Below are 72,089 nucleotides of genomic sequence, written 5' to 3'. Positions count from 1 at the left end.
GCACCAGGTGGAGAACACTGACCATTTCTGCATGTAAAGGCACCTGGTTGAGGGCGCTCTGGCTTCCGTAATGGTCTTTAACACTCCCTCAGGGAGGTTCCCGGGTACCCGTTGAGGGGCCATACATGAAGGGCCCAAAGTTTTGGGTGGGGATGCCAGAGCGCGCCCTTCAGCTGCGTGAGGAGATCTTTCCGCAGCGGTATTGGCCATGGGGCTGTACTGGACAGCTGCATCAGCTCGGAGAACCAAGGTTGGGTCGTCCAGAGTGGGGCTACTAGCAGCATAGCACATCTGTTCTTCCTGACCCGATCGATGACCTGCGGTAGAATCGCGACCAGTGGGAAGGCACAAAGCGGGCGTCTGGGCCAATCGAGGGCCAGCGCGTCCCTGCTCTTTGAAAAATATATTGGGCAATGAGCGTTGTCTTCTGAGGCGAAGAGGTCGACCTCTGCCCTGCCGAAGATGCTCCACATCAACTGAACCGTTTGTGGGTGAAGAGACCATTCCCCAGGGGGAGCATTCGCCCTGGAAAGCATGTCCGGGCCCCGGTTCAGGATGCCAGGTACATGCGCTGCCTTTAGCGAGCGCAGGTTGTAATGTGCCCATGTCAGAAGACGTTCGGTCAGGGTGTGCAAGGTTTTTGACCTGACACCACCCTGGCGATTTATGTAGGCCACCACTGACATGTTGTCTGATCTGACCAGAACGTGGTGGCCCTTTAAAAATGGGAGGAAAGCTTTCAGGGATAGTTCGACCGCTATCATCTCCAGACAGTTTATGTGTAACAGTCGCTCCGGGCTCGACCAGAGGCCGGAGGCAGACCTGCCCTCGTACAGGGCGCCCCAACCGAGGTTGGATGCATCTGTCGAGACTACTTTCCATTTCGAGACAGCGCCCGTGCTTACGCCTAACTGATACCAGTTGGCAATTTTCCAAGGGGCCAGAGCTGTGATGCAGCCGTGGGTCACCTTGATGTGCGCGCGGCCGGAAATCCAGGTGCGCGCTGGAACACGGTCTCTCAGCCAGCGTTGTAGTGGGCGCATGCGCAGCAGGCCCAGTTTGAGAACCGCAGAGGCTGATGCCATCAGACCTAGCATTTCTTGAAATCGTTTGAGCGGGTAAAGAGACCCGGCTTTGAACGACACGGCTAGATGCTGAATAGTGAGAGCGCGCTGTGACGTCAGACGCGCTGTACATGTCCCAGAGTCTATGTCTATCCCCAAAAAGGAAATCCTCTGGCTGGGAGACAGAGCGCTCTTGACAGTGTTGATCGTGAGACCCAGGCATTCTAAATGGCTGATGATCCAGGATCTGTGTGTCGTCAGTAGTTCCTCGGAATGGGCTAAAACTAGCCAGTCGTCGAGGTAGTTCAATACTCGCACTCCCCGCATTCTCAGGGGTGCGAGAGCGGCATCCATGCACCGTGTAAACGTATGGGGCGCTACGGAGAGGCCGAATGGAAGAACCATGTACTGATAAGTCTGCCCCTCGAAGGCGAATCTCAAGAATGGCCTGTGATGAGGTGCTATTTGAATGTGAAAGTAAGCGTCTTTCAGATCCACTGAGAAAAACCAATCCCTCGGGCGAATTTGCGCGAGTATTTGTTTGGTAGTTAACATTTTGAACGATCGCGTCATAAGCGCTTTGTTCAAACGTCTGAGATCTAGGATGGGTCTGAGACCGCCATCCTTTTTTGGTACGAGGAAGTAGCGGCTGTAAAAGCCTGACTCGCGCTGCGCAGGGGGGACAGTTTCTATCGCCCCTTTTGCAAGAAGGTTTATCAGTTCGGCGCGAAGGACGTGTGTCATTTCGCTTTTCACTTTCGTTTCGACCACGGCGCGAAAGCGCGGCGGTCTGCGAGCGAACTGGAGCGAGTAACCTCGTTTTATTATATTCAAAACCCAATTTGATATGCCGGGGATGGCCTGCCATGCAGCGGCTCGTGCGGCTATGGGTTGAATGTGCTTCGGGCACTGGCCGCCTGTTATGAGGGGACCAGTAGCTCGAGTATGCTGTGCTTGGGACACTATGGTGACTGCGCTTATTTGTAGGGTTGCGCACTGAGAAGTGGGCACGCGCGCTACATTTAGAGCACCTCCGGCGCGAGCGGGAAGGTGGGCATGAAAGGAGACCCGAGTGTGTTTTTGTGACACTTGGGGGAGTGTGTATACATGTAGGGGTGCGTACTGTGTAGTGGGCACACTGCCTACATAGAAAAAGCTCTTTTTGTGCTTTATTGAGGTCGCCGTGAAAGCGGCGTTTGTGTGCAGGCGTGCGTGCATTGTAACAGGCTCGTTTACTGCAGTATAGACATCTCCAACCGCCTTTAGTGAGGGGATTGGAGGAAGTATGTGAGGTTTCTTGTGTGGTGGTCCGGCCGCAGCGGGACTTAACCACGGTCTTTTCAGCACGAAGGTCAGGAGGGCTTCGGAGGCTCGGGGTTCAGCACAATCCTGGGCCGAGGTCCCCGTCTCTCTGGCGGTTTGCGGCTCGTAGAGCGAGAGCGGTGCTGGGTTTTGGTCGCTGGGCGAGACTGTAAGTCTGGCTGCGATGGCTTCGAGGTCTGAGGGGGCGGCGCATTTCTACGGCGTCCCGCAGCAGAGCTAGAGCGTTTCGGCAGGAAGTGTCTCATTGCTTGTGACGTCTTCTGAGCCTCAGTGAAGCGTTCAGCGAAACCCTTAACCGACTGGCCAAAGAGGCCGGAAGGAGAGATAGGAGAGTCAAGAAAGGCGGATTTGTCGGCGTCTTTCATCTCCGTGAGCGTGAGCCAGAGGTGTCGCTCTAAAACAGCGAGGCTTGCCATGCTTCGGCCGATCGCTTGTGCTGTGGTCTTTGTCGCACGCAGGGCTAGATCAGTAGCGCTGCGGAGATCTTTAAAATCATAGGTATCTGGGGCAGACTCGTCCAGGTTACGGAGAAGTCTGGTCTGAAAAACCTGAAGCACAGCCATGGTGTGTAGAGCCGAAGCAGCTTGACCAGCGGAGGTGTATGCTCGGCCAGCGAGAGCTGAGGTGGTGCGGCACGGTTTGGATGGATGCACGGGCTTCGACCGCCATCCTGCGGCTGAGGGCAGGCAGAGGTGTGCAGCAATTGCCTCCTCGAGAGGGGGGAGGCTCTCGTAACCGTGGTCTCGGGCGCCGTCGACAGAGGAGAGCGCTGACGAGACAGAAGTTTTCAAACGTGCGGAGAATGGGGCTTTCCACGACTTCGTGAGTTCATCGTGAACTTCCGGGAAGAAGGGGGCGTTTCTTTGCGGAGGGGCTGAAGGGCGCCCCTGCAAGAACCATTCGTCCAGCCTGCTTTTAGCGGGCTCGTCTGGAATAGACCAGTCGAGCTGAAGGTCGCTGACAGCCCTTGTAAGCACGCGAGTAAGCTCCGCGTCGATATCAGCGCGTTGTCCGGTGCAGCTGGGGGCTGTAGAGGGGGGGGGGGTCCGCAATGGAGCCCGACCATTCCTCACTACTGGACGCGGCGAGAGAAAGGCTGTCGTGTCTGTCTTCTTCCGCCTCAGGCGCTCCGAAGGAGAAGGGGGCGCTGGTGAGCAGAGACTGGCGCTGCTCGTCCACGAAGAGGACAGGCGAAGGAGAGAGAGCGGGCGAGGCACGCGGGGAGTGTTCCGGCGTGAGCTCGCATGTAGCAGTGTGCTCAGGCATTCTCTGATCGCGGCGTTTCTTACGCGGCACTTGAGAGAGAAGAGGCGGAGCAGGTGGAGCGTCGTGGCTGGTTTGAGCTAATCGAGCCCGCAGGGTCGATATAGCCATGTTGTCGCACTCAGGGCAGCCGCCCTTGGAGAGTGCATTCTCAGCATGCTCGCGGCCCAGGCAGGAGACACAGAGGATGTGGTGGTCCTTGCTGGGCAGAGGGCCTCGGCAGGAAGCGCAGGCCCGAGGCATTTGAAACAACGCCTCGAAATTTGCTCTTTTGCGAAAAAGTGTGATGCAGCGGCAAACACACTTAGCTTTTTAAAGGATATAGTCACGCCGGATGGCGCAGCAGGAAGCGAATGCTGAAGGCGGCGTCGGGATGAAGCACGAGCCGACGTCCTCAGATCTGCGTTGCAGTGCTATCCCGCTGAGAGGCTTTTCGACGGCGTGTAGAGGCTTCTCCGGAGAAGACAGCGAAGTGCAGGTGAGATCGCTGAAGGAGATGAAATCTGATCCCTATGGCAAAGCGGCGGCTTATATAGTTCCAGCCACGCCTATTTTGGCGCACTCTGACGTCCAATGGGCGCGAAGCGCCCCCATTGGTTCGTTCCTCTCCGCCGCCTCACCATAGGTTGCTGCAGTTGCCACAGCACAGCCAATAAGCGCGCGAGCCGCTTCGCTTAGGTCTGCTGTGCTGCAGCACTGCGTTTTACATTATTAAAAATTAAGGATAATTTTTGGCTTCATATTCTCGAGAAAAGGGGACCTTTTCCCATAGCGTAAGCTAGCTTACGGAGTACGAGAGTACTCTCGAAAGGGAACTATGAACCAATTTATCACGAAGTGTCGGAGCTCTACGATACGACACCAAGGGAGGTTGCGGAAAAATCTGTTGAAGTACAGTATCAGACTTGATAATGGCCCAGTTATCTAAAATAATACGTTTGATATGTCTAGCCTCCATACTATATTGTGTGACAAAAAAAGGGCGAGATTGAGTGTCTGTTTTTCAGCTCTAAGAATAGTATTTTTAGAGGTCTTTTTTCTAAAGATCATGGTGTGCAACATACCATCCACATCAATAGAGATGGTCAAATCTAAAAAGTCAATTTTGTGTTTAGAATATTCAATAGATAATTTGATCAATTGGATTTGGCCAATTCCAACGTTTACGCCGTATTTGTGATGATAATGTTGATTTTGAGAGACAGGCGGACAATATGTCAGAACGGTTCATAAAAAGAGCTTATAAATCAGACACTGTTCCTCGTGCACGTTCTAGAGCCCAATCATTAAAACGTGCCGACACCCTTATTAAGAAGGTACGCAAAACAGACACTCAATCTCGCCCTTTTTTTGTCACACAATATAGTATGGAGGCTAGACATATCAAACGTATTATTTTAGATAACTGGGCCATTATCAAGTCTGATACTGTACTTCAACAGATTTTTCCGCAACCTCCCTTGGTGTCTTATCGTAGAGCTCCGACACTTCGTGATAAATTGGTTCATAGTTATCTTCCTCCTGAGAAAAAAGAAAATTGGCTCAAGAGACCCATTGGTTTATATCGATGTATGAATTGTCCTCATTGCAGTAACATTATCCCATCTAAAAACTTTGTGGATTTTAAATCCAATAAAGTATACAAAATCAGAGATTTTATTAACTGCAACACAACCTTCATTATATATCGTTTATCTTGCCCATGTAAGAATGTATTTTATGTAGGCAGAACCAAGAGACGTCTGCGTGATCGATTAGCTGAACATAAGTATGCTATTCGTACCAATAATCCAGACTACCATATGGCCACACATTTCTTACATAAACATAACAAAAATGATTCTCTACTAAAAATTGAGGTTTTAGAACATGTTAGAGCTTTAAGTAAAGGTGGTGATAGGATTCGTAAATTGAGCCAACGTGAGTCATTTTGGATCCATCGTTTGGATGCACTTAATTTCCCAGGTTTGAATGAGGATATAGAGTTCAAATGTTTTTTATGATATAGTTTGGGGTATACATTTAATTTGTATTTACTACATTTATCTTTGTTTTGTGTTACTTTTATATTCCTATATGTAGGTATTTGTTTGCAAGTATGTATACGTGTATGTATTTATGTGTATGTATGTTAATATTATATTTTTTGTTCTTTTTGCATTGTCCCTTTTTTGTCTTTTACTTTTTAGGTCCTGATCTCATACACCTGATTACCCGTATCTTGATATTGAACTTAATTAGTCCACTAATTGCTTATTGATGATGGGAGTGGTTTGGAGTGTTTTTATGTGTGAGCACACCAATTGTGATTATCACCTTGCCCTGAGGAAGACCATTGCGGTCGAAACATGTCGGCATTTTAATTTTGATATTGGCCATACCACAATAAAGGCTTCTTAACGTTTACCTTCTCCACCTGAATTACTTTTGAGTGCCTGGGACCTGTGTATTTTTTATTTATTGTACCATTGAAACTAACATTTGTAAATGTTTTGTAGCAACTATAGCAATTTGAAAGTAAACCCACTTAAAGAAAAAGGAAACTGACTCCTCACACTTCTCTAAAGCTCTAAAAAAAGCCATTAGTGATTGGGGGAGGGGGGACTTATAAAAAAGTGCAGCTATAGAAATGCAGCTAAATGGTCAGTTGGTGAGATTTGAGGAAGTTAACGCCCACAGGATGAGCTGATGATGTTTAAATGAAGAGCTATAAATACAGAATAAGAGAAAGACTGACAGATAAGTGTCACATGTGTCTGGACTGATCATTCTCACAGGTAAAGAAAACTGATTATGATCTATAAGATTAAATATCTGTGTGAACAACCATCTATCCAAACAATTTAGTTTAATTATATTTACTTAATTACATAGTATCTGGAGTTTGAATATGCTCAAGTCTCTTGCAAAGCTCTATTTATGTTGAATGTATTATTAAGTGAACATGCCTGGGTTAGTTTAAGTAAATAGATTATTAAACTTTTGGCTCCAAAAACTGAAATAACTTTCAGAGTATGTAGCCATAGCAACCCATTCTCTGAACATAACTGGCTCTGGAGTTTTGTTCTGGGATGAGTTTACTACAGAGGAATTCAGTACATGTGTCTCCTGTATGTCACGACGTGTCCTGATGTCACGCATTATATTATATGTTTTTATATATATTTTATATACAATATGCTCTAATGTTGGCAATGTAGAGACATGTGTGGGGAAGTCATGGACTAATGGTTAGAGAGTTTGACTACTAACCCTAAGTTTGTGGGTTCGAGTCTCTGGCCTTTTAATTATAAAGCACAATTGTAACATAAAGCAATGCTTATTTGTTTTTAATTGATTTATTATTTATTGTTATTTAATTTATTTTATTATCATCTCACTATGTGGATCTGCATTCAAAAGGATTTTTGTAACTGAACATTTCCTGTGATTTCTAGAATAAATAAGTAATAGAAAAAATAAAACAACAACATCATACATCTTACCTAATAACAAATGAAGCTAAATGGCAAAATATTTCTGGCTGCACATCAACTACACAGAGTTATGACAGACATTCAGAGGCAGTTGAACTGATTGATACAAAATAACTTTATTTAGAGGTGTCATATTTGAATTTTTTAAATGGAACCTTCATTTTAAAGAATAGCTATTTGATAGTATATCTGTTATGATGATTCATTGTGAAGAATATTTATAAAGTTAATTATTCGTCATAATGAATTTTAAGAAAAATATTAGAAAAATATAAATAGGCTGTATTCTGTATAGGCCAATAGTTTAATTACATTTTTTAAATTTTGATTAGACTGCAGATTAAAGTAAAATAATTCTTGATAAAATCTTTAAAATGAGAGAAATTCCTGACATTATTTTTTTTGCTTTGACTGCAGAAAAAAAAAATAGTAAAACCATTTAACGTTTAATAAAAAAATGAATAAAATGAAAAAAGAAAACACCACAAGATGTAAATGAGAAAAAAATTACTAAATGGATGAATGATATTAGACAGGTAACACATATACAATCGCTGGCATCAGTCACAAATGTTAAACATGACTGGCAACGACTGGTTCTTGAATTCTCAGATTCAAAATGATTAAAACATTATGATTTAAAATATTCTTTGAAACTTAATTTGACGTTCGAAAAAGGGCCCTTTTCAAGAGTGTTAAGAAACAGTCATGGAAGTGCCTCTCACACTCAAGTATTTTAATAATACTATATTATCTGCGAGTACCCTGTACACTTGTTATATACTTTTAAGATTCAAACTAGGGCCTACACTACAAGTGCACATTCAATACAAGTAATGTCCTTATTTTTCACAAGGAAAACTTATACTGGAACAACAGTGTGGGCTGTGAGATGAGAACAGAGACACTTTGAGCTTTAACCACTAACCATCGACCAACTGCTGACTGACGAGAAAACATCTTTAGCTTGTGAGAGACGAAGACAAACTGAACCACAGTGATCTGAACTGAAGACAGCGACTGTAACACATTTCAGTTTCATTCAGGTAAGCTCTCATCTGTGTGATTTAATGCAGATTTTAATGTGAAAGTTATATTACAAGAACTTCTCTTAATGAAGATCTGCCAGGTTTATCAGTGCTGTGTTGTAGGTTCTTGACTTCGTTTTTTTTTTTCTCGCTCTCACAATGTGAAAATTAAAATAGAAACGGGTTAAACAAAAAATATCTCATGAACTACTCCACTGGAATTACATTCTTTACTGTGAGAATAATTCAAAGCAGTGAAACACAACATAACTTATTTTATATCTCTCAGAATGATGGAAAACAGTTAAAATAGTTGGTTAACTCAACATAGATTAATGTTAGAAATAACTGTTTTATTAGAGTATAACTGAACACGATTAGCTGACTAGCATTAGTCTGAGCACACCAAGTACGCTGCATTCTCAGACTCAACCTGACTCGAAAAACACAGAGAAACAGAAGTCCACTGATGTTAACTATTTTTCTATTTAAATTCTTATTATGTATTTCCTAGTTATCAACATTTCTTTAAAAGATTTAATCGAATCTACCTAGACAGCAAACAGTTTCGGCCCAGATCTGGCCCACATCTGGCCTGAATGGATTAAAAAAAATAAAAACATAAATTCACTGAGCCATGATTATATAACCATGATTAATTAGAGCAAGTCATTTCCATTAAAGAGAGCAATAAATGAATGAAACAGCTATGCTTTGAATAATTCACACTATCACTCAATATTAAATAAAATAAAACTTTTTTTTTTTTCTTTCAGCAACATGAACGGTGAAAATCAGACCTTGATGGATGAGCACAGTGTTTATTACAGTGATTATCCTAATAATTATACTACTGATTATTATGACATTGATGTCCCTAATGAAACTCAATGTGATTCTTCAGATATCAGAATGAGTATCTTCCTCATCGCTAGTGTTTGTGTCGGTCTGCCAGCTCTGGTTTGGGCTTTTCCTCTTCTGCACCTTCACAGAAAGATCAGAGGCCGAATCTCAGTCTTCATCCTCCTCCTCCTCCTCAATGACCTGATACAATTGCCTCTTTATCTATATATAATGACAAACATACTGACAGAATACAGATACTATATCGATGCGCTTTTCCAGTTTTGGTTTGGATTACATTGGTGTGGTTTTCATCTGCATCAGCTGGTGGCTCTGGAGGGGATTTTGACTCTGAAATATCCGCTTTGGTCTGCTCGTATTTTCTCACTGCCCTCTTACATCTTAATCTCCATCCTTGTGCTTTTTTTTTCTATAGTGAGTGCATTATTTCTTTTCAAGCATTCACAATCTACAAACATGTCATTATTCAGTCTCAGCACAAGTGTTGTTCCTCTGATCGTATTGGCTGTATCATCTACAATCAGCTGTAAAGCCTCTTCCACTCCTGTCAGAAAAAACAGTTCAGTGCTCACTGTTGCTATTCTTACATTTGTTTTGATGTACTCACCTTTCATGTTGATCATCTGGGTGGATTTCTTTCATTTATATCGATATGTCAACCTATTTTGGTTCATAATATCTTACTGTTTGATGAATTTGAGAGTGATTTCAGATCCTATTCTGTGTGTTTTGGTCTGCAGAGAAAATCTCAGAGATGTTCAGACGCCACAAACACACACAGAACCCAACGCTGATGACGTCAGTCTGAACTTGAGTTTCATTAGTCCTCACGTCTGAATCTGGCTTCAAAACAAAACATAAAACGACCATAATTAAAAAGAATTATAAAAATAAAAAATAATATATGAATTAAAGATTAATTTAAAATGTCTGTGATTGCTAAAAGTGAAAGTGTGCTCTCTATGACACAAACAGCACAAATTGAGTTTCCATCTCTTTAATGGTCATTTTGACAGTTTGTTTAATATTGTAATATAGGAATAATATGTAAAAAAGTCAAATCTAAATGGTCATGTTGGGTGTTTATGATTGATTTCAATATTCAGCAATTGAAAGTCTTGTAATGGGCTTCACATACTAAAAAAGTGTAACATTCAATGTGATTTCAGCTGTCAATCATCCATATATTAGAATAAAACATGATGAGCACAGAGCTCATTAACATTTGGACCTGAAATGGTATCAAAACTACAAATATATGAACATCTCCCTCAAATGAACACATTACAGTCCACAGACATTGTTTTTTAAAGACCACAATAAAACTCCCCTAAAATACAAAGACCTCATGTACATGTAAATTGATCACCCTCCCTCTCTCTGTACAGTAGGTATATATATATATATATATATATATATACACATTCAGTCATGAAACAGATGGAGCAGGGTGACGTATTATTAATGTAACTGATGATATTCAGAGAGTTAAATGACTCGGCAGAAGCTGATTGGTTCATGTTTCATGTTCAGCCAATGAGTTACTGCCTTGCATTTGCACTGTATTTACTCCATACTATGGACGTCAATGCCTGCTGTCAACTGTCTGGTTGCCAATATTCTTCAGAATATCTTAATATCTTAATACCCTAACCCTAATCCTAAAAAGAAAAAAAAGAAAAAAAAACATTCATACAGGTTTGGGCAAACCTGAGGGAGAGTATATGATGACAGGATTTTAATTTTAAGGTTCTCTTTAAGGTTAAGGTTAAGTTTAGTATTAGGATTATGTTATGTTTATTCTGCAAAGTCACCAAGTTGATGATTTGATTCAGACTGATTGCACATCATCACAAACTCAGCTCTTAACTGCTTAACTGTGCCCTACAGCCCAGGAGCAACTGTTTTTCAGGGCTCTGCAGTATTCCCTTTCACCTGCTTTGCATCACGAACATTAAAATCAATATATATATAATAGGAAATTATATAATATAGGAAAAACATCTCCTCCCGCAAGATCATTTCCTAAAATAAGGTTGACACATCTTCCACGGGTAATTGTGCACAAACTGCCAAACTTACTGTACATGACCTGTGATCAAGCCAGACTAGAGGTACAGATCATGCAATGGCAGGTTAAGACATTTTTTGGCTATTCATTGGACATTCATTGGCTAAATCATGTAACTCGAGTTTAAACAGAAAAATAAACTTTCTTGCTTTTCTTTTTTTTCAGGCCAATTTGTCTGTCACAGGTTTGGTATGTGATGAGTTAGGGGTCGTACCCTTATCAGAATTTACATTTTGAGATTACATTACATTATGCAGATTATTATTAAACATTTTTATGTGTCAGTACAAATTCATCAGCCAACACCGCAGCATCATTAACAGAAGTGACTTTTTGTTCATTCAGGTGTACTATCACACTTTCAGGGACGCAATTTTTTAACTTCTCAACCTTTGAAGTTGATTGAATGTGGTGACTCGGTTCTCAAAAACGGTGTACTTCTCCTGACCGAACTTCACATAAGTCTGTTTGGCAGAAGGCAGAAGAGACCTCATGGGCCTTGCCAGAAAGACTGCATTGCAGTAGCAGAGCCTAGACGTCCTTAGGCCGGGTCAGATCCATGACAATATGCTCAAATATAACAAAGTTAACATCTATTTCTGAATGAAGATCAATGCAGAGAGTGTAGATGTCAGGGTAAACAGAGAAATCAACTGAAGACATCGGCCACATATACTGTGAAGTATCTAAGTAAATTAATTATATTTAAATAAACAACTCCAACCGAAACAAAGACACCGTCTCCAGTCACCAGCTCTAAATCTGCAGCTCCTACACAAGCAGGTACATAATCAGCTGTTAAGATCAATGTTTACTGCTAACTGAAGACCTCAGTCAGATACACTGACATGTACTCAGATAAGAAACTACATTTCTTTAATCAGATTCTGCAGAATCTCTGATACAGAGACATGACATGATGATTAATAACATCATTCATTCACAACCAACTGAAGGTTTTACTCATGTATGATGGAGAGCCCTACCGGCCAATGAGGAGGAGCAGCGTGGTTGTGGTGCCCGACCGGGAGGACCCGAGTTGCCTCGACCGGAATAGATCACGGTGTCGGCGTACGGGCCCTACTGGCTGATAGCCCCTGCTATTCAGTGGGTGAAGGGCCTAATGCTGACCGAGAGTGCCCATGAAGCCTCCGACAGGAGATTGAGACTCAGGATGACGGACGTCTGGGTCCTCTCGGTTTGGCAGATAAAAAGCTTTGGGCTGGTCGACAAGGAGGACTCTGGCGACATCCGAAGGGAGATCCACGGCATTGGATGGATGAGACTCACTTGCAGCCGGCAAGCATAGACCCGCCCGGGAGAACTCTCGCCAGACGTCTGAAGGGAGCACACGCATCAGACGGGTAAGCCTCGCCGGACGGGGAGAGTGGAAAGGAAAACCCGACTGGGAGGACTCTCGCGGCATCCGATGGGGCATTAAACTCAGAACATCGAACGGGTAAGCCTCGCCAGGCGGGGTTAAAAGATGTGAGGGTAGCTGAGAGTGTTTTTTTTTTTTTTTTTTTGCAGGATTTGCCGAGAGGACGAGACTCGTAGCGTCGGACGGTTAAGCCTCGTCTACCATCAAATGGAAAGATAAGTTGCGTGGCCGAGAGACTGTTACCAACGTCCGAAGGGAGCACACGCATCGAACGGGTAAGCCTCGCCGACCGTACAGTGGAAACGTAAAGGAAGTCTGTCCAGGAGGCTCTTGCCAGTGTCCGAAGGGAGCACGTGCATCGAACGGGTAAGCCTCGCTGACCATAGAAAAGGAAAAGGTAAGGTTGTCTAACCGGGAGGCTCTCGCTGGCGTCCGAAGGGAGCACGTGCATCGAACGGGTAAGCCTCTCCGGATGTGGGACAGAAAAGGTAACGATAGGTGGCCAGGAGGCTCTTGCCAGCATCCAACGGGGACTTCCTGTTCCCCAAAAACAACTGGGTGAGCCTCGCAGGCCGTTGGATGGAAGAGGTAAGTTTGTGTGGTCGTTAGGCTGTTGTCGGCGTCTTATGGGAGTTTGCTACTCACGGCAAGAGACGGGTAAGCCTTGACGACCGTAGGAAGGAGGGAGGGTTTATTTGTGTGTCTGGTACCTGCGGCATCAAACGGCTTGCTTGTAGGTTTTGTAACCTAAACCACGTGGAATGGTCGTGGTTGGCTGGCCAGGAGGCTCTCGCCAGTGTCCGATGGGAGCACTCGCATCGAACGGGTGAGCCTCGCTGGCCAAGGATGGAAAAGGTCAGGTTGTCTAGCCGGGAGGCTCTGACCGACGTCCGATAGGAGCTTAGCTCCAGAAATCGAACGGGTAAACCTCTCTGGCTGAAGGACGGAAAAGGTTGTCCAGCCGGGAGGCTCTTACCTTCGTCCGACAAGAGCTTAGCTCCCGGAATCGAACGGTTAAGCCTCGCTGGCCAAAGGACGGAAAAGGTAAGGTTGTCTAACCGGGAAGCTCTCACCTACATTCAATGGGAGCCCTGACTCCATACATTGGATGGGTAAACCTCTCCGTACGTAAGGCAGAATGGCAAAACAGGTAGCCGGGGGCTTTCACCTACGTCCGAAGGGAGTGTGAGCTTCTGGCAACGAACGGGTCAGCCTTGTTGGCCGCAGAATGGAAAAGGTGAGGTTGTCTGCCCGGGAGGCTCTCGTCAGCATCCAATGGGAGCTCGAGCTCCTGGCATCGAAGAGAGAAGCCTTGCCGGCCATAGGATAGAAAAAGGTAATGTTATCTGGCCGGGAGGCTATGGCCGGCATCCGTTCTTTTTTTATTTTTTTAAAATTTTTATTTATTTATTTATTTATTAAATTTGCGACACCAGATGGGTAGTCTCTCCAGCCATCGGAGGGAAAATTGAGATGGTTTTATCTCCGAAGCACCCGTTGGTGTTCGGCAAAAGCGTAACTTGCGGTATTGGATGGGTACATCTTGCCATCGGAGGGAAAATTTGTTTAAGCTGCGATGTACTTGTTGGTGTTCGATAGGTAAGTGTCGCTGACTGAATTTTTTTTTTTTATACTTAGGATGATACTAAGGATGATTTGGTTGTCTACGAGGGTAGACGCTGTGAGGCTTACTTGAATAATTGTTTAGCAGATCCAATGAGCTGCTTCCAATAATGAGTCCGAAAAATCTTGGTGCAGTCATTGTATTTGAAATTAAGCGTGCAAAATTAAATTGGATTTCCTGTGCCAGTGTACCCCAAATAGGTGCCATGTATCGGCGATGTGGTCGTTGTCGAATTGTCATATTGTCAGCACGTGAGATCGATGGTACATATCGACGATGTAATCGTGCATGGGTGGAGTAAGAGAAAGATTCTTTATACTTGTCTGAGCTTACTATTTGCCATTTTAACCATGCAGGTGCACGAAAAGAGCCTATGGAATCACCAATAATCGAAAAATATACTTTCGAACGTACTGATAAACTGGCATTAAATATAAAATACTATATTTAAAACTGCTAGTTCATGTAGTCGGCACTACTGTCATCTCGCTTGTCCTGTGAATTTATTTATTTAGTTATTTATTTATTTATTTTATTTTTATTTTTTTAACGATAGTAGATTCCATTTAAAGTCCAACGATTTAACCCTAATATGGATGTAAACGAATGCCTTAAATATAAGGTATTCAAAAACCGGTAAGTTCATATATTTGGAGTGAGTTCAGTTGAAATGATGCCTTGGTCATACGCGCTCCGGACCATATGCCTCATGATCACATCATCCTTTGAGAGCACGGGCGAGCGTGAAGTGCAGTGCTGAGATGGGATAACGGAGCGGTTTGATAGCCGAATTATGGTAGGCCGCCTAATAATTATAATAAAAAACGTTGGTTGGAGAATGGGCCTAATATCGTCTTGGCTATTGTCGATACATGATGTTATCACCGAAACCTAGGATGCATGGCAAACCTATAAGCGGAGGTGATGTGTGTGTTTTTTTTTTTTTGCGTGTGAACAGATGCTGCTGCGGCAGTGGGGAGATACGGGAAAGGCTCCTGCGGGAGCAGACACTGCTGCGGCAGTGGGGAGGTACAGGAAAGGCTCCTGCGGGAGCAGACACTGCTGCGGCAGTGGGGAGGTATAGGAAAGGCTCCTGCGGGAGCAGACACTGCTGCGGCAGTGAGGAGGTATAGGAAAGGCTCCTGCGGGAGCAGACACTGCTGCGGCAGTGAGGAGGTATAGGAAAGGCTCCTGCGGGAGCAGACACTGCTGCGGCAGTGAGGAGGTACAGGAAAGGCTCCTGCGGGAGCAGACACTGCTGCGGCAGTGAGGAGGTACATGAAAGGCTAATTGCTTCGGCTGCTGTAGATGTTGGCTGTGGGAAGAGTAAAAAAGGGTTAGTAACATTTGATCGGGCAAGCTAAAAATGAATGGGTAGCCTACTGTGTTACCAGCTTAGCAATTGGTTGCCTGATTTGACAATTCCTCAAGCATTGTCCACATTATTATGTTTCTGTTGGAAAATAATCTTTTTTCTCATTTGGCCTCCGGGCTCTTTAGACGGTCTCCCGAGCGGATACGTTTGGAACGCTGTTTTCATGTTGTAGTATGGACTGTGGAAACAGAGGCTTTTGGAAACAATGAAGCATGTTTAGTCTTGTAAGACGTTGTACCGAAAGACATGATTATAGCAGTAACGTTAACCCCTTACCAGTCACCCCGCATTTTTGGCATGGAGACAGAAATTACATACCCAAAATAAAGATGTTTCTGCTCATGATTCTTTCTGACTAGATCCATGATCAACATTTGTCCACGAGCTAACACGACGTTCGACGTTTACCGTTCAGGAATAGGAATCGTTTTCCTGACATAATTACTAAATAACTGTCACTGAAATGATGTTTTATCGAAATATTGGTCAAATATCAAAGCCAAAGTCTTTCGACTTTCAATTGATGCAGGGTTTATCCAGATCAAGTAAGAGAGTGATGTTTAACATGCTGTGAAAGTGAAACGATAATAAACTGGGGCCGTTGGCGATGCTTGCAAGCAAATGGGTTAATAGCAGTTACGTGCTATTCGTTTCCAAGTGGTTTCTAAAAATATTTACTTGCCAGTTTTTTCGTATTACGGTCCTTAAAAGGCGAGCGTAATTTTACTCACACTTGCTATCCTGCGTCAAAACATGAGGGCAGATGTGTTTTAGATGAATTTTGAGTGATCACGCCGGTGAATGGTGAAATAGGTCCCTAAATGATTTGGTCCTACCAGAAAACTTGCATGGAAATGAAAATTTAAAAATAAATTAAGCATTTAGCAGACGCTTTTGTCCAGAGACTTAAGGCGGGCGTACACGGTGCGAATTCGGATGGTCGGAAGATCGTATTTCCACGCACACAGCACGAGTGAGTTTATCTGAAAATCGTACGGACGAGATGATATACGACACGATTTTACAACCCGCGAATTCCAGAAGCAATCGCACGAAGTTGATAGACGCTTTAGCTTGAAGCTCCGCTGCACGCACAGAAGGATCACTGTATGACATTAAAGTACCGCGAGAGCGCTAAGAGAGCACAATGCATTCGAATCGCTCTCGCGGTACTTTGATGTCGTACAGGTGATCATTCTGTGCTGCGCTGCTTCAAGTGGAACGCGCCTAATATAACTGCTCTCCCTCTCTCATAACTGCATATCAAATATTGATACGAGTCGTGACTGTTTCCTACATGTACAGGAAATAGGAAACCGGTACGTTTGGTCACCCGGTGTGTGTTTGTGTTCTTGTATATGGTTTATAAATATCTGAAATGGGTATTACAACGTAAACATGGTTTGTGAGGACAATTCCTGTGCCCTCGTAACCAAATGGCTTTAAAAAATACTATACAGTATAGAATACCGGTTAATTCAATGGAGAGTCCCTGTAAACTACATATGCGTGTGTGAGAGAGCGAGCGAGCGAGAGAGAGAGAACTAAAAAGCATGGTACACGTTGCTAGAAACATCATACTGCGCTCGCTGTTCCTGTCAGACTTCAGTGAGTTTATCCTCCTGGTCAATAGTCCAAATTCGCCGTGGCGCTGCCCTGTTCGTGTTTCTTCTTCTGTGGTTTTCCTAGTTCGTGATTGTTCAACTTCAGATAAATCAACAAATCGGCTCGTTCAACCGCACAAATGGCACGAATTCAAACCGATAGCTCACAAACTTTTTAGACATGTTTAAAAATGATCGGGAGGTCGGGAAGTGCTCGTAAGCCACTCTGCTCGGCTCGTAATTCATCGCAAATGATACGAGCCGCGACCATACGAGCATACGCGATTTCCACACGATTGAAAAAAATCGCATGCGAACTCGTACGACAGCAAAAATCGCACCGTGTACGCCCGCCTTTACAAGCATTTTTTTTGTTTTTTTTTTTATCATGGAACTTATGTCTGTATCATTTCAGTGAGGTTTAAACGTGCGCTGTAAGGCGAATGTAATGCCTTGGCTTCGTGGTTAAAAGTGGCATCATCATCCGACGGAACGTTTGTATCTAGGGTGACCACCTGGCTATTGCTCTGTTGCAGGTCAGCAGACCTGATTTTGCGGGACAATGCGGGACACGAGGGAGAGAAATTACTATTATTATACTAGGTGAATAAATATTGATTTTTTTATTAGATATCTTTTTGCAGTGATGTTAACATGTTTCAAATTGCTAAAAGGGTTTATAAAAATGTTAATGAAGTTGCAGGTGCTGACCGGCGCTGTGAACGTCACTAATAATATTTAATAGTAATATCAGTAAAAAAATATTTTAACCGCACGTGTCTATTCAATCCAAATAATTAAGTGAAAATAATAATCCAATCGCTACAAAGCACATTTCCAAATAAGCACATAAATTCCATTAGGAAAGACTAGAAAGATTAAATGCGTTCTTACCGGATTCAGTGAGAAAAAACTTGTCATGCTAGCGTTAGCATTTCTTTGTTGTGCAATTCTCTTGTGACTTTCCCCATCTCCGTGCCTCCTAACTACCCACTCCCGTGGGTGGGGGGAGTGCATGTACAGTTCTCTCTCCACCTTCAATACCATGACTTAGGTGCCCTTGAGCAAGGCATCGAACCCCCAACTGCTCCCCGGGCGCCGCAGCATAAATGGCTGCCCACTGCTCCGGGTGTGTGCTCACAGTGTGTGTGTGTGTGTGTGTGTGTGTTCACTGCTCTGTGTGTGTGCACTTCGGATGGGTTAAATGCAGACCACAAATTCTTAGTATGGGTCACCATACTTGGCTGAATGTCACGTCACTTCAATTTCACTAACATCCCCCTCACCTTCATGCGTGATGGTGAAACTTCGGTGGCATACACTGCAATCTCCTTTCTTAGGTTCACCTGTAACTGGTTTTAACAATGTATATTTTTTCTCCCATTCCTTATTATACAAACAAAGACGCTTTTTCCTCTCGGGAGCTCCGGATAGATCCATTTTTCTGTTGCGTTTTTTTTTTTTTTTATCTGTGTGGGGTTTTTTTTCTCAGTGTTTATTTTCCCACTCTGGCTAGAACCAATAATAACGGCTGCGCTGTGCATGTTCAGTGTTTTCTTATTAAAAAATTTTTTATTGTAGAATTGTAATTTAGGACGATGAAATAAAATGACGAAGACAAAATTAAAATGCGGGACACTGCTTATGACTTGCGGGACGTGGGACAAAGCTTCATATTTCGGGATGGTCACCCTATTTGTATCTGTAGTCCAAATCTATGCGCAATCCACACTCCAGATCAGCAGGTGGCGGTAATGCACCTTTACGCTGGTTTGCCAAAACCGCCATAAAACACTAGTAGAAGAAGACGGAACTGCGTCATGACGTCGTTTAACAAACTTTAGCCGCGAACCTGCTTTTAGATGCAACACTTTGGATGCCAACTGCCGTAAAAATCCAATGAAGAAAAAGAAAAACCTGTTTTTAGCGTCTTCGCCTGAAAATGTATTAGTTAACGTTGCGCGGTCTGTGCCGCTAGAGGAAGCGGCCTCAAACTGCCACTCGGCCGGAACGCCGGGATGAAAGGCAAAGCCGCGGTGAAAACATCTCGGTTACGTATGTAACCTTGGTTCCCTGAATAGGGAACGAGATGCTGCGGTGACGTCACCACGTATGGGAACACCTTCGGTGTGACGAATGTCTGAAGCCCTATACCATCCCGCCAATCTTATTGGCCAAATAGCGCGTGGCACCGCCCAGCATGCGTAAGCATATATATACCTGGTGCCGCGCGCCATTTACCTCAGATTTCATGACAAAGAAGAAGAAGAAAGCTATCAAGGTATGGCACGGCCAGAACCGCAGCATCTCGTTCCCTATTCAGGGATCCAAGGTTACATACGTAACCGAGATGTTCCCTTTCATAGGTCACACCAGGCCGTAAACAGTCTCCACTTGAAAGCATATAAGCGTCTCGTAGAAGCTGCTCTAGAATTCAGTATAGTCTTGGTAGTTTCAGCAGAAAGACCGGGACATATGAACTCACTCCGCTCAGAGGCCACGCCCACAGATTCCATAGATCTGGCCTCGGGTGCCAAATCAGTCCCTGTGCTTGTGATAATAAATCCTGTCTGAGGGGAATCTCCCATGGAGAGCACGCTAACAGATTGATCAGATCCACAAACCACGGCTGTGTGTGTGCCACCGCGGAGCCACCAGCAGCAGCTGTTCCACCCTGTCCACCCGTATTCTGCATAATACCACCGAAATCAGACAGATTGGGGGAAAACGCATACAAACTGGTCCTGGGCCAGTTGTGGGCTAATACATCCAAGCCCAGGGGTGCTGGAGGGCATAGGGAGAACCAAGGCGGGTAATGCGTAGTCGTGTTTGACGCAAACAATTCCACTTCGCTTCCCCGAAAATCTGCCATAGAAGACTCACCGTTTGGGGGGCAATCCCCACTCCGCTTGCTCCAGAGTCTGCCTGGATAGCAAATTTGCTCCAAAGTCCAACGTCCGGGGACATGAACAGCTCGGATCGATAGAATTTAGTTCTGAAAACAAAGAACATGTTTCGCCAGCCTGCACAGGGGGCGAGATAATAATCCTCTCTGATGATTCAGGTATGACACAACCGCTGTGTTGTCTGATCTGAGCAGCACATGACGGCCGATCAGCAGATTCGAGAAATACTGGAGAGCCAGAAAAACAGCCAGTAATTTCAACCTGTTTATGTGCCAACTCCTTTGACAAACAGCTCCCCAGTCGGTCAAAGACGCATCCGTCGTGACAGTCTCTCGGGAAGCGCAAATCCCCAGCCGGACTCCGGTCAGGAGAATTCGGTTGACATACATATTTTTAGCGACATCACACATCGCCGTGTCACCGGAATCGTCCGATGCGGAGACAACGGGGTGAAACATTCCATACGTAAGCCCAGGCTGTTAAATGATTCAACACAAGATCCCCATGAGAGTGTGCTTGAGTCTGCGATTGCGCTAAACACCAGCTAATCGCCTAAAATAGTTCAAACACGAACGCCCTGGGGCCGCAACGGGGCCAGAGATCCATCCATGCACTTTGAGAAGTACTGATACGCTTTGCTCTCTAAAGCGAATCTGAGGGACTTCCTGAGTGCAAGATTCAGATGGTGTAAATCCAGAATGGGTCGTAATCCGTCAAGTGTTTTTTTTTTTTTTTACCACAAAATGACGGCTGTAAAAAACCCCGCCTCCATCTGAGAGGGGTGTACTTCCTCTATAGCCCCTTTGCTCAGCAGAGTTGACATCTCCTGTCGCAGCACCGCTATTTCCATCGGCTTCGACACCGTGGAAAGAATTCTGCGGAAAGGAGGCGGGCCTTATTGAAACTGAATGGTGTATCCATGACAAATCGTGCGTAACACCCATAGAGAAATGTCGGGCAAGCGTTCACACACGGCCCGAGACCATACTAGCGGTCTCAAAATTTCCGCTTCCTGCAACGCTGTCATACATGTTAAAATGTCCAGGCACGAAAAGCTCGTGGCGTTCGTGCACAGGGGAAGTGTATGTATAAGAGCCGTTGCGTCTAGTTGTGTATAATCCTGAAACGTGTCCACGGCAGGAATTAGGCCAACAGATTGAACATCGGGCTTTGCCGCTAGCGAAAAACGGCGGCTGTGCGAGCCGTCATAAATGGGTCGTCTGTGCAGGACCCTTGAATCGCCCCTCGAATTCTGAAAGCTGGATTGCGCAGAGTATCTGAGGGAACGTTTGGCCTTACAGCTCAATCCAATGCTGCTCGAAGCACCGTTTGCTGCGAGGCAAACAATGTAGAATGTGGGGACTGTAGTGAGAGGGTTAGATGTGCATAGCAATCCAACAGCACTCTCTGGTGGAGGGCACAGTCCCTGGCAAGCATTAAGGAAAACGCATGCGTCAAACTCGCTGCGTTTCTTTGTGTATAATCCTGAAGCGTATCCACGGCAGGATTTAATCCAACAAGATAAACATTGGGCCACGCTGCTAGCGAGAACGCGGCAGCTGTGTGAGCCGTCATACACTGGCCATCTTTGCCAGCCTCCGCACCGTCCCTCAAACTCTGAAGGCTGAATTGTGCAGAGTGTCTGAGGGGGCGCGCGAATGAGAGCTCAGTTCAATGACGCTCGAGGTGCCTTTGCTGCGAGACAGTCAATGTTAGAGAACATGAAGGAAAATGCATGCATCAAACTCGCTGCGTTTCGTTGTGTATAATCCTGAAGCGTATCCACGGCAGGATATAATCCAACAAGATAAACATCGAGCCACGCCGCTAGCGAGAACGCGGCGGCTGTGTGAACCGTCATACGCTGGCCATCTTTGCCAGCCTCCGCGCCGTCCCTCAAACTCTGAAGGTTGGATTGTGCAGAGTGTCTGAGGGGGCGCGCGAATGATAGCTCCGTTCAATGACGCTCGAGGTGCCTTTGCTGCGAGACAGTCAATGTTAGAGAACATGAAGGAAACGCATGCATCAAACTCGCTGCGTTTCGTTGTGTATAATCCTGAAGCGTATCCACGTCAGGATTTAATCCAACAAGATAAACATCGGGCCACGCCGCTAGCGAGAACGCGGCGGCTGTGTGAACCGTCATACGCTGGCCATCTTTGCCAGCCTCCGCGCCGTCCCTCAAACTCTGAAGGCTGAATTGTGCAGAGTGTCTGAGGGGGTGCTCAAATGATAGCTCAGTTAAATGACGCTCGAGGTGCCCTTGCTGCGAGACAGTCAAATGTTAGAGTGTGGAAACTGCAGTGAGAGGCTTAGATGTGCATTAGCAGTCCAACAGCGCTCTCTGGAGGCGGGCACAGTCCTAAGCAAACATGAAGGAAAAACGCATGCGTCACATTCGCTGCGTTTCGTTGTGTATAATCCTGAAGCGTATCCACGGCAGGATTTAATCCAACAAGATAAACATCGGGCCACGCCGCTAGCGAGAACGCGGCGGCTGTGTGAACCGTCATACAGTGGCCATCTTTGCCAGCCTCCGCGCCGTCCCTCAAACTCTGAAGACTGGATTGTGCAGAGTGTCTGAGGGGGCGCGCGAATGATAGCTCAGTTCAATGACGCTCGAGGTGCCCTTGCTGCGAGACAGTCAAAGTTAGAGTATGGGGACTGCAGTGAGAGGGTAGATGTGCATTAGCAGTCTAACAGCACTCTCAGTGAAGGGCATAGTCCCTGGCATATTAACATGAAGAAAAGCGTGTGCGTCAAACTCGCTGTGTTTCGTTGTATATAATCCTGAAGCGTATCCACGGCAGGATTCAATCCAACAAGATAACATCGGGCCAAGCCGCTAGCGAAAACGCGGCGGCTGTGTGAGCCGTAATCCACCATTTGAAGAGCAAAACTGTTGATTAACGCGCTCGAGTGGGGGAGAGCGAGCACATGGAACTCCAGTGCATCACTGTATTCATAGTCAAGCCGCACATATCGCCCCTAACCAACACCTCGTGCGGGGCCTCGGCGACCGCAGAAGCGAAACGGTGGGGGTTAGACGCGAGGCGACTTAAGAAATACACTCCAGAGCGCGGATACTTCCTATTGGCGTTAGTGCACAGGGGAAGTGTATGCATATTTTACTGTAGCCATAGGCTATCAAGGAGAGAACCTGTAGAGAGGCTGCAACGAACCTCTCATAAGTGCCTCCTCGTGATAACCCATCATACGGCTCCTACCTTTCGTTGACTCCGCGGAGAGGAGTATACTGCTCGTAGATGATCGCTGAGAACGCAAGATAATAGGGCACAGAAGATTCGCTTCGTACTGAAGGAATGAAATCTGAGGTAAATGGGGCGCGGCACCAGGTATATATATGCTTACGCATGCTGGGCGGTGCCACGCGCTATTTGGCCAATAAGATTGGCGGGATGGTATAGGGCTTCAGACATTCGTCACACCGAAGGTGTTCCCATACGTGGTGACGTCACCGCAGCATCGAAGTGACCTATGAAAGGGAACTGGGGTTCGGCCTAGGCTGGTTGGATTCTTTCTGCTGCAATCCAGCGCTCGAGGAGAGCTCGTTCTCGGGCGGCACGATCGTTGTGTCGAGCGAGGCGAGCTCGGGGCTTGCACGGTCTATTGGCCACGACGTGTGGCTTGGCGAGGAGAGCAGCTGTCGCGATGACGCACGGCCATGTTTGGCTGGGTAGAAATGATCTCGGGTCCGGCAAAAGCAGCAGGTCTTATAAATCCCCTGTGTAGCTCTCTTCGTTGGTACGAAAATTGGGTCTGTGATAAGGTGACAGACGAAGCGAACCAGCATGCTGACAAACCGTCAATGGATAGAGGTAAGTCAGCGATATTTATACTATGGGATTGATTACTTGATTATGGTCCACCTGTGTTGGTTAGGCTAAGTATCTGACGCGCTCCTCCCGAATCTTATTAATAAAATTACATTTAATAGTATGGTGCATCTGAACAATCATCTTTTGCAGGTCTAATGGATTCAACTCTGATTCCAGTCAGCAGCTCAAACTCTGAGAAGAAATCAAGCCAAACTCCTACAAAACAAGGTCCATGATCACTGACACACATCATCAGTCTCTCACTTCAGTGGTGTGCAGTTGCTCTCACAAACAGTTTTTCATTTCATTTAGGCCTAGTCCACACGGACACGGGTATTTTTATAACCGGAGTTTTTCCTCCTGCGTTTAAAAAAAAAAATCCTGTCCACATGAAAACGCCAAAACATGCTATCAAGCGCTGTCAAGAGCATGCCACACCAGCAGGCGGCGATATAACCCAAATTGTAAAGTCACCTTGGCCAATCAGAAGCAGTCAGCAGTGCACAATCTGACGTCAAACACAGCGGATAACGGCGCACACTCTGACGTCGCAAGGCAAAAACCCCGGTTATACTGTCCACACGACAACACTGCAACCGGCGTTTCTGAAAATGCTCACCCTGGCCGTAGTTTTCAAAAATGTTCGGTTTCGGTGCCCTGAAACTGCGTTTTCGTATAGACGAAAGGCCGAACCGTGTAAAAAAAGTCATGGTTATAAAAATACCCGTGTCTGTGTGGACAGGGCCTTAGTTTGTTTGTTATGAGGTAGTTTTTGCTATTCAGAGCTGCGGGAGATAACTTTCACTGAAATCTAAACTGCAACTTGATGTTTTCACACGTTCAGATAGTATCTCGGTATTTCCACAATCTGCCACATAAATCTAAAGATATAAATATATCTCCATAGAGTCAACTACAGCACCAACACAAAACCAAGTACCACTTTAAACACTCTAAATTAAGATTTTGTATATGAATGAGTCTCATTTGAGAGGCTTTATTCACATAATAGGCTTCTTCTAGAATCAGGAGATGATCATAAACTTAGACTTTTTGAATCTTCCCTCTCGGTCCACAAGAGATCCTCTTAGATCTCTAACTGAGCCATTACAGCTTCCTTGCTTTTCTTTGGATCATTATTATTCAGAGATACTGCAGTTTATTATGCTGATGAACCTGATGATTATTGATGATCATTGATCATTGTGAACCCCCCCCCCCCAAAATAAATAAATAAATAAAATGAATTTCAATGTATGTAATGAAATGTAAAATGAGAGGTCAGTGAGTTATTTTGTATTTATTTATGTTGTAGTGAGGAAGGACTCATACAGAGGGAATAGAAATATAATTTTCCAGTGCTCCAAGGACTTTAAATGTGATATGAATTTGAGATTGATTAAAACAGCAACATTTGACTATTAATGAACATGAATGGTTATTTACACAGATGGAAATCATAATATAAAATATATGGTAAAGATGCATCAGTGTCATGACAGACTGTGGAAGTCATGACACAGAGAAACTGTGGAAGAAACTGTGGAACATGAGAAACTGTTGAAGTCTTTATTATGTCCTGATCTTGAGCCAAATGAGATGCTGTCATAACTTAACAAGAACTGTGCTATCAAGACTGAAAAGATCTGTAGGGAGAGATAAACCAAAATTGGTCAGAAGTCTTAAAAGCTGCGACGGAAAAAATGTGATGGTTTTGATGCTGAATCTACAAGTTAGTAAAATCAAAGCTCACTTACTTTCTCCATGCTGCTCTTTTAATGATTTCTCCGTGTATTCAATAAAAATGTGGAAATAATTATTATTTGAGTCTATTGTGTTTGTCTGTAATAGTTAACGTATGATCGGACCACATGTTCAAAATGTTCACAAACTTATTCCTGCAGTTGCATTTAACTATTTTTACATGTAACACCTTATTCTACCTATCCTCACACACTCTTTTCACAGTTTATATATTACAAATCCTGTGCCTGCCCTTCATTTCACTCCCCAGCAGAGGTCACTCTTCAGTTACATTGACTTTCACACTACACAGACCGTTACACTTACACTGGACTTCAGCTCCCACAATACACTTCAGCCTAATCACACGCTCACATAAACCAAGTTAAGTTGCCTATTTAAAGGTCCCCTGAAGTGCTTTGAAACAAACAGTTTTATGGGCTATGTGCACAAAATGGCGACTATCAACTTATCAACTGGAGTATGAGTGTGCATAAGTACTTCTGTTCTAAGTGTTTCCGCACTGCTAATAAAAAGAGTTTTGACAGACACAAAGATCTAGCTAACCTTACTAAGTAAGAATGATTGGATTCAGGATTAAAGAAAGGTGACTCGCCTTTCAACGGGTGAAAAAACTCAGGCAGGTGTGTGATGCTATACTGTCAATGTCCTCGTCTTCGTCTTGTAGTTGTGGCTTTACTATGTTCCATTCGTGACAACATATGCTCTCCAATTCCGCTGGCATCTAACAACACTTGCTACTAAAACAACACCAATTTTGAAGAGATCTGTCTTTCTGAGGCTTGAAGACGTGCTGCTGCAGCGGATCGCTCCTGAGTACTTGATCTGTGTATTCTGGTTCAAATAAATATGGTTGTGAAAAAAATTCAATGTTGTCTGTTGATATATTGATCACTTCCGGCGCTTTCCGGGCTTGCGCAGACTAAGCCAGAACGCGCACACGTCACACACCAGGAAGCACGCGCACCCTCAGATCAGTTGGACGTGGTTGTGTAAAAGAGGTAAAAAAGATATAAATACTGTTCGTTTTCTCACACAAACCGCTCGTTCTGTGTCTTAGGTCATCAATGTGTACTTATGATGGGAATTGTTTAATTTGGACTCCTCTGTGCATGCTCTTTGAGGTGGTGACCATAGACCTCCATTATATGAGTTACAGACAAGAACGGATTGACCTAAACATATCAAAATGGGAACAACTGCTGAAACAAAGACACCTACATCTTGGATGCCCTTGAGGTATAAGCTAAAACATTTACAAAATTTACAAAACAAATTTAATTTGAAAGTGAACTATCACTTTAATTTAAATGGTTGTTGATGCAACATACTAAATATGAAAAAATACTATAGTAAGTTATATTGAATACTATAGTTTTTTTTGTTGTTGTTTTGTTATACCATACTATAGTAAAGTAAAATTCTTAAAAGTAATATTATTACTGTTAGGTTTAAACAGGTGCTTTAAATTCAATAAGTGCAGAAACTACTGAAGTGAGAGAACAATGATATGAATCTATTTACTAAACAAACAAGATCTGCGATGATCTAAGAGACTACAGTCTCTTTCTATTTCTAGGCCTACACTCTCAAAAACAAAGGTGCTTCACAGTGATGCCATAGAAGAACCATTTTGTCTAAATAGTTCTATAAAGAACCTTTAACATCTGAAGAACCTTTCTGTTTCACAAAAGGTTCTGTGTGGCGAAAGAAGGTTCTTTAGATTATGAAAAGGTAAGAAAGAGATGGTTCTTTAAAGAACCTTTGACTGAACAGCAACCTCTTCAGAATCCTGTGATTGTGTTCAAACAGAGGCAGAGCAGATATTGTCAGTCATATCTAAATTTGCACAAATCTGTTGTTGGTTAACATTTTAGTACCAGTTGTTTTCCAAAATTGTTTCTGGATCCTGCACAACAGTGTATACACGTTGTGTCTCTCTGAATCTGTGATGACCCAAATGCAATCTCTGTGGTCAAAATGGTACAATGGCACACATCTTGTAATGTTGTAAGACTGTGCTTGCCCAGGGCAGATACAGATGGCATCATGGCAAAGTATTGACTGTGCTGACATCCTAGAGCAGGAGAGGACCAGGAAATGGCAACATAAGAGAAAGCTGCCACCTGGGAGGGGAGGGGACAAAGCCACCAGGACCCAATAAATCCAAGGTAAGCCTCCTGCAGTCTGCCCAAGCATGGGATCTTAGGGTAGACTTGAAGAGAAGCCTTCAGTTCCCAGATGTCTTCCATACTACCTAAAGACCTGATGCCACCCTTTTATCTCCACAGAAGGAAAGAAGATCATCCTAGAGGAGCTTACAGTGTCATGGGAAGAGGAGTGGGAGGAGGCATTTGAAAGGAAGTCTGAATGCTATAGAGCAGGGGTTTTCAAACTGTGGGTCGCGACCCACTCGTGGGTCACAGAATGGAACAAGTTGGGTCGCACAAAGTCACTTGGCTGCAGCTAAATTGCGTTTCAATGACACACACAATCGCACAGTCAGTCTAGGGCTAGGGCTGCACGATGTAGCCTACCAACATTAATTACGAACTGCAATATCCTTAGTGTGATTTTAGAATTGCAATTAAGTCCGCGCGCATTGCGTGTTTTGAAGCACGGGCGCGCACGAGTTGTAATAACAGTGAAGGTCTCAGAGCAATGTCGTTAAAAGTTTCAATCGGTCCGCATTATTAAAGAGACAAAACTAGCTCACTTCAATACACTCTATTCTGCATGAGATTGCATACACCAGAAAATTCTAATGTTACGAAAATGGTTTCAGGTAGGCCATGTTCATTCATTTCTATCATCTGTTTGAACTCTGCACTGTTTTCGTTCGGGAAAGGGTTTGAAAAAAGCATTTCACATTTACAGGGTGAGCACGACAGGGCACACACGCAGGGTTAATTGTAACACTACAAGATTTAAACATTTCCACATAACAAAATGTACAAAATTTCGCAATAATTCCTTGATGTATCATCTCTATTTAGAGAAAAATTTGCCAAAGTTCAGAAATCTTTTGAAGATATTGCTGAACATTTATTTAACCATTGCAAAAATACATTTCTGCCTGAACTTAATGTCATCCAGTTGTTGTTTTTTTAAACGAGACATTTGTTTATTATTATTATTTACCTATTTCTCAATTATTTTAATCTCCAAACTGTTTTAGATAGTTCTGCTTTGCTTCTCATGCTTTTTTTTTAAGTGTTGGATTGTGCTCTGTTCTCGTCGACACACATGGAATGATCGTAAATGCATTTTCTGCAACAAAACAGTTACAGTTCTCTGGAGTGAGCCTGTTTCAAGTTTTTATGGACATTTCATATTTTAACGTCTCTAAACAAAAATTAAAACTGAAATACTAGTAGTGAAATTTTAGAATAAAATACAAATTTAAAATAAAATGATTATTTTTCTTAAATACTTAATTTCTGTCATCAAACTTTTAAGCCTTTTAAGATTAAACTTGTCTAGGTGAGTCGTGGAATTGAAAAGTTTGGGAACCCCTGCTACAGAGACCTGGTGCAGGACTGCAGGAGCAAAGGCTGGCAGACATGGTTGTACCCAGTTGAGGTGGGATGCAGGGGCTTCCCAGCCCAGTCAGCCTGGAAGCTGATGACAGACTTTAGTCTGAGGGGACTGAGAGAAAGAAGGCAGTGTGAAGACTGGGGGTGGCAGCAGAGAGAGACTCTTGATGGATTTAGAGCAGGAGTGAGGATTTGAGCTGGCTGTCAGGACTCAGGAGGAAGTGAACAGCCACTGCTGATCCACCAAAAGGAGATTTTTGGTTAACGGTTGAAACACTTCAGGATGGTTGGTAACCATCTGATGACACAACCTCCTGGCTAAAGGCTCCAGTCATTGCAAAATGACTAAAGGAGAAGCATCCAAAGATGTATGTTACCACTCTTACTAAACACATTTGATTCACGTCATCAGCTCATTAATTAAGACTCCAAGAGCTGAAATGGATGTTTCATTTAAAGGACATATTCAAAATGTGCACTGTTTGGAATGCCACAAAATCAAAATGACAATAGACTTCCATTAGTGGTGGTGGGGGCTTTTGAAAATAGCAGTGTTGAGTTTCAGTGTAGTGTGGAGAAATGCAGCTAAATGGTCAGTTGGTGATAATTGAGGAAGTTAACACCCACAGGATGAGATGATGATGTTTAAATGAAGAGCTATAAATACAGAATGAGAGAAAGACTGACAGATAAGTGTCACATGTGTCTGCTTGGACTGATCATTCTCACAGGTAAAGAAATCTGATTATGATCTATAAGATAAAATATCTGTGTGAACAACCATCCAAACAATTTAGTTTAATTACTCCGACATAGTGTCTGGAGTTTGAATATGCTCAATTTTATTTTTTTTGTGAAATATATGTCACTAATTTGTTATCTCAGAATAATGTGGAGTAAATACTGTTTTATTTTATTCTTTAATGCATATTCTGCTGTCACACTGGAGAAGGTTTTGTTCTGGGATGAGTTTTTCTGCAGTCAAAGAAAGTAAAATTAATGAACATGTCAGGGATTTCTCTCATTTTTAAAGATGTTATCAATAATTTTATCTACAGTCTCATAAAAATGTAAAATATATAATTATTATTAACTATTGGCCTATATAGACTACAGTCTAATTAGATTTTTCTAATCTTTTTGTTTTTCTTAAAATTCATTATGAAGAATAATTAGCTTCATAAATATTTTTCAAAATGAATCATCATAACAGCCATAAAAATCATAGCTATTCTTCAAAATGAATTTTCCATTCACTGGAAAAGTGAATCTCTCCACTTCTGCTCCACTGGTACCTACATAAAATAATAATAATGTGGATTACTGACTTCATTATGAAATACAGTTTCTTAAAATTTACAAAAATAAAAACAACAACAACACAAGATGTAATCAAGAAAAAAAAGACAAAATAACAAAATGAACGATGAATGATATTTGACAGTTAACACATAGGCCTACTGTATACAATCACTGGCATCAGTCACAAATGTTAAACATGACTGGCAATTACTGGTTCTTGAATGGTTTCTTAGATTCTAATCTTTCAGACACCACACTATAGGGGCCCTATTTTAACGATCTAAACGCAAAGTGTAAAGCGCAAAACAGAACTGGAAACCCGGAAAAACGGTTGGTGCTAAACAGGTTGCCCCTATTCTCTTAATGATTAATGGGTGTTTTTTGACCGGTCTCCTGAGGAGAGGAGCCTTGGGCTTTTAAACAGAGGCAGTGATAAGGCTCCATTCCCTTCAGGTGTGTCCTATCACACATCCCATTTCTGACTCGTTCAGCACCCCCCCCCCCCCCCCTTTCACACACCCACTCCAGTCTGGAGCCTGGTGAAGGGCGGCAATTTAGGACGGGGTGCCGATGATAGAGAAGTCACTTACCCCTGGTGTGGCTGGGAGGTCCTCTCCATCATTCCTCTGTCCCAGTCTGGGTTTGCGCAAACTTTTGCGAGCGAGAGGGAGTGACGTCATCAGGTGTTTCCCAACTGCACTGTCTAGGCTCCGCCTTGCCCGCATTCTCCACCAGTGTGGTGGGAGGAGCAAACGACAGACACAGTGGGCATGGTGTCATTTAATCTATTCATTCACAGAAAAATATATATATATAATTAGCCTACAAAATGTTTTTATGCATTATGCATTGATCCTCTGTTAGCCAGCACCCGACGCGGGTGTCCTCAACTCACACATGTCAGTGTTTATGAATAGATTAAATGAAACAGGACAAGTTTAATCTTGACAAACTATATATCAATATAAAGATCTAACCCTCAAGCATCGACGACAGATCGCGGTTTTTCAATGGAAAGCTTATAAAGACTGTATTTGCTACATTTGTGTAAGCAGTACACCTCAAAACATGACCAATGAAAACGCTGTACATACCAGATCCGTCGTAATAACAAGTCATAAACACATCCACAGCTGTAAATCCCGGTTTAGTTAGAAAGATAAGATATCTCATGGAGCACGTTTAGTCCAACGAAGCAATAACGTTGTAATATGGATCATAATTCCTTTGTTTTTACGGTTTAGTTCTTCAGCGACAGAACTGTTTTGTCCTTTATGAAATTACTCATGGTCAGAAACAACGTCTTGGTAGTAAAAACACGGCATGGTTTTGCAGTGTACAGTGTCACCAACAGAATGAGGCAATCCACCAGAAAAAAGAATGAATGAAAGATAGTATATTTGAATTTTGGCGCTCCCTCGTGACGCGCTCTGACGCACCTGTCAGCTGATGGAGGCGGAACTTATAGTAATCACCTTTTTCTTTGTTTATTTTATTTTTCAACAGTTTTTATATATTTGAGAGTGTGTTTTATGTTGAATGTGAATGTATATGCATGATTACCATCTGTTTGAGTGCAAATCAGCTCGCTATTACTGCATGATCACGGCTATCAAAGTGAACGCGTCTATATGAATAGAGAGAGTGGATTATTTACTTTATGGCACATTTGTGTTATTACCATCTGTATAAGTGGCCATCAGCACATCAGCACTTATTTGCATTGTAATTCATTGTAAATGCTGCATTTCTAGCAATCTCAGGATTTTCTGTAATTGGAATACAAAGTTAAATCTTTTTTTTTTTGTTATTCTTATTTTTCTAGTGCTCAAATAAATCACTTATATGATGTCTAAGTTTCTGTCTAGTGTTTTACAATTGAAAAAAAAAACTATGCAGTGGTATGTTTAATGACTAAATAGTTTGTAGAAGCCTTCAATACAGTTGGTAAATATTTTTTTATATTTCGGGGGCTGGGGGGTGTAGAGCCAGGAGCCTCATTTTTCATGATATCTTATTCAGATTTGAAATAGAAACTTATGAAATGTGACTTTTAACCCATTACTTTTCTAGATTGCTCCAGGGCTGATTTCGTGTATTTTTACATCAAATAAAATGTGTGTAAAAAAAAATAAAAACATTCAAGGCACTTCAGTGTCTATAACTTTTAATATTTTTGAACATTATCAAATCTGGTTGATAAAAAGTAAAGCCCAAAGGGTCTTCTTTCCAAAGACACCAAAATTATGTTTGTAACACACTGAAGTAGGAAACTGTTACAATTACAGTATAAGTTAGCTAGAGCACTTTTAGCTGTGAGTCCCATAATGGGGGGTCACGTTAACAGGTAAAATTTTAATATTGGCATGTTTGTGTGCTGCTGTGCATCCCTGTGTTTAATAAGCAGCATCTACGTGCGTTGCGGAGCCGCCTATGCTAACACGCTCTTGAAATAACAAAGAAAAAACATTGCACCAAACTTTAGACCAGGTTTGAGTTGCTCTTTTAAATAGCATTGTGCCAGCAATGCACCTGAACACACCTCTTTTTAGACCAGCAAGCCAATGGGCGCACAAATGGCACTAATGCATTTGCTAATTAAACGACGTCGTGCTGGTTGGGAAAATGCGAACGGCGCTGGACTGAAACTAGCAAACACACTTGTTCTGCGCCTTGTCTCACATTGTGCCGGGTGTATTATAGGGCCCTAGGACTTCATCTATTCCAAACGGCAACTGAGCCCAACTTAAACAGACAGACCAAGTTACATTGATAATTGGCCTGACAGTTGAGTAGTGTGTTCTTGGCATAAGGCACAACAAAATTATAAAAACATTATGATTTAAAATATTCTTTGAAACTTAGTTTGACGTTTGAAAAACTGCACTTTTTAAGAGTGTTAAGAAACAGTCATGGAAATGTCTCTCCTTAGGTACACTCAAGTATTTTAATAATATTATATTATCTGCGAGTACCCTGTACACATTTTATATACAATTGATGTCCTTATTTTCACAAGGAAAACTTATTCTGGAACAACAGTGTGGGCTGTGAGATGAGAACAGAGACACTTTGAGCTTTAACCACTAACCATCGACCAACTGCTGACTGATGAGGAAACATCATTAGCTTGTGAGAGACGAAGACAAACTGAACCACAGTGAACTGAACTGAAGACAGCGACTGTAACACATTTCAGTTTCATTCAGGTAAGCTCTCATCTGTGTGATTTAATGCAGATTTTAATGTGAAAGTAATATTACAAGAACTTCTCTTAATGAAGATCTGCCAGGTTTATCAGTGCTGTGTTGTAGGTTTCTGGACTTTGTTTTTTTTTCTCTCATAATGTGAAAATGAAAATAGAAATGGGTTAAACAAAAAATATCTCATGAACTATTCAACATGAACTATTCAGCCAGTTTCAACAATTCTTCAAAAGATTTAATCCAATCTAAAAAACATAAATTCACTGAGCTCTGATTTAACTATGACAGTGTAACCACGATTAATTAGAGCAAGTCATTTCCATTAAAGATGCTGTAAATGTATGAAACAGCTATGTTTTCAATTATTCACACCATTACTCAATATCTGACTCATTCACCCAATATAAAACTTTTTTTCTTTCAGCAACATGAAAGGTGAAAATCAGACCTTGGTGGATGAACACAGTGATCTTCCTACGGATAATTATGACAACAGTGTCCCTAATGATTCAGAAATCAGAAATATTATCTTCCTCATCGCTAGTGTTTGTGTGGGTCTTCCAGCTCTGGTTTGGGCTTTTCGTCTTCTGCACCTTCACAGAAAGATCAGAGGCCGAATCTCAGTCTTCATCCTCCTCCTCCTCCTCAATGACCTGATACAATTACCCCTTCATCTATATATACTGGCAACTATACTGACAAGATACAGATACTTTATCTTTGCGCTTAGTCACTTTTGGTTTGGATTACATTGGTGTGGTTTTTATCTGCATCAGCTGGTGGCTCTGGAGGGGATTTTGACTCTGAAATATCCGCTTTGTTCTGCTCGTATTTTCTCACTGCCCTGTTACATCTTAATCTCCATCCTTGTGCTTTTTTTTCCTATAGTGAGTGTGTTATTTATTTTCCTGCATTCACAAAATACAAACATGTCATTATTCAGTCTCAGCACAAGTGTTGTTCCTCTGATCGTATTGGCTGTATCATCTACAATCAGCTGTAAAGCCTCTTCCACTCCTGTCAGAAAAAACAGTTCAGTGCTCACTGTTGCTATTCTTACATTTGTTTTGATGTACTTACCTTTCATGTTGATCATCTGTGTGATTTTATTTCATTTACATTCATATGTCAGCTCATCTTGGTTCATAATATCTTACTGTTTGATTAGTTTGAGAGTGTTTTCAGACTCTATTCTGTGTGTTTTGGTCTGTAGAGAAAATCTCAGAGATGTTTGGACACCACAGACACACACAGAACCCAATGCTGATGAGACGTCAATCTGAACTTGAGATTCATTAGTCTGCTCTGAATTTGGCTTCAAAACAAAACATAAAATGACCTGTAAAATGAAAAAGAATTAATAAAATAAATAGAATATGACTAAAGGTTATTGATTAATTCGAAAGGTCTGTGATTGCTAAAAGGGAAAGTGTGCTCTATGCCACAAACAACACAAATTGATTTTTCATGGATCATTTTGACAGCTTGTTTGATATTGCAATATATACTGTAAATAATATTTTACAAATTAAAATCTAAATTTGTTATGTTCGTTGTTTATGATTGATTTACAGTATTCAGCAATTGAAAGTTTTGTAACGGGGCTTCCCATACTAAAAAAGTGTAACATTTAAGTCACCTTTATTTATATAGCGCTTTAATCAAAACAGATTTTGTCAAAGCAACTGAAAAACACAGGAAAACAGTGTCAATAATGCAAAATGACAGTTAAAGGCAGTTCATCATTGAATTCAGTGATGTCAACTCAGTTCAGTTTAAATAGTGTATGTGCATTTATTTGTCAATTTGTTAATCAAGTCAATGATATCGCTGTAGATGAAGTGTCCCCAACTAAGCAAGCCAGAGGCGACAGCGGCAAGGAACCGAAACTCCATCGGTGACAGAATGGAGAAAAAAACCTTGGGAGAAACCAGGCTCAGTTGGGGGGTCAGTTCTCCTCTGACCAGACGAAACCAGTAGTTCAATTCCAGGCTGCAACAAAGTCAGATTGTGCAGAAGAATCATCTGTTTCATGTGGTCTTGTCCTGGTGCTCCTCTGAGACAAGATCTTTACAGGGGATCTGTATCTGGGGCTCTAGTTGTCCTGGTCTCCGCTGTCTTTCAGGGATGTAGAGGTCCTTTCTAGGTGCTGATCCAGCATCTGGTCTGGATACGTACTGGATCCGGGTGACTGCAGTGACCCTCTGATTTGGATACAGACTGGATTCGGTGGCTACGGTGACCTTGTAATAAGAGAGAAACAGACAAATATTAGCGTAGATGCCATTCTTCTAATGATGTAGCAAGTACATAGGGTGTTATGGGAAGTGTTTCCGGTTCTGGTTTACCTAATTAATGCAGCCTAAAAATCCTTTAACGGATTTGGATATTAAAAGCATATTAGTATGTTATGTGCAAGCCAGGTAAAAGAGATGGGTCTTTAATCTAGATTTAAACTGCAAGAGTGTGTCTGCCTCCCGAACAATGTTAGGTAGGTTATTCCAGAGTTTAGGCGCCAAATAAGAAAAGGATCTGCCGCGCACAGTTGATTTTGATATTCTAGGTATTATCAAAGAGTTTTGAGAACGTAGTGGACATAGAGGATTATAATGTAACAGGAGCTTGTTCAAATACTGAGGTACTAAACCATTCAGGGCTTTATAAGTAATAAGCAATATTTGAAAATCTATACAATGTTTGATAGGGAGCCAGTGCAGTGTTGACAGGGCCGGTCTAATATGGTCATACTTCCTGGTTCTAGTAAGAAATCCTGCTGCTGCATTTTGGACTAGCTGGAATTTGTCTATTAAGCATGCAGAACAACCACCCAATAAAGCATTACAACCTTGAGGTCATAAATGCATGGGTTAATATTTCTGCATTTGACATTGAGAGTATTGAGTCATTTTCTAGACTTTCTGGAAAGCAGCCAGAGAAGCCAGGACAACATATCGCAGCCACCGGAAACACTAGGGACACAGTCCATCTCACCAGACACATTATCCCTCTCTCCAGCATCTCCTCTTCTAAGCTTCTCACAGAAAATGGACGAACTGATTTATGCTGGGACCAAACTCTCCCACTCTTTTGCTGCAAGCCCCAAGATATCAACTAAAAAATGGCGGGCCCACAACCACCAAAGCATGTGGGCCCAGCTCTTCCTCCGCCTCCAGTTAGAGCTCTCTGGCCACTTACACAACGCCAGGGCCCAAACCCTCCATCTGCTGTAGGTGAACCAAAAACAACTGATAGCAGCTCTCAGTGATATGTGTTGGGTCCTTGCTACAATAAAAGAAATATTAACAAATGATTACAGAACAAGCGGGAACCCAGTGTGCCTGTAGCTTTCTCTATTTCATATTTATCACGTGATAGAAAGTCTAAAGCCTTCTCAAGATGTACGGCTTACTTGTCTAATTTGCAGCCTATTATGCACCAAACTAATATTCCTGTTGAGAAAAAATGCAACAGCTGCAGTGCAACAGTCCTCAATGAAGCAGTGCCTCCTAACTTCACTTACATGAGTGTCTGCAGGACTGTTAAGAGAGGTGGAGGTGTAGCTGCTCTATTTAAAGATGTCTACCAATGCAAGCAAGTATCATTTGGTCAGTACTTGTCTTTTGAATATCTAGGGATTGTGCTGAAAGGTTCTCCACACATTCTGTTTATCATTATTTACAGGCCTCCAAAAATGCTATCAGTGATTTCCTCAGAGTTTGACTGTTTTGTTATTGCAGGGTCTTTTAATATTCACATAGATAATGCAGAAAATAAATGATAACTGTTTTAAACACCTTTGACCTGTTTCAGCATGTGCATGGACCCACACACAAAGGTGGACACACTCTAGACTTAATCATCAGTAGGGGTCTAAACATTTCATCCATTGTTATTTAGGACGTAGCACTATCTGATCACCTCTGTATTTTTTTTATACATTGATCTCTGCTACCACTGAATCTAGATCTGTCTCTGTCAGGAGATGCATTAATGAGAACACTAGTGTGCTGTTTATGAAGGCTATATTTTTTTTAACACCAAGAATTTATGCAGACTCTGTTGTTCTTCTCCTTGATTCCTTTAACTCAAAAGTTATGGATATTATTGATGACATAGCTCCAGTGAAAATTTGCAAAAAGACTGGTGGACAAAAATCAGCTTGGAGAAAATCAACAGCAGTTCAAAGTATGAAAAGACAATTAAAAAAAGCTGAGTGGAAGAAGACAAAACTTGAAATTCACTATAGCATCTATAAAGACAGTCTTCGTGCTTTGAATGTGGACAGACCTTCTTCTCAAACCTCATCAGCAGCAACTTAAACAACACTCTTTTTGCTACTGTTGAGAGACTGAAACATACAAAAAAGATACTATGTCTGCTTTTTTTTTTTGTACACTCATGACCTTTCAGCAGTTGGTTACAAAATATAATCTTCCACAAAAAAAACGTTTTTAAATACCTTCAAATTAGAATTTACATATATTCAAGAATTAAAACCTATTCAGAACCCCAACACTCTATGGTATCCATGTTTTATAAGACATTATTATCTGGACTAAAGGAGGGCTCCCGATCATATCTTTTAGCATGGAAAAGAGACCTCCAGGTGGATATCACTGTGGAGGAATGGGAGCAGGTCTTTCAGCTCAAACCCAATCTATTAATACTAGGTGTAGAATACTACAATACAAATGGATGGTGAGGACATACATTACCCCTGTCTTATTACATAGGATTGATGTTTTGTTACATTAAAACAACTTAAAATGGTAAAATCTGAGAACCTAAGATGGAGCACAGCTGCAGTGTTGTTCTTGATTTGTGAGTGTGAAAATGATGACATCACTGAAGCCTTCAGCCTCAATCGATTGAAATTATTAAGAGATACATTATTAATGATGGTGGTTGTTTGGGTGTGACTCCTGAAGATCTCTATGCTCTATTTTCATTTTTCATCCGGAAAAGCGAACACATTTACTTAGTCCGTGTGTTTGTGAGGGGATTGTAAGAGGTGTGTGTGTGCACTTTGGATGGGTTAAATTCAAAGCATGAATTCTGAGTATGGTTCACCATACTTGGCTGTATGTCACTTCACTTTTTCACTGTGCGAATGTAGAATGAAGACATGAGTGATGGTGATCATGGTGTTCCTCTTTTTAATTTAATGACTCATTTAACCATCCAGGGTGGAATAATATGTAAGGTTAATAAATATTCCCTTTCTAACTTCTGCATGCCATCTATAGACAGACAGAACCCCAGTACAGTGCATCTTCACTCTCTAAATGTTCAGCATCTTCTGTATGTAGATGTCAGGATGTGTGCTACCATCTGATTGCATCACTGGACCCTTCAGCCTCCATTTGGAGTCCATTTGGTGCCATTATTTAACCCACAATGCCCAATGGATGAGACAGAAAAGAGACAATTATTTGGGTGTGTCCAAAATTAAAATTTCATAACCCAATTTTATTATCACTTTTTCAGTAGCCTTATGTCATATTCAGAAGATATGAGAAATGAATAATATCAGTAGATCACATAGGGTTTTAGATAACAATATTAAAATTTTTGTAATCACCTCAGTGGTAACTGCAGAGTGAAATATGACGTGGATTAACAAACATAATGCATTTTGGAAAATATTTTGTTATTTTACCCAGGAATATTTTATCATGACCAAAAAGATGATTTACTCCAAAGTTCATTTAGGTTTATAGTTAAACATTAAATCAATTTAGCAAACACTCTGGGTTAAGAGAAATAATTCAATTCTATCAACAAGTGTTCAACAACTCTTTTTCTAACCTGGAAATGCAAAACAAAAATACAGACTAAGACAAGAAAAACCAAACAATGAGACATCTGTAAATGTAAACATTCACAATGCAAGCCGGAAAAAGTATTTGAATCCCTAAATTAATGATTTCTAACCTGCAGTCAACCACTGAGATGAGATTAGAGGTGTTTGTGCTGCACTAGAACAAAAACACATACACATTTTTGAGTTCGTTGTTCAGAAGAACTACATCCTGAAACATGCAAGAACACCTAAGGTTTTGTCTTAAAGCTTCACTGCTGTTTTTGTCTTTATCTATACCTTATTAGAAACCAGAAGTTCTTCCTGAAGTGAGACGATCCGTAGTAGTACAGCAGAGGATCCAGGAAAACACTTGAGCTTCCTACACACACAGACAACAGGTAAGCAATATACGAAGAATCCCCGCTGTGGCTTTTAGTAGCTAAATAAACACAGTGGTACAACAGGATGCCATTGGTTGGTGCAAAGCATGTGAGAAACTCTGTCATCACGGCGATAGTCATAACCACAGCTCTCCTTCGGCTGTCTGAAGATGAGGATGATGTTGCAAAGGAATATGAAATTTACACTGAGCACATATATGATGGTTGAGTAGCTCACTAAGGTGACGACAAGCGGCAAGAAGAAATAGAGACAGGAGAGGATGGAGAATTGATACGCATACAGTTGTGTGCGATATTGCACATCATGGCAGGTAACGCCCACATCCTCAATGTTGAGTGTTTGTCTCACTAAGAGAAGCGGCACAGTACCAGCGAGCGCCAGCAGCCAGACTAATATGCATATGCATGTGGCTTTCCTTGAACTCCTCCAGGTCAGAGAGGCGATGGGAAACACCACAACCAGCAGCCTGTCCACACTCATGCACATCATCAGCAGTATGGAGCAGTACATGTAGCAGTAGTACGCTGCAGTGATCAAGCGACACGCCGCCTCACCGAACACCCAATCTGAAGCATTCATCTGGTAGTGGATCTTCAGAGGCAGCAGCAGGCTGAAGAGCAGATCCACACACGCCAGGTGAGTCATGTAGATCACAGCTGGTTTCTTCTCTCGAATCTTACAGGTGAACGTGACGAAGGCCAAAGCGTTCAGGGGCAAACTAATGAAGAGGAAGATGATGTAGAACGAGGGCATGATGCGTGTGACCAGCAGGCCTTTGAGGAAGTCAACAGACTCATCTGAGATAATAAATATTTTCGGGACAGTGCATATTTCTACATTCGGGTGAGTGCTGTTGGAAAGCTTGCCAAAATGTTTTACAGGAAAACCTGTAAAAATAACAGAAACCATCAGTGAAAGTTCTCATGAGCCACATTATACAGTATAAAAAGTTTTGATAAAAGCTTTAAGTGAAATAAATAACAAAAACTATCAAAGGCTTGACATATGAATAAACACTGCCACATAAAGGATTTATGAATTCAGTTTCTCTGTTGAAGTAAAAAATGGAAATACATTAGTAAACATTAACAAGCACATTATTTCATGTTTCTAGATATGTTAATACATAATAACTAATGATCCATTAAGCATTTGATCATGCTTGGTAATGATTAATAAAAGTTATTATACCAACTAATCCATATGAATTGAGCGGTTTAATCCAAGTCTTAAGAAGAGATACATTCCCTGTTTATGATGAAGAAACTGTTGTGTTCGTATTAAGGTGTGGACTTTCATTGGTGGGACAGAATCTCCTCAGTTAACAGTATAAATAGTTTTACTTTGCGTTTCACAGATTAACCAATCTTTCGGGTTTGTAATGTGTAACATGACCACCTCTACTTTGTGCTTCAGTCCTTAAAATCTTCACTGAATAATTGATGTCATCAGTTGGCACATCAGTCTGTTCAATGCTGCTTATAGAGCTCTCTGCAACCAAACAGGCCAAAACACCATCAGTGAAACACAAGCTACTAAAGGGAATTGGGGCGCCATTGCAATGTTAGGCTAAATCACTTTCTGTGTGCCCATCTTATAGCATTTAGTTCTCTGTTCATTTCATGTAGATTATATATTGATGAAAACAAACTCCTAAGACATGTAGGCTCATAGAAAGCATTGCTGAGAGTCCAGTGCTCACAGGAAATTTAAATATTATGTGACCTAAATGCAATGGTGTCATTATGTAAAATATAATGTCAGAAAGTGGCATAACAGCAAGACTTCACATTAATTTGTGGATGAACTGAACTTCTAGCATGCATAAAAAATAGCATGCATTACTTGTCAATGGTGGGACATTCAAACGGATATTCACCCAAAAATTTAAAATCTGAAGATATTTTTATTTTTAAGAATATTGGTAATCAAACTGTTTAAGCAACCATAGACTTAACAGAGGACAAAGTCATACATGTTTAGAATGACATGAGGGTAAATTAAGTGGTAGAGTATTGCATTAACAAGCGCAAGGTTGGGGGTTCGAATCCCGGGGAACACATGTTAGGAGAAAATTGTTAGCCTGAATGCAATGCATAAATGTAAATGTAATACCAAAGTAGGCCTATATGAAAAAGAAGCCAATTTAAAGGAATAAAATAAAAATCTTTAAGTTATCACACAATTTAAACCAGCAATCTACGCAAAACAAGCTTCCTTACACACGCAATATAATCCAGTCAAGGTTAAAAACCAATTAAAAGTCAAACTTCTGTCATGCACAACTGCACTGATGTTCTTACCGTTAAAGGTGGCATTGAATGCATGCTGAAGTATAGTAGACAACAAGATAGTTTTGACCCCTATGATCTGATCTGAACTGAACTGAACTGTATTTGAATCTCTATACAGACAGTGGGTCTTCACTCTCTGATTGCTCGGTGTCTTCTGACAGGAAAGGTTCAGATTTATATATGGTGACATCATTGGACCCTCCACCCTCCACTAAGCCCAAATTCATTCCTATTCATTGCTTCAACTTACAGAGCGAATAAGAAATTGAGATGTAATTGACAGACATCAGTTAGATCTCAAACTGAAATTGGACCAATCAGATGTGAGCAACATGATAAAATGTGTATAGCTGTAATGAAAGCACAGAGCATGTTTAGAAAGGATGGTTTGCTGTGTTTACAAGTGTGATCAATTTGGATCTTTGTACTAACAATTTTATAAATGTACAGCTTATTATTTCAGAGTTTTATACCAATTTGTCTTCATTTATAGTCAGTGTTGGGAAGGTTACTTTGGAAATGTAATAGGTTACAGATTACAAGTTACCCTGTTTAAAATGTAATAGTAGTGTAACTTTTTCAATTACTTTATTAAAGTAATGTAACTAATTACTTTTGAGTACTTTTTGATTACTTTTCTAAATTTGTGAAAATTAAAGAATAATAAATAAAAGCATATACATCAACTCAAATACAGTTATCTAATAAGCATGTGTCGTATTCTGTGTAATAAACTCCTGAAACATTGGTGTTTTTTTTTAAAATGCTGTCTCTTTGTATATGATGATAGTTTTCTCAAAATAAGTAAAATGCACATGAAGTGACACAGAACAGTTCTAGAAATTATGTTTATGTGCTCATGTACTCCTATATTGAGATGGCAGAGGTTGAAAACACTGCGAGCTTCAGTAGGCCTATGTGTAGTAAATGAAACCATGTCTTTGCCATTAATTTACAGGAGGGGCGGACTGGGAAGAAAATTCAGACTGGAAAATTCAAACTCATACAAACAAATTCATGGACAAAACTATTTTTTGTATGGACCTGAGATAAAAAAATGATTAAATCTTTAATTTGGGGACATGCAAAATAATTAAAAGTTCTCTCCTGAACTGCACCTTCACTTCCATTTTTCTCTTCAGTCTCTTTATTTTGCCCTGTTATCCATCTCTCTTGTGACTTTGATTGAACTGATTGAACAAAACTATACTTTACAATACAATACTCTACAATACAATATCTTTATAGAAAAATCCTAACACTGTACACGAGTCATGTTCTTCCCTTACAAAAATTGACCATGCTTTTTTATAGCTTATATACAATAACCTTGTTTTGTTTTGTTTTTTTGCAAATGGATTTGTATTTATTTTTAAATAACTCAATTTGTAAAATCATTTTAAATTTTTGGTTACCACAGTTAAACAATAGTAACTATTTTCTCTTTTTATAGTAATATATTAAAATGTTAATTTTCCTAAGGGTTGTGTTGTTGTCTGTCGTAGCTCCCCCTAAACCTATAAAAAAAATCTGATTGTTTTTCAGCTAAATTACCACTGTAACATTACTACAGATAATAACGATGTCCTTTATATAGTATTTTGAGTGATGACTGATGAGCAACGTGCTGCTGCTTGATTAAATAAATAAAAAAACAAAGACAAAAAAGCATCTTTACAGATGAAACTGACCTGAAACCCTGAACAGTATAGTTCTGCTTCTCTGCTTCTCTGCTCCAGTTGTGCGCTTCCACAGTCCACTCTCTCTCTCTCTCGCATTGATTACTCTGAGTCTGATCCAAACCGTTTGGCGGAGTCATGACTAACACTTCATGATTTATTAGAGATTTAATTATCAAATGGCAGATTCGCAAATGATCGCTTTAGTACATTCGGCGTGCTATTATACAATAATGATATTAAAATAGCGGGCAAAATCGGCTGCCAGGCCACCGGGAATTGTCCCGGTTCTCCCGGTGTCCGGTCGGCGCCTGATTTCCACAGACACGCAGAACGTGCAGGAGTCATATATTGCATTTTTGGGGCTTAATATTCACAGACACTAGTCCATGTCATATTTTGATTCAAGTGTACTGACCTACTTTTGATTTAGTCATCCAAAATGTGGCATATTCCGTCCGTGTTAGGCATTCCGTTTTTATGATTGGATTCTACAAACTAGACTTGTGTTTCCGCATCCCGGAAATTATTAGGGCGGTATGTCTCAGAATAGTCAGTGCAATTTTGGAAAGAAATCAATTAAATCTGTATGTGGATGTGTGTAAATATTCAAATGTAATCCACTTTGTAATCGTTCAAAATTTCATAAGTAACTGTAATTTAATTACTCATTTTTTCTTAGTAACTGTAACTAATTACAGTTACATTAATTTTGTAATTAAATTACGTAACGCCGTTACATGTAACTAGTTACTCCCCAACACTGTTTATAGTGTCTCTTGATACAGACAAAGATGGAGAGTGTCGTTCTAATGAATCAAAGAGGATCAAACATGAGGTGAGAAGAGAAAACTGTATTTCTAGTCTAATGTGATCTAGATGAGCCTGTAAAGAGTTGCTCAGAGTCAAAGCTGAGGTGAGATTCTCATATCAAAACCCTTCAGATGTACTATGTTTAAAACAGTATTTGACATAATATTTGCATGCGCTTTTCTATGTGAATGAATTCAAACAGTCTAAAATAAATGAACACAAATTCATAATCTCAGAATAATATTGCTGTCTTTTTAGTTGTAATATAGTGCAATGTACAGGCGAGGAAGGATAAAAAATGCCAATACAATTCTCATTACTTTCTGGACACAGCTCATTATGGCAGTGGTCACCATCTTTGACCGGTACAGGGCAGGTACAAAAGCCTTTAGATTGTGACTGAGATCAGATATGAAGCTGAAGGAGGATCATCATCTCACTGACTCTCTGACACTGATGTGTGATGGGACTGAGTCAACAGCACTGCCTTCAACTATCGACCTGCTGATAATCAGACTTCTGGCATTAAAGACAACAGCGTGATGAGGCATGCCTCTCAAAGAGAGGAGAAGTAGAAATATCCCACGCAGGTCTGATTGTAGTCAGATGTTTTTAAGTTTTAAGCTTAAACTGAAACATTTACTCAATGTTCCTCTTCCTGCAGTCAGATAGAGTGTCTGGATTGACCTTTGACCCCTGTAATACAGTGAGGTGTCTCCCTCTACAGGCGATCCTCAGAATCACACAGAGTTACAGATCTACAAATATATATGAAATTATTTTCATATATAACATTAATAACACACGCACAGATTTCACTTCAGCAGCTGATATGATCTTATCTACTGGATTCATTTCATAAAGTCACAAGAGTTTGTGAGAAATCACTAAACATAGACAGAAAAGTGTGAAACATTACTGAAGTCAGGATGTGAATGTGACTCTAATGGATCAGTTCTGCTGTTTTCATCTCTTCTGAAGCGCCGAATCCACATCTCTTTCATTTCCACTCAATTCTGTTCAGGATTCACTCCAAACCTTTGCTCAGTGTTTCATCTGTGCTTCTGCTTCTGTGTGTTGATGCTGTTTCTGACAGAAGAATCTCTTTTATTCTCAGCTTTCTCATGTGCTTCATCTCTCATTTCACACACAACATCTCTCTGTTTCTCCAGCTTCACAGCAGATGAAGAGAAGCATTTTTTTTTTATTTTTTAGAAAAGTTTAATCTAAGATGAAAATTAACTGCAGTACATTCATAGGCTACTATTTTTTAACAGCTGAGAAATTAATTCTTTAGTAGCAGCTATTCAGTGAATATATTTGATCTCAGACGCAGTTTAATATTATTTGTAGAGTTTAAATCTCAGTGTAAAGGTTAAATGAGTGACACAGAGCTGAAGAAGATGTAAATGTGTGATGAAACACACCTGATTCACACCAAGGTCTACAGTTTAATAACAGAACTGTGTCTATTCTAGCATAAGCTACTAAAAGTTTGTTTGCTGACATTTAACGCAAAATGCTAAATCACCATTATTATTATTTGTGAGATGGTAACTGAATGGTATTCACTGAATTAACTATAAAAAATGTAAAAAACAATGTGTAATTAATAGTATTTGTATTTATTGTAATGCATTGACGAAATGTTTTCATCTTTGTCCACTAGATGGCGCAAGCAGATTTTACTACAATCTCGAACACCTTTAGTTCCAGGTTACAGTATGAGAAGAGATCTGATCTGAAGTTTAATGAGGATCATAATGTCATATATACAGCATAATTAGACTGTGTCATAATCAGCTTCAGGAGGATATAATGGGTTTTAGAGAAACGACTAATGGCAAATCTGACAACAATAGCCAAGCCGTGCAATAATTAAAGAGAACAGGAGAATATTGAATTTAATCACAGCATATCATGCGCACGTCATTGAGAGCGGTGTCGTCTCCCCATGTCCCCTGATGCTCTTCTACCCTTGTCATGATGCCACAGATCCCTAACCCTTCACATGTTGAGCTCCAGCCACCCCAATCTCCCCAGCCTGTGCCGTCACCCATCAGCAAAGTCCCGTGAGTGCATCTGAATCTGGAAAAAGGTTTATATATACATTTATTTTCAGAAAGAAAAAAAATGATGCATGCAGGATCTCGGAATCCAGTTATTATAACTATTATTATTATAACATGGAGTGTCACAGACTAAAAGATGTAGTTCTGCACATTCTGCATCTCTCAGAGTGAATGACGGCCACATGTTCACCTGATGTTGTTGACAGCCGTGTCGTCTTCAATGCCTTGGGATGATACAACTCTCAGCTGAAAAGCAGTCAAGAGCCCAAAAGGACACCATTTGATTTTTGTCCATTGACCCCAGCTGAAGAAAAAGCAGAGGTTTAATATTAAAGTTAAAGAAAATGAATTTGGCTACTGTAGCTTATGAAGAAGCTGCTATTAACCCTAAATGTAAGAATTCATAAAAACACAAACCTGCTATGACTAGTATTACTACTCTTTAGTCTGAGCCCATTACCTTCCTACTTCTGACTGGACTGTGGCGTAGTCGTGATATACGACTGTTACGGCTTTGGACGGATCGATGCAGTGAAGGCGAATCCCGTTCAGTGCAGTGTTATCATCCCAAACGCCATAGGAAAGTTCTTCCACCTTGAAAAAACACCACAACACCCTAAAGTTGAAAGAGCTACAAGCATTCCTTGAAAGTTAACTCAGTTACATTTATTTTAAGGTGTCCTTGTTATAGTGTAATCATACATTTAAATACTGAGTAATATTAATTAACTACATGTTGTTAGGCACGACGGCTTCTTGGGGCTTATTGCTTTATTATAATAGTCAGTACATGTAACATGTAACAAGGACACCTTAAAATACCGTTAACTCTAACCATCATATAGTAGCATTCATCTTCGTGTCCTTTAGTATTAAGCAGATGCATTTAACTGAAGATAGCAGGAACTAAATGATGAGTAATGATCAGTCACCGGCTTACATGTTTAACCTCATGTGACTGTTCAGTAATAAACATATTACTGAAATGGATTCAATCCCAGACTTACCTTTAGACTAAACCCTGCAGCATACATTCCAGTTGGACAGATTTCCTTAGACTTCCAAGAACCCCAGTTCATTCCATTAGACACAGTCAGCACTGATTTGTAATTTCTTGGCTTAGACTCTAGTACTATAACTGACTGAATGCTCACATGCAGCCCAATAATGAATAACAGTAAAGAAATAAAGTGATGCATTGCTGGAGCTCTGGCCTGATCGATAAAAATTACTGATGAAATTAATTCTGTTTGATTACTACACCAAAAACTGACCAGGGTCAGTAAAACTGCTCAAAGGAACAATAGTTCAAATAGTCTTCAAACCCAGAACAGAAAACCTGATCGACTGCAGTCTGTCCGCAGAATATGCCTGATTTTTCAAAATGCATTTTCATGGTTTATAAATATCATGATATTATGGTTCTAGCCAATCAGCAGCCAGGAGCGCAGAGTGCACATCAACAACCTTTACGTGACTGAAAACACAAAAATACAAACACTGATCCAGCAATATATCTGTATGCTTAACCCTAAATGTCCCTGAAAACTGATTTCTTGGGAAAATGCCTAGAAAAGCTTGAGTTGCTTGTTTGATTTTGTATTTGCGTTTGCTAACAGGTTTTATTGCATTTCCATTTCCTCAGTTTAATAAGAGTGGTTGCAAAGAAGCAAGTGTTAAAGAAAGCAATCTGCTCAAAATTATCATTCTACCATTATTTAATCAACCTTATGTGGTTTCAAACCCATATGACTGTTTTTCTTCAGAGAAGCATGTGGATAATTGAATTATCAGTGAAGTAGATTCATGCTACTGTAAATCTAATTAATTAACCTGGCTTTAAAATGCATGCAAGTAATAAAAAAAACTTTTTATTATTCATTTTTAAGTTAATAATTTATTAAGTTATCTAATTTAACATAATGCAACTTGTAATTTCGCAGTTGCATTTACTTGAACAGCAGACTGATCTGACTTGCTTGTTAAAACTTATAAAGACCAAGTATTGCTCCAATAAATTAAATGCGTCAGTTGTCTAGTTAGCAGCATCACACATGCACATGTTCATTTCACCAACAGAAGGACTATCACTGCATCAACAACAACAATTATTGCTGTTAAATAAAGCAGTATATAGTCTTAACATTTGTAATAGACCTATCCTTGACCTACTGTAACCTATTGTAGGCTCTACTCTTCAACACAGTGGTAACCTTTACAAAAACACAGACATAAAAACCCTTTTAAAAACACAACAGAAGATTAATGAAAAAATCTTATGGTAATGTGTGTGAAGAAAGAAATAGACCTATCCACAGAACAAACTGGTATCAGTTAGCTGAAAGTCCAGGGTTTATTTATATCGTTGTTCCAGTCAGTGATCAAGAAGCAATGTAAAACTAAATGACTAAATAAATTTGGATATTAAAGTCAATGGCCTGCATGTAAACATGCTTTAGACAAACACTAACTGAAATGCTGCTCATTGCCGGTAAAAGCATTTGCCCTTTTGCCCTTTTTTTTAAACTTACACAAGCTTTTTTTTAATAATAATAATAATAATAAACATATATTGTTTAAAGCAGAAAATGGATATACTGTAAAAGGGTTATGAACTGTTTTACTTTCAAGTGCATGCACATTGCACTATGAGCAAGGGTCGCTGGGTCTTTTTCATTGTTTAAGCTTGTTTGAGTCTTAAAGACATTTGGTCTGTTTCTTGTGGTTTTATTGTAGTAAGGAAGAGATGGGATCCAAATGCAAATGAAAGTTAGAGTTTATTGAAAGAGCGCTGATAACAATTCTCTTCAAACAGGAACTCAGGCAGCTGCAGGTTCTGCAGAGATAAATAGTCTCTTTTAACAGGAACACAGGATAATAGCAAAGTCTATAGAAAGGATAACAGGACGGACTCAGAAGATGGTCCCCTATAAACGGGTCAGCAGCTCTCTCGCGACTCTTGTTTGTGGCTGGAATGCAGCAGGTAATCAGGGAGGCCGGCTAGTGGATCTTAGACCTCTCGTCCCCACGTACTGAGTGGCAGCAATTAGAGCACAGCTCAGGGCGATCGTCGGCTGCGGGAGGGCTGGACACAGAGTAGAAGAGGGGTTAATAGACAGTGAAAAAGGCTTAGCTGACCTGAACCAGTCTGTTGACAGGACTTTGACACGACAAGACAAGACGGATACAGTAGGATTCGTAAATAGCCACCAGCATCATACTCATTCGAAATAATCCGGCAAATGGCAAGAAAACAGGGAACATTAAATAGCAAGCAGGCAAGAGGAGAGAACAGGTGAAACGAATCAGCGAAATAACAGCTAATGAGAATCAGCTGAAGAGGGAAAAAAGGGAAAGAGTGAGGTAGTGACCAGCAGAGGGGGAAAAGGAAAGGAAAAGACAGAGAGAGAACCAGACTCATGACAGTGCCACCCCCCTCAGTGAGCGCCCCCTGGTGCTCCCGAGGAATGACCTGGTGGTTCCGAAGGAATTCATCAATGAGAGAGCGATCCATGGTGTCCCGGGAGGGGACCCAGCTTCTCTCCCCAGGACCGTAGCCCTCCCAATCCACTAGGAATTGATGGCCCCGACCGCGACGACGCATATCAAGAATCTTGCGTACAGTGTAGACAGACGTGCCTACGGCATGAATAGGAGGAACGGAAATACGAGAAGGAACGCGTACGACTGACTTTATGCAGGAAACGTGAAAAACCGGGTGAATGCGCCGGAGCTTAGGGGGAAGCCTCAACTTTACCGTGACAGAATTGATGACCTTGGAAATATGAAAAGGTCCGATATAGCGGGGGGATAATTTACAAGACGGTGCCTGAAGAGGCAAATTGATAGTGGAAAGCCACATTCTTTGACCACACACATACCTAGGACTCTTGACACAACGTTTATTAGCATTTCTTAGGATGCGAACCTTAGAACGACACAGAGATGCTCTCACCCATCTCAAAGTACATTTACAGCGTTTAATAAAAGCCTGAACGGAGGGAAAGTTGGATTCTGTCTCTTGGGAGGAGAACAGGGGAGGTTGGTATCCCAGACAACAGTGAAACAGCGACAGACCGGTAGCGGAGGACGGGAGAGAATTGTGAGCATACTCTGCCCAGGGTAATTGCTCGACCCACGAAGAGGGATTCCGAAACGCCAGGCTGCGCAAAAGTCGACCGATTTTCTGGTTAGTGCGTTCTGCTTGCCCGTTGGTTTGAGGGTGGAAACCAGACGATAGGCTGACAGACGCACCAATCAGACGACAGAATTCTTTCCAGAACTGGGACGCGAATTGAGGTCCCCTGTCAGAAACGACGTCAGAGGGAAGCCCGTGATTCTTGAAAACGTGAGATACCAGTACTTGAGCTGTCTCCTTGGCAGAGGGGAGTTTAGGGAGCGAATAAAGTAAGCGGACTTGGAAAAACGGTCTACCACAGTGAGAATTACAGTATTACCTGCCGAGGGGGGGAGGCCGGTAATAAAGTCAAGGCCAATGTGGGACCAAGGACGCGACTGAATGGGAAGTGGTCTAAGAAGACCAGCAGGCGGAGAGTGACCAGACTTAGTCTGAGCGCAAATAGCGCAAAAGGCTATGAAGCGACGCACATCGTGTTCTAAAGTGGGCCACCAAAATCCCTAATGCCGGGATGGGCAGTTAACTTGGAAGAGTAAGCCCACTGAAAGACTGGGACAAAAAGGAGGTTCTTAGGAACGTTACGTGGAGAGATCGAATGAGACAGTGCGCGCTTAACGAGCCTCTCAATACCCCAGACGGCGGTACCAATTACTCGCCCCAGAGGAATTATCTCCCGGGGCGTGGGGATGGCATCTGTGGAGTCGAATAGACGAGACAAGGTGTCAGGCTTGACGTTTTTAGAGCCATGTCGAAAAGAGATCTTAAAATCGAAACGAGCAAAAAACAATGACCAGCGAGCCCGACGCGCATTAAGTCTCTTGGCTGAACGAATGTATTCCAGATTTCTATGATCAGTCCAGACTACAAACGGAACGGTAGAGCCCTCTAACCATTGTCTCCACTGGTCTAATGCCAAACGGGTGGCAAGGAGTTCGCGATCCCCCACATCATAATTACGCTCCGCAGGCGAGAGGCGGTGTGAAAAATATGTGCATGGATGAATTCTATTATCTGAGTCTGAGCAATGGGAAAGAACGCCCCCAACACCCACCTCAGATGCATCAACCTCGACAATGAACTGTTTGGATACATCAGGAGTCACGAGAATAGGCGCGGTAGTAAATAAATGCTTCAGGAATGGGCCACTCGGTAACGGCTTGTACCTTAACGGGATCCATGCTTATCCCCTCTGCCGAGATTACAGAACCAAGAAAGGTGACGGAGTGGGCATGAAACGTGCATTTCTCGGCTTTTACGACCAGACGGATCTCCAGGAGGCGCTGGGGAACACGGCGAACATGCTGGACATGAACTTGGAGAGACGGTGAAAAAATTTGAATATTGTCTAAATAAACGAAGACGAAGACATTAAGCATGTCTCTCAGAACATCGTTGATTAACGCCTGAAAGACTGCAGGTGCATTGACGAGGCCGAACGGGAGAACCCGATATTCAAAGTGCCCAAGTGGGGTATAGAAAGCGGTCTTCCATTCGTCCCCCTCCTTAATGCGGATTAAATGATACGCGTTACGCAAATCTAACTTAGTGAAGACCCTCGCCCCCTGTAAAAGCTCGAACATGCATGCCATAAGCAGCAAGGGATAACGATTCTTAACGGTAATTTCGTTAAGCCCCCGGTAATCAATACAGGGTCGAAGAGAGCCGTCCTTCTTCTTCACAATGAAAAACCCTGCACCCGCAGGCGAAGAAGAAGCGACAATAGTACCGGCGGCTAACGAATCAGTCAGATAACTCTCAAGTGCCTTGCGTTCTGGACCAGTTAGAGAATACAAACTACCACGAGGAGGCGAAGTACCGTGTAACAGATCAATTCTGCAATCATAGGGACGGTGTGAAGGAAGAGAAGTGGCCCGGGACCGACTAAAGACCGCCCTCAGATCATGATACTCCTCCGGAACCCCAGTCAAATCGGCTGGCTCCTCCTGAAAAACAGAGACAGGGGAAACAGAAGGATTAGCGGATAACAGACAATTGACATGACAAGGCAGGCTCCATGAAATAATACTATTACTAGACCAATCGAAGTGGGGATTGTGTCTGACTAACCAGGGGTGACCTAAAACTACCGGGGAATAAGGGGAATGAAAAACTAAAAAGGAAAGAGTCTCATGATGGTTTCCTGAAACAGTAAGAGCTAAAGGGATAGACTGAACATCGATACTGGGCAGGGGGCTACCATCTAAGGCAAAAAAGGGGTATGGTCTGTTTACGGCTCCTCAAAGGAATACCTTGTTTACGAGCCCAAGCTTCGTCAAGGAAATGTTCCTCAGCTCCTGAGTCTATTAAAGCCTTGCATGAAACAGTGGTACCAGCCCAGCTTAAGGTTTTTGAAACGGTTGTGCAGGATGTGGACGAGGAGATCAAGGATGTTGCGCTTGTCAGTACCCCCTCTTCTACTGGCAAGCGTTGGCTTTTAAGGGGCAGTTCGAAACAAAGTGGTTGGCCGCTCCGCAGTACATGCAGAGGCGATTGGCGAGACGCCGTTCTCTCTCCTTTGCAGAGATACGCAGACCACCGAGCTGCATAGGCTCTGGAACAGAAATGGAGAAGGGAGGAGAAGACGCTGCTTTTCTCCACCCGGATAGCGAGATCAATGAGTGGGTCGAGACTCGTTAGCAGCTCGCGGGCAATGACTTCATCTTTATGTGTCTTAAGTCATATAAAATCTTTTATCTCTATATCACTGGTCTTTGGTCCAGATGAAGTTTTGGGGAAATGATCGCTCTGCTGGTGCTCCAGAGAATACTCCAGCTTCATACATTCGAACCGGATGTTTGCCTGCTTGTGCCACTGTGTTATAGTGTGATACAGTATGAAGAGCTCATCCAAAGTTAACTGGTTCAGATAAATGTTATGTTGACTTCATGTCACTAGGGCTGCACAACTTAATATCTGAACAGATTTTAAAACACCGGGCATCTTACTGGCTTTGTAATAGTCACAGTGGAAAAGCTGGCCATCACACACGACTGAGGATCACATGCTACCAGACTTCAGAATCGTTCTGATCATGATGAACTCACGCAGAAACGTGCATCTCATTGCAATGAGAGTCTGAAGAAAAACAAGCAGAGTCTGTGAGCATCTTTATTCCTTTTTTTATTATTCAAATTACATAGAAATGCACGAGAACACAGAACACTGGGAAACTGAACCTTGTAAGGTTCCTTGTAACAAGAGAGAAAAATGGAGAGCAGAAATGAGACACAAACCGGTGAAGTACAAGAGAAAAGCAGACAGACACTTTTTAGACGGAACAGTATGATGAATTATCAACCACTGTGTAAGTGTTTGTTCCTATCTGAACATTTTAGTCTTGCTGTTGTAGATTTAATTGTTTTCTCTTCTGGCACAAAGAGACACAATTCATGTGTGATTGTTTAACTGACATGTTTTACTTACCAAGAAGATTAATTTAAAATTCAAAACAATTTATGTAGATAATCTGAAATCTATATTTGTGATTTCTAGTCTAATGTGATCCAGACGGGTCTGTGAAGTTTCATTATGACATAAAAACTGAGGTGAGATCCTCACATCAAAACCCTTGAGACGATCTCAAGAACAAACAGCAGCAGATAAAGACATGAACATCATCATCATCATCATCATCATCATCAGACTCCATCACTCCAGACTTGAGTCTGTTCAGCTCCTGGACTCTTTTTCAGACTCATCTGATCACAAACAAACACACTAATGAACCCTTTCTTTCTCAGGTCATTGTTTCATCGAACTGTAGCTGCTGCACTTTGATCATTTTCACACCATGAACATGAGTATCTGAATCACACAGACTTGTTTTTGTATGACATCGTATTTGTTTCAATTTGCACTGCCTTATATTTCATGCATTTTCGTTTACTATGTGTGTTTTTGTATTCCTGTATTTTGTAATGCATGTAAGAGATTCTAAAATAACCAAATACATTCAATCTACAAACAGATATTTCTAAAATAAGTGCTTTCATGGCTGTTTGTAAACTGAATGTATTTGGCTTCTGCTGTCATACACTTCCAGTTATTTTAGTTGCACAAAACATCTGGTTATGCTGTCTGACGTTACAAAAGCTGCTGCTGTATTTCAGAGGCCCTGAACTCTGGCCCTCGGGGTCCACTTTTGATCAAAACGTTTCAAGTGATCCTGAAGAACCTGATTGGCTTGTTCAGGTGTGTTTGAAGAGGGTTGGAGCTGAACTCTGCAGGGAAGTGGACATTGAAGGCCAAAGTTAAGAAACCTTGCTGTATTTCTCACCATGTTATTTTAATGAATTGTCATAATTATAAATACACTGGTCTGTAGTCTAAACTGTTTTACCGTTTACAACTCTTTATTCTTAGATATTTCCATATTGCAGCTGATAAATCTGAAGTCTTGCACATTCAAAGAAAATTTCTTCTGTGTTGCAAAGTAAGGTGAACTTGTTATTGCATCCTTCCATAGCTGTATATGCATTCATTACTCATATATATTTGCATGTTGCTTGTATGTGTAGGTGCTTTATAGTGTTACATGCACATTTCTGCCTAAAGACTGTTCCAGTGTTTACCGTACTGATATTGTATTGCTGTAATATAGTTTTTTTTTTCACAATGACATTGTACTGTAATTTGTTGACAGGCTAACAGTAAAGGCATAACTGTGACTCCTGTCCAGTGTCTTGCTTTCAGTATCTACTGTACTTTGTACTGTTGAAATTAAAAACTGATGTGCTACAGAGAAAGTCCAGTCATGTGTAATTCAGTTATTGTCATCAAAACCACAGCCACAGTTTACACTTGGGAAATACATCTATTAAAGTAAGTTTTGTTTGCGATGGTTTTTAATTGAGGAGTTCTTTTGTTTGTTTTGATCTAATTTAATCAAGTAAACTGATTATTGCTTGCTCTGTCTCAATGATTTGTAATCTGTGTGGTTTGTGTTTCTGTGGCTGTGTACAGGACCAGGCCTGCGCTGATATATGTTTCAGGTTTCAGTGAATGTGATGTGGTTGTCTTCATTCTTTCCTTCTGTGTAATACAGGTGGAGATGTGCTCTATTCAACGAGGGAGATCTACCATCTATCAAGTAGAAGTCTGCTTGAAAACAATGAGGTTCAGAGCATGCTATTATATCTGTTATTTAATAATTTTTAGCTGTCAGCATTACATAGGCTTTCAATCAGCCTTTAGATTGAAGATTTAGTGCCAAGTTGAGCAAAAAAAATTCAAGACTCTCAGATATGGACCCTATAGTTAAAAAGGGACTTGTTTGGCAGTTGTGCTGAAGAGGTAGAGAGTGCATGTGTTATATGAAGATCTGAAGGGGGAGGAAGGCCAACTCTGTATTCTATCTGTATTCTGTATTGGGCGAAGGGTATAATAGCTGGATGATTGTGTAGGATAAGGAGAAGAGGTTTAGTTGGCACAGTTCTTTGCATGCTGTTAGCTTGTTGTATCTGTACCGTCTGTAGGTGTGAGGCTGTGCGTGTGCAGAAATTCAGCCTTGCAGCTCCACAGTCTCGATATGTTGGATGACACAGTGTTTAATCAAAAAATCATTTAGGTTTGTTTTGCACAAGCCTTTACACACTCAAGGACTTCAACCACAGTCTGTCTGATGCAGCTTAGCATGAAATGAGTCACTGCGAAACAAGCTCGAAGATGATCACACCTTTTTATCAGCATCATTATCAGCAGCAGAACTCACTGATGTCTTCACAGACATTTTCAACATCTCACTGAGTCAGGCTGTTGTTCCTACATGTTTCAAAACTACCACCATCATTCCAGTCCCGAAGAAGCCATCTCCATCCTGCTTCAATGACTACCGTCCTGTTGCACTTACTCCCATGCTCATGAAGTGCTTTGAACACCTAGTCATGCACCACATCAAGTCTGCCCCCCCCCCCCCTCTCCACTCCCTGGACCCCTTCCAGTTTGCATATTGGTCCAACCGGTTGACCGATGATGCCATCTCCACTACCCTCCACTCAGCACTCACATATATAGACAAAAAGGACTCATATGTCAGAATGCTGTTCATAGACTTCAGTTCAGCTGGGGCTCAACACTTCGCTGTGCATCTGGATGTTGGACTTTCTGACTGGAAGACCTCAGGCAGTACGGGTCTGATAAGTGCATGCACTCATGAATAAAAGAGGAGAGAAGTTGAATGAAATCTAGAAACAGTGCTTGTCAGACGGATTAAAACAAGTGTCTTGTCTCAAAACGCATGATTTGTGTCGATTGCGATTGAGGATCGCAGGTAACGCAGAGTGCAAGTAAAGATTGCAAGTGAGGCTGTAATATAGTTCCTTTTTCTTGTCTTCTCCTGGCTAGATTCAAACAAAAAATAATAAATGAAGCCTGCAAGTGTCTGAGAGTATAAGTCTGCAGCCAGACCCTCTGATCACAACTTTTGATTAAAAAGAAAGGTGAATACAGATACAAATTTGCAGTTTAAAAGGGGATAATATCATGCTGAAAACTGCCATCAGAAACCAGAGGTGAGTCAAAACCAACAGCACTGTGGGGAAAAAACAACTGAAGCCAGAAATGAGAAACGTATTTGCATTAGAAAGCATCAAGAAATTCAATGTGAAAGTCAAAGTGGAAGTGTTTGTACATTATGGAACTTTATTGTGTCATCCAGGGACGTGCACAGACATTTTGAGGGGCAGGGGCTCAAGTGAAATAAAGGGCACTTTTCATATTTTTTTTTAACAAAAAAGTATATATATATATATATATATATATATATATATATATATATATATATATATATATAATTACAGCAACTCTGAATTCCTTTAAAAAAAAAAATAATTTAAAAAGTTAATTAATTTTATCTTCCTCAAACTCACGCAATTGTTTCATTTTCAAAAGATGTCTACAAAATAATCAGTTCACAGAAACCATGGTCTCCTTAGTATTCACTAGGTTTATAGAGCAGCAAAGGAAACCATTCCACAATGTGCTTGTTTTGAACACATTCTCTATGCTACTAGTTTCAAGTATATATGAAGAGTTCAGATGCGAAAGCCTCTAAGTGCCATCTGAAATTTTCTTATGAGCTTTTTTTTTTCAAGCTCGTATTTAAGTTCAGTAATTTAACTTAAATGACATTTAACAGGTAATTTTCATTGCCAGTAATGTGAAATAAGTGAACATAATCATACAAGCTTGATAAAAATGATCATTATTGAAGGAAATTTCAGATGGCACTTAGAGGATTTTTCATCTGAACTCTTCATATTTAGAATAACCTAAATAACTGCATCAAACAGAGGGGTGTGTTTTACTAATAATTTGTTTATTTTTGCACAAGGCACTACATCCTTTTAATTATTTTGGTTTTATCAGAATACATAACACTTTAAAATTTAACTTACCAAAATAATTGAGTAAAAATTCAATAAAAGCCAATGTCATGTATGTATTTGTGGTGGTATGGAATACTATTTTATAAAGGTTTCGAGGAAATAAAAAAAGTTAAATTACTTAAATAGTTAATTTATAAATATTGTTATTTTTAAAGTTTAATGTTAAATTATTTCTACTCAGTTTTATTTATTAATGTACCAGATGCAGTTACTCAGATTTACTACATTTTTTAGAGTGTATCCTCCATCTGTTTGCATCTGTAGATTTCTTCTAAATTCACCAATTTAGATTTCTACATTTCAGGGGGAAAGACTCTTGATGTAAGTCAATAACTGGGGACGTTCTGTATGCAAATTAGGCGTCAACTAGTTAAAATGTGCACATTTGCATCTAATTGACAGGGAAATGCAGGTAAATAGGATAAACAAAATAACTAAAGCATATCACCTGGTGGTGATATATGCTTATTTTACTAACTTATTTTATTACATGGCTTGGTTGAATTCCAATGTAGAATGCGGTCTGTTATAACCAACAGACCGCTGTGCGGAGTATAACAGACCGTTGCCATGAAAAACAGAGCGTTGCTATGGACTCACAGGATTCTAACTGTAGAGACGGAGCGGACTATTTTCTTTAGCGGAAGCAATACAATCGAGTTTAACAATCGGGGGAGAGGGAGAGGGAGCGCTTCAGAACTCCTGACCTGATATTTAGGTACTATATTTCAATAAATATATTTGTTTGACAGGGAAGCTGTGTGCAAACAGAAATATATATTATTTTTCAAAAATAAAAAAAGCATCCCAGAAAAAAGGGCACTTTCTCTCCAGGAATAAAAAGGGCAGGTGCTCAAGCCCCCTTTCATGTCTATGTGTGCATGTGCCAGGTATTTTAGATTCAACGTTAAATTCACTGCCTTTTTTCATGTCATAACGTAACACATTACACAGATTCATCAGACTAATTTATTGCAGTCACAGATGACTGTTTACAGATCAGTGTGATTGCATATAAATTACAGGATGATAATTTCTAGTCTCTTGTGTAGACCTGGACATCATCCTTCATCACCACATCAGCTCCTGAACTCATCTGATCACAAACAGATCTGTGTCTCAGTGCTGCACTTTATATTCAGCTTGAACACTCAGTTTAATGCCATCTTTATATTCTTGTTTTGTGTGTTTTATTTTATGGTATTAGAAGGTTATAAACTAATAGGTCCAGATTTGTTTTAGCTGAGTTTATGCAAAGTTTTAAAATGTCATCAAATATTAATCAGCTTATAGACAACATTGTGAAACCACTCTAAAGACTAAGACAGTTAGCTGTAATGATCCTGCATCTCGTCCTGATCTTTGACTTGTATGAAATAATAAATGACTGATGTAAAAGATGTTATTTTTGAATATGAATATCAGCAAGTAACTGTGTCCATCTTTCTTTCAGGGCTTTCATTCCTTCCATGTGCCGCCCAGCAACACAATGATAATACTAGTGTTCATTGTATTTCAGTCATTTGTACAGCATTCAATTAAATTGTAATATCATTATTATATTAGACAACAGTCAGAGGTTTTATTCATTATAAGGTCTTATAGTGGTGTTGGTTTTAAGATGAATATAATGCAGGTATACTTTAGTCAAGATCATGATCTTCCTCTGGAGTGGCATTTGTGGTGAAACCGTCTAAACCACACCCACTATCCATCTCTGTATTCTTAGAATTGAAGCTCTTTGCTCACAGGAAATAAGACTCTTCTTTTCTCAGAACTGAGAAAAAATCTGCTGTTTAATGTGCATGTTTGCACGCCTGAAGCTCAGACAGCACAACATCAGCAGAGATCTCAGAGTTGTGATGGACATTTTCTGCTCTTCAGCTCAACACAAGGTGATTAAAAACAAGCTTTTTTTTTTTTTTGTCAAGAGTTTTTATTATTCATTATTTAAGCTCTTACTGTACTGTGAAATTGTGAAATATAAATGTTAATGTAAGAAAGCACTGTACCTGTATTGTTTTTATTGCTATGCACTGTTCATCTTCTTCTTGTGTGAATGACAGAATGATGATTTTTGGGTGAACTGGGTAGATTGTGGAAAAAAAACTCTTAACTGGACGTTTAACCCCACTTTACCACACACCAGCATAAATACTATGTTTTAAAGGGGTTGTATGATGTTGCTAAAAAGAACATTATTTTGTGTATGTGATTAAATGCAATCCGTACAGTTCTGTTGCTTCTCTATGCCCTGCCTTCTGAAACGCATCTTTTTTTACAAACCTCATCGTTCTGAAAGCGAGGTGTGCTCTGATTGGCCAGTTATCCAGTGCATTGTGATTGGCTGAATACCTCAAGCATGTGATGGAAATGTTACGCCCCTCACCAGATTGTGATGCCGTCTCACAGCAGGATGAGACAAAACCAATAAACCCATTACAAAAGAGACATTTGTTTCATCCAGTGGGTACATAATTACTGATTCAATGACTTATACTATCTTTTTATGTGTTGCGTTGCGTATTGCACTGTGTAAACATAAAACCATGTCTGCATTTGTGATAGGAGAAATGACAAACAACAAGCTCTACTCTAAACTGCTTAAAACACACGTTTGAATCAGAGGCATATTCTTTAAATATGTAAACGTACTTACAGTCTGTGAGTCAGAACAGCAGTCATTGTAGTCTACTCTCCCAGGATCAGGAAACAGTTCTCCATAAAATGTGCTGCACACATCTGAATATTAGGGATGAACTGTTCTGGAACAGGATCTTATCTATTTACGAACATCTTGTTACACTCCAAAGAGAAAGGAAAACTTGAAATTGCATCATATGACCTCGTTTAAGTGAAACTTGACTTTCTACCACATGAATATAAAAAAAAAAAAAAAAAATCAAATCTCCAACACAAAGCGATAAACATTAAAATAATAAATTCCATAACACCAGATATATGAAGCCAAAGCAAACAGGTTTCCAGAAACAACTTTTGAGCATATTAAACCCCCATAAGGAGTTTACATTAAATGGTTATTATTAGAAGATCTCCTTTCTGGCCCTAGAAGAGGAGAATCATAAGAGCTGGACTGGTGCTAAAATTCAGCCCATCTGCCCCACACAGTCCCCCATAAATGTCTTGCTGACATTAAAACTATTAAACTATCATAACTGGAACTATTAAATTCACCTTTGTAGTTGCCTTAATGAAAAGCTCATTCTTGAATCCAGAGTTAACTATAGTATTAGTACACCTTTATAAAAGTGGCTTCTTGCCTTTATTTGACCCAATATTTAATAGGCAATAAGTAGCCTATAACAATTTTAGTGACATTAATAATACATATCATTAATGCCATATTTCTACAGTGTCAGTAATGCATGTTAAAGTTGTGCTGCTGTGTGCATTAAATTGCTAGAGTTAGTTCAACCAAAAATGAAAATTAGGCCAGAAATTACTCACCCTCAAGTCATCCTAGGTGTATATGACATTCTTCTTTCAGATGAATCCAGTCTGAGTTATATTAAAAATTATAAGAGCAGACTGGTTTTCCATTGCTAAAATAAGGAAACTTAGCTTCCTTTGCTCCGGTTAACAAACTTTGGTTTTCATGAGACTCACCGACGCATGTGCAGCCCTGACCTCCATACGTCATCAGCCCAGAGCTGCTTCTGTGTACAACTGTTGGAACCAGCTGCATTAAAGTGATTATTATGTTTTGAATATGGATATTTTTCCTTTAAAAAACGCATCGAGTCTCTGCTGGAGGCCTTTTTTGGTTTTGTCTCAATGTGCCGGGACACAGGGCATCACAGTATGTTAAGTGGCATAACATTTCCGTCACATGCTTGAGATATTTGGCCAATCGCAACAGACTGGATAGCTGGCCAATCAGAGCACACCTCACTTTTCAGAACGATGAGCTTTGTAAAAATCGATGCGTTTCAGAAAGGAAGGGCATAGAGGAGAAACAATAATGTACAGTATGTAGAAAATAGTTTTTTTTTACCTTAAACCACATAAATATTGCATTACACCACATAACGTTCTTTTTAGCAGCTTCATATGACCCCTTTAAACAATTCATAGTGTGATTGGAAATGTATATAAATGTTTCTCTGAGGGGAACTGACTGTGTTCAGAAACGTTTGGATGGTATTTTATTTTCATCTTGCCCCTGTGTAATGCATTTAAAGTAGTATTTGTAAGCACAGTTTTGTTTGTTTACAGCGGTAACCCAGGAAACACGTTTTTACTGCTGTTCTATAAGCGCCACCTGCTGGCAGAGAGTGAACTTGCATCTCATTCAGTCCGTCTGTTGTTTCTGTTTCATTAAGATGTTAAGCAGTAAAGTTTCACAAAACTAAAATCAGACCATTCTGTTTTTGCTTCAAATTCCCAAACACTACAGTCTAACCCTTATGAAAACAGGTTTTACTACAAGTGAAACCAAAAACCATGGCTAAAACAGTTACAGTACATGGTAACCACAAATTAACTTACCATAGTTTGGTATATATTAAAACTATGGTTAAACAAATAGTATTCAATATGCACAGACAAAACCTTAGTTTGTTTATATACTGTATAAACAATCCCTATATTTCACTTTAGTTTTGTTTCTGGAGATTTCAATTTCATAAAGAAATGTGCAGCATTTTGTCTGAGAAATAATAAAAGGGCACCTTTTAATTTACAGTTCAACAAACCTCATTTTGTTGAAGAATCAAGAAAAAATCATATAGTGAAATCAGTATCATGAATTGCATTGAGTTGAGTGAATGGTTACGTTCCTACTGTTGACTATTTTTTGTTACTGCTTTAGTCACATGGATGATATAAACTGAACTTGAACTAAAACCACTGGTTTCATCTAAACTCTGCAAGTCTTCTGTGTGATTTAAAAGCTGGGATGTAGAAATGAAATAACACAGAGAGAAAACCATTGGAGCATCAGAAACCAGATAGGAAGAAACAACAAACATGGAGGCCAGAAATGAGACACAAAGCAGAGAAACACAAGAGAAAAACAGATGGACACTTTTCAGATGTGACAGTATGAAGATAATAAAACCAGAATGTAAGTGTTTGCTCATTATGGAAATGGTAGTCTTCACACACCCGTCTCAAACATTCAGACAGATTCATTCCGTTTCTGTGAGATGAAAGTTTACAGATGTGTGATTTTGTGTTAATAACAGAATGTATTATAGATTGAGAACATAAAACAATGAAGATAATCTGATGATGTTTGTGATTTCCAGTCTCACATGATCCAGACGGACCTGTAAACTTTCCTTCTGATGAAACTTCATCATGTTCTGAAGAGCACACAACGTCCCTGAGACAGCAGCAGCGGCTGAAGAAAACACCATCATGATCCCAGACTCTATCGACCCACACTACAGTCTGATCACATCCTCAGAGACGGAGGATTATAATAATCTATGAAAAATGATCTATGAGATCATTATCCCTTCACTAATAAACTCCTAAATGATTAAAATTGTTTGCATCTATTATAATAGATTATAGAACATTTTAATTATTTTGAGAATAAGTTTTAAATTATAATCTTTCAAAATGATTTTTTTCTGGTTCAGTAAGGTGCACTCAGTGGTTGAGTAAGATTTTCAGTATCGCCTTCACTTAAAATAATAGATTATAATCCTGTTTACATGAAATATGCTTGATCCAGAGCAGGTTTGAGCAAACAGAGCTTTTGTAACTCCAGGATGAGCTTCGAAGAACCAAATAATCCTGGATCATGTCAAATCATCAACAATAAATCCAGAACACAGAGTAATCCACACATGAAGCACAGACCCAGCGTTTACAGACTCATCTCATCAAACTAACAGTTTGTTTCTCAGATCCGTTTCTTTACACTGCACTTTTACTGACAACATTCTGTACATCACAGTTTCCTGCATCTGATAGTGAACATTTATATAATATAAGACATGAAAACACAACACAGACGACAGGTTCATCAAAAAACACACATTCATATAATTCACACACTGAAATCAGTGATGAACTGCCTTTAACTGGAAACTGAGTGTTTTATCCTTTTGCATTATCAACGCACTATTTTCCTGTTTATACTGTAAAGCTGCTTTGACACAATGTGTAATGTTAAAATAAACAGCTGAACAACACTAGAAACAGAGCTCTATATGAACTCAATCACTGCTCAACAAACACTTTTATGGTTTAATGAAATGATCAGGATATATTAAAATTGAGCATATAGACTGAATAACTGTGAGACTGAAGCGCTGCTGAAGCTTCATCATGTGTTCAGAATCAGGAAGCAGACTTACACCAGACTAAAGATTAGATCCAGACTCTGATGAACACAACACTGAGAAGAGATGATGCTGACCCTGAGAGGACTTCAGATGACCCCAGCTCTCAATCAGAACAAAAACTGAACAGTTCTCTGTGAAGCTGCTTTCAAACTATATGTAGCCTATTGTCATACACAGAAATAATGTGAGAAAACTCTTTGAAATAAACCAAATCAATATGTATGTGAAGGAACTCAAACATTTCTTAAAGGTCCCCTTCTTGGTGATCCCATGTTTTAAACTTTAGTTAGTGTGTAATGTTGTTGTTAGAGTATAAATATCTGTAAATTCTTAAGTTCAATGCCAAGCGAGATATTTTATTTAACAGAATTCGCCTACAAAAAACGACCCGTTTGGACTACATCCCTCTAGTTCCTGCAGTAATGACGTCACTAAAACAGTTTTTTGACTAACCTCCGCCCACATGAATTCACAAAAAGGGGGGAGTGGTCTTGTTGCGCTCCGACGGAGAATAAGGAAGAGCTGCATTTGTGTTTGTCGATGAAACGCTGTTATTTTCATCTCGGAGTCCAATCATCTTTGTTTGGCCTTCCCAGGGACGCTGTACTTGGAGATTAATGGTTACAATTTGTGTTTAACTCGGTTCCCAAAAATTATAATCCACATGCAAATCTATGTGCAGCACATTTTGCTGAGGACAGCTTCCTCAATCTTAATCAGTTTAATGCTGGATTCGCACAAAGATTATTCCTGAAAGATGGAGCAGTTCCCTCTTTGTCTGGAGAAGGCGTTGTTTATGGACCACAACCGGTAAGTGTATTTTATTATTTAAGTTGGTGCGTTTAACAGTTTCTGTAACGTATTACACAAAGGGCAACACTGTTCAGCTTTGTTAACTAGATGGTAGGGCAGTGCAAAAAAATGAATGCGATTTTCATGCACATCTCATCAGTAAAAACGCTCCTGTGATTATAAGTGTAGTGGGTTTTCTTCTGCGTTGTGTTTGATTTTAAATAAAGAGATCCCACACAATGATGTACTTTTGTTTTGCTTTACTCTCAGCTTCACTTTGTCTGTGTCAAAAGAAATAACATACACGATCACAATTAATCACAGGTAATTGGCAATTTCAGGTCTAGCCGTGCCTCTCGCCACAAGATCCAGCGAAAGAGAGCGCTTAACAATTATAGAAATATAATAGAAAATAATAGAATAATAGAAAAACTCAATAATAATGAAAGAAAGAGAAATAAGAAGTATAGAAAAATAACAATAGTAAATGATCCATCTACATACCTGTGTCAAAAGAAATAACAGACACGATCACAATTAATCACAGGTAATTGGCAATTTCAGGTCTAGCCGTGCCTGTCAATCAACACACGATATCTCAATGTAAATTCATATACAGAAAATACATTTGACCATTGCATGGATCCTTCAAAATAAACAAATACAACTTTATACAATTACAAATGTATAACTCACATTAAATTCAACTGTAAATGTCTTAACGAAAAAATATATCGTTCTAAACTCATATCCTGCATATCAAGCATACCGCACGTGTAACAGCGGCCATTAATCAAGTTCGTACTTCGATCAAACATACTCTTATAACATGTATAACCCAGATTGTTGATCTCTCAGTACAGAAGAGGCAACAAATAAACTCATTATATACAGAAAATCCCAATACAACACTCAATAAAGCACATTTACACACTTGTCTGAGGAGCAGATAAAAACGTACCTCTCGCCACGAGATCCAGCGAAAGAGAGAGCGTGCACGCAAATTGCATCCGCATTACCCTAACAAATGACGTCGCTTACGTAATAGTGCTTCCTTGATTTAGTGCAGAAATATTTATCAATAATGAAACCAAAAACAATACAAGCAAAATAAGAAATAAACATGTATGAAGAATTGAAAACAACGCAAATTATTAAGTTTATGATCACATGACCATTGACAACTGTGCAACTTCCAAAATAAATGTCTTCAAAATAAGAGTCCCCAAACATAATACTGCTTTTGATTAAATTATGTCAATAATCTAGTGTAACAACATACACTCGTCACATTCACCCCCACTGTTTTACTCTAGATTATTGAACAGGTCATCCACTTGATATATCGGTGATGTCATTACACATAACCCACCTTAGGTTATACAGCTCTAAAGCCATCTTGTTTAAAATTCAGGTAAATCAAGGGTAGCTAATCCCCAATCTACCATTCGAAAAACCATGCCATATACATAGTTTCAAATATGACATACACCAATAAATCACTTACACTGATTGTTTGTTTTAAACAACTTAATCTATGACAGATCATGAAAGATCATGCCACCTCTGACAGAACGACCGATGTACACTCAATCAAAAACACTGAAAAAAAAAAAACTAAAATAAAAAAATAAAAAAATAAAAATCAAATTTCCAGAACAGGATAAACTCTTTGAGTTGACATTGTTTGAATCAATCTACTCACAGGTCTAATAAGTCTACCAAATCTTGTATATACTTTCCGCTGTTCACCAGGCTCTCTTGAAGCATGACAAGAAACCGAATCACGTTCAGATGAACTCTCAGAGATCTCTCGCACTGCCACTGAAATGTCACCATCAAGATCATTTACGGGCACGACAATCTGAGATACAGAGACTTCAGTCTCAACATCTGACACAAATGATGTTCCAGCAATTGATGTGAGGCACAAAGACGCTGAAGGAGCAGACATTCTCTCAGAGCTATCATGACACTCCATCCCTCCAACCTGTTCAATTTGATTCCTCACTTCATGATCACAAATTTCATGCTCACCACTGTCAATCATGTCATCATTCAATTCACCACTGTCAGTCCCTGCGACTTCGTCTAGATTAGTAATCCATTGAGAAATTCGGTCTGTAGTATCACTCTTCTGACAGTCAGTATGTGACAAATCACAGTCTGAACTCAAATCACAGTCTGAACTCACAGAATCATCCCAAGCAGGCAATGGTAAAAAGTTCACCGGCATCAACAGGTTTCGATGAACAGTTTTGGTACGACCATTAACAGGGTGGCGAATCTTGTACTCGTTCAAAGAAAAGTTTTTACTGATCACAATATACACCGTGCATTCCCAACGATCAGCTAATTTCCTCTTTCCCTTTTCTCCTTTGTTTGCCAGAAGGACCCGATCGCCCAACTCCAATGAATGACCCTTGCACTTGCGATTATAATATTCAGCTTGTTTACTCTGCTGCTGATGTGCATTCAGTTGTGCAATTGACATTGCCTCCCTTAAATCCTTCCCCAGAGACTGGACGTATTTACTCACATCAACAGTTCCATCATCCAAAATTACACTCTCAAACAAAACATCTACAGGCAATCTCGGAGTACGGCCAAACATCAAAAAGAAAGGTGGGTAGCCAGTTGTCTCGTGTCTAGTGCAATTATACGAAAAAGTCAGTGTGTTCAACATCTGAGGCCAAACAGCTTTAGACCTCGGAGGCAGAGACCTTATCATGTCACCAAGAGTACGATTAAACCTTTCAGTTTGACCGTTACCCATAGGGTGATAGGGCGTGGTACGAGATTTGGTAACACTAGACAACTTCAACATTTCAGCGATCAAAGAACTTTCAAAATTTGCACCCTTGTCTGAATGAATCCGTCCTTGGAACCCATACACACAAAAAAAATTGTTCCACAGAACCTGGGCAACAGACTTCGCAGTTTGATTCGGACAGACATACGCACATGCAAGTTTTGTGAAGTGGTCGGTTACTACCAGCACATCAACCGATTTGTTATTGACATCCTCAGCCGACCAGAAATCAATACAAACCAACTCAAGCGGCGCTGTAGTGGTTATTGACACAAGTGGAGCTCTGGCCTCAGGCTCAGGAGTCTTACTCAACACACATCTCTTACACTGCATCACGTACAGTTTAGTGTCTTTCTCCATAGAATACCAGTAAAATCTTTGCCTCGCTAGCCAAAGAGTGCGGTGCTGGCCCTGATGACCTGCGTCATCATGCACCCCTTTTAGGACCAAGCCTCTCAAAGCTGCCGGGACAACATACTGAAAAGTCTTTTTCTTGGTTGTCGGATTACGGGGAAGTTGTGGCCTAATGGTTAGAGAGTCGGACTCCCAATCGAAAGGTTGTGAGTTCGAGTCCCGGGCCGGCAGGAATTGTGGGTGGGGGGAGTGCATGTACAGTTCTCTCTCCACCCTCAATACCACGACTTAGGTGCCCTTGAGCAAGGCATCGAACCCCCAACTGCTCCCCGGGCGCCGCAGCATAAATGGCTGCCCACTGCTCCGGGTGTGTGCTCACAGTGTGTGTGTTCACTGCTCTGTGTGTGTGCATTTCGGATGGGTTAAATGCAGAGCACAAATTCTGAGTATGGGTCACCATACTTGGCTGAATGTCACTTCACTTTGGATTCTTAGACACACGGTAAAGTATACCTAACCTCATTGTGAATTTGCCCCATTGTCTGAGTGTTCGCACAGTTTCTTTTGACTCACTGACTTTCTCTCTCCTAGATGGTCGTCTACCTCGCTCCACAAAGAACCTCACCCTACTTATGACCGGATCATGACATTGCTTGTCAAATAAATCTGCCTGGGTAAGTTTATCGAGTGGGCACTGCCCCGCATCCTCCAAACCCCTTAAATGCTGCACATAAGTCACTGCTCTAACAGCTGCTCCTTCCTCCCAGTGACGATGAGAGCGGAGTACAGCTGACTTCTCTTCACAGGACACTCGCCCCCCAGCCAAACTCTGAACCATGTTAGTGACCTCATGACACTTCTGCGACCCAGATATTTTCTCCATAGATACACTCTGTGTATGTTCACAGGACAAATGAAACATATCTTGAACCCGCTCAACCTCAAGTGCATCTGCTTCATGCCTCAAGATTTCATAAGGCGTTCTGGTAAGTCTGTGCAAGATCTTGGGAGTAGCAAAAGGTTCCCGACTCAAGGCATCAGCCACCACGTTTTTTGGTCCAGGAATGTACTGTATGTCAAATTCAAACGGAGCCAACTTCGCAACCCACCTGTGCTCACAGGCATCAAGCTTTGGTTTGGTCAAAATATACTTGAGCGGGTTGTTATCCGTCCAAACTGTAAACCTATGTCCACGAAGCCAGTGGCTGAATTTATCGCATATGGCCCATTTCATCGCCAAAAATTCAAGCCTGTGTGCCGGATACTTAGACTGAGCATGATTAAGTGACTTCGATGCAAAAACAATTGGCCTTGCAACCGCACAACCCTCCTGAACTTGGGAAAGCACGGCCCCAAGCCCACTGGTCGAAGCATCGACCGACAGTAAAAATGGTTTAGAAAAATCAGGATGGGCAGGCAAAACTTTCTTTACCAGTGCAGCCTTCAAATTCCCAAATGCACAAATACATTCTTCTGTCCAATCCTCAGGCGTGAGCTTCCGAACAGCCCCTGACCTTTTTCCAAGACCCCTCGCTTTCCTAGGTCTCTTCTGGCCAGACATCAGCTGAAAAAGAGGCCTCGCAATCATGGAACAATTCTCAATGAAATGTTGATAGTACACAACCATGCCCAAAAATGACCTGATTTTACCCACAGATGGAGTAACCCCATCAGCTTCCATCAAATCTTCCTCTGACACATTCACAATAGCCTCTACCTTTGTTGGATCACTCGCCACACCTTCCTGTGAAACAATGTGACCCAAAAATTTCACAGATCTCCGCAAAAACCTACATTTGGAAGGCGACAGTTTCAAATTATGATCCTTGAGCCGTTGAAACACCATTTCCAGTCTCTGCAAGCTCTCCTCCTCAGTTTTACCAAAAACTAACAGGTCATCTAAGTAACAGAGCAAACTCAAGAAATTTTGATCACCGAAAATAGTTAGCATCATTCTCATGAACGTTGCAGGACTGTTGCACAGACCCTGCGGTAAGCGGTTGTACTCATGCAACCCAAGAGGAGAGCTGAAGGCTGTAAATTTCTTGTCCTCTTCATGTAAAGGGATGTTATAGTACCCAGAGGTTAAATCCATGGTACTAAACATACCATTCCCCCCCAGAGCTGCTAACACATCTGCTTGGTGAGGGAGAGGATGTGCATCCTTCACCGTACGAGCATTCAACCACCTAAAGTCAGTGCACAGCCGCAAATCACCGTTCTTCTTCCAAACTAACACCAAAGGTGATGCAAATTCACTGGAAGATTTCCTAATGATCTCCTTCTGTTCCATCTCATCAAGCGTCCCCCTCAACTTGTGATAGTGCTTTGGAAAAAGTCTACGGTAAGGCAGACGAAAAGGTCTATCATCTAACAAACGAATGCGATGACAGAACCCCTTCGCTTCGCCACCATCCAACGAATGCCTAGAGAAAACACACTCATATTTCTTTATCAAATCAACAAGCTTGTCCCTCCAGAAAGGCAACACCTCACAGTCGTTCACATTTAAGTCTTTGAGACCCAAGCCATCCAACTGGATGTCATTCACCTGCCTACCACCAGACACAGAACTCTTTGCTGATAAACTACCACAAGAACTACCACTGTGGATGGCCACATTCTGGAAAATCCTTCTCTCTGCCACATGATCAAAATCTTCCAAAGCGATGCACGGGTAGACATCAGCCAATTTTGCATTTCTGCGCAGCACAATTTCAGAATTTGTCGGGTTTATCATTTTCACCAGGAGCCAACCGTCGCCCCACAAAGGCGAGATCACTCTACCAACAAGAACATTACGGTGGACGCAACGAGACTTACTCGGCTCAACCACAACTGTACTGCCCACTGAAAGTTTTGATCCTGGTGGCAGCCGACCCCAAACAAGATGTTCACTCATGGGCTGCAGGACCACAGCAGACTTGGATTTTAAAGTGCCCACCATGTCAGGGATCATACTACCCCTCCACCTCTCAATGCTTGACAGCATGCGCAGAAATTGACAATCCTCACTTGCATTTGATTGGTCTGGTTTATCCAGAACTCTCCAAAACCCCTCATTCGACTTCATTTCTCTAATCAGTGGTTTCAACACATTGGTTTCCGATAATAAGCTGGTCTACCTGCCCACTGACAATAAGGACTGGAACACTAAAACTGAACCCATACACCTCAATTTTCAGATCACACATACCTTCAGGACAAGTCTGCTTCCCACCACACCCAACCAGAACAATGTCTGATGGGGAAAAGAACTCCTGATCTAGGACTCCAGCTTCCAACAGATGAGGTACCATGTCAGCACTCAATGTAGTCGCCATAGAGCCACTGTCCAACATCCCCCTCAAACGAACTTTGTCCTGTACTAAAACACTCGTATAAAACAGACTGTCATTTTGTGCAGAACGAATGGTATTTTGAAAAATCACAGTTTTGTCTCTGCTTACATTCTCACAATAAAATGAATAGACCGACTCGACATCAGTATTCCAGGAGGAACTCTCATTTTGCCCCACATTGCCCTCCCCCCAATGTAGGTGTTCTAGTTTCCCTGCGGCGCATCATCTCCTCGTCTGCCAGTGCCTTCCCTGGGCCAG

General features: G+C 41.0%; 2 protein-coding genes, 2 long non-coding RNA genes and 1 pseudogene across 5 annotated transcripts; 3 read left to right on the top strand and 2 right to left on the bottom strand.

Annotated features, from left to right (window-relative positions):
• The first annotated feature begins 6,407 nt into the window (after window positions 1-6,407).
• LOC132116864 (uncharacterized) lies at window positions 6,408-9,949 on the top strand. Of its 2 annotated transcripts, XM_059525727.1 has the most exons (3): window positions 6,408-6,427; window positions 7,983-8,172; window positions 8,931-9,949. In XM_059525727.1, the coding sequence occupies exon 3, from the start codon at window positions 8,935-8,937 to the stop codon at window positions 9,853-9,855; it is 921 nt and encodes a 306-aa protein (XP_059381710.1). In that variant the 5' UTR covers window positions 6,408-6,427; window positions 7,983-8,172; window positions 8,931-8,934; the 3' UTR covers window positions 9,856-9,949. The 2 variants fall into 2 exon arrangements, with proteins under 2 accessions (XP_059381710.1, XP_059381709.1); XM_059525726.1 differs by lacking the exon at window positions 6,408-6,427 and having other exon boundaries at window positions 7,854-8,172.
• Window positions 9,950-29,735: 19,786 nt separating this feature from the next.
• LOC132116865 (uncharacterized) lies at window positions 29,736-35,263 on the top strand. The gene is made up of 3 exons (XR_009425713.1): window positions 29,736-29,849; window positions 33,440-33,629; window positions 34,051-35,263. It is a non-coding gene; the product is annotated as an uncharacterized LOC132116865 (long non-coding RNA).
• Window positions 35,264-39,546: 4,283 nt separating this feature from the next.
• On the bottom strand, window positions 39,547-42,352 carry LOC132116523 (proteinase-activated receptor 1-like; annotated as a pseudogene).
• A 3,910-nt stretch (window positions 42,353-46,262) lies between these two features.
• LOC132116611 (vitelline membrane outer layer protein 1-like) lies at window positions 46,263-48,078 on the bottom strand. Its single transcript, XM_059525469.1, has 4 exons — window positions 47,697-48,078; window positions 47,150-47,283; window positions 46,880-46,993; window positions 46,263-46,705 (listed from the first exon to the last, which is right to left on the bottom strand). The coding sequence occupies exons 1-4, from the start codon at window positions 47,886-47,888 to the stop codon at window positions 46,522-46,524; spliced, it is 624 nt and encodes a 207-aa protein (XP_059381452.1). The 5' UTR covers window positions 47,889-48,078; the 3' UTR covers window positions 46,263-46,521.
• Window positions 48,079-60,028: 11,950 nt separating this feature from the next.
• Window positions 60,029-63,650, top strand: LOC132116610 (uncharacterized). Its single transcript, XR_009425656.1, has 3 exons — window positions 60,029-60,107; window positions 63,126-63,298; window positions 63,483-63,650. It is a non-coding gene; the product is annotated as an uncharacterized LOC132116610 (long non-coding RNA).
• Window positions 63,651-72,089: the final 8,439 nt, after the last annotated feature.

The sequence above is a fragment of the Carassius carassius genome, chromosome 36 (genome assembly GCF_963082965.1).
Source record: "Carassius carassius chromosome 36, fCarCar2.1, whole genome shotgun sequence".
Classification (NCBI taxonomy): Eukaryota; Metazoa; Chordata; class Actinopteri; order Cypriniformes; family Cyprinidae; genus Carassius; species Carassius carassius.
Note: the sequence above shows the minus strand (reverse complement) of the source record. Positions and strands in the feature narration are given on the sequence as shown.

What these genes read in the sequence shown, in the direction of transcription:
- LOC132116864 (XM_059525727.1), top strand. Translation starts at nt 8,935, where the DNA reads ATGAACGGTGAAAATCAGACCTTGATGGATGAGCACAGTGTTTATTAC.
- LOC132116611 (XM_059525469.1), bottom strand. Translation starts at nt 47,888, where the DNA reads ATGCATCACTTTATTTCTTTACTGTTATTCATTATTGGGCTGCATGTG. An exon ending in GTCCAGTCAGAAGTAGGAAG is followed by an intron (nt 46,994 to 47,149) that starts GTAATGGGCTCA and finishes CTTTTTCTTCAG; the next exon opens with CTGGGGTCAATGGACAAAAA. An exon ending in ACGGCTGTCAACAACATCAG is followed by an intron (nt 46,706 to 46,879) that starts GTGAACATGTGG and finishes ACCTTTTTCCAG; the next exon opens with ATTCAGATGCACTCACGGGA.